Below are 72,089 nucleotides of genomic sequence, written 5' to 3' on the forward strand. Positions count from 1 at the left end.
TTGCTGACTGACCTTTCATCCTGGGACCATTCCATTAGGACAAACTATACAAAAATTCCCCAAATGCCCATATTTTCTAACAAATTTTGGAAAACTATATCCCAAAATTCTAAGGAACTTGGCTTTAAGATCATAGGAAAAAGTCAGTCATATAGGAGAAGGAGAGATAGAACATTCTTAATTCTATACACATACCCAACTTTTTTCATCTCAGAAAAAGCCTGAGTCCTGGGTAAGTACACTAGTCCCCCAGTTAATCCACCAAACTACTTACTGGTCCAATGAATTGCTATAAAAAGAAGCCTGCAAATACGAAACCCAAAACAGATACATTCTATCTCTAGTGATAAAGTTTCTGATGATGTAGTATATAATACCTGTACCTTTTTGATGAGAGAAGTATTCTTACTAGAAAAATCCATTGTGGGGCCAGCCCGGTGGCGCAAGCGGTTAAGTGCATGCGCTCCGCTGCAGCGGCCCGGGGTTCCCTGGTTTGGATCCCAGGCGCGCACTGACGCACCACTTGTCAAGCCATGCTGTGGCGGCGTCCCATATAAAGTGGAGGAAGATGGCCATGGATGTTAGCCCAGGGCCAGTCTTCCTCAGCAAAAAGAGGAGGATTGGCAGATGTTACCTCAGGGCCGATCTTCCTCACACACACACAAAAAAATCCATTTGGCTTGCCACTCTAATAAATCAAATTTCCCAATGACAGGAACCATGTTGGTTCTTCCATCCACAGTACAAGTACTTTGTACTTGGATGTGCTATTAATAAATATTTCTTGAACATCACTTTAAAGTCAATCAGACTATAAATTAAAATTTTCACCATAAGTAGATAATGAATGGTAAGAGGCAATACATTAAAGGTGCAACGCTGCTCTAAAAGAGAACATATCCCCTCATATACAAGGATGCCCACTTGGCTTTTCACTGTTGCTGGGACTGTTGGAAAGAAAGAGTGATGGCATCACAGTGTAACAGAAAATTCTAGTGGTGCCATGTGGGTTGGGGAGGCAGGCTGTATGGAAGGTCTGCCCCAACGGCCTCCGTGTCATTCCTATGCCCCTAGCCTTGATTTCCTCATTTTTAAAAGGCGAGATCTACCTTAGTTTGTTACGTAGGTTCCTTCCACTCCTAAAAGAGATTTGATGCTATTAGAGTTATTTTTCATTGCAGAATTGGTTTTCAACAGTTTCCATGTTTTCTACACAATTCCACCTAGTACCTCCAATCAATAATAAAAAATTATACATGAGCTTTCATGAGTTGGATATTATAATAAGTGCTCAAAATGTATAACACTGATGTTGTTCCTATTTAACATTAAAGATTCCAGTGTCCTCATATTTACATTCAGAAAAGGAAAGCTGGCTTAGATATACACTTAGAAGAACTTATTAACTCATATTTAATCGTATGACAAAAATGACACCATGGCAAGGGATATTAGGATTAAGCAAATTAATTAGATACAAAGTTCCTAGCCTCTAAAGCTGAATTCCTAGTAAGTTTAACCGTTTGTCACCTTCTGTGTTACCACAACTTCAAAATGATTTGTTTTCTTAAAAGGCTGGAGGGTAGGGGTGGGGGGAATGACTTATGAATTAACCAGGGATTGTTTGGATATAATTATAAACTGCAAATCACCATGATTTCAATGATATTCAGACTTTTAAAGCTATTTTATAAAAAAAGAAAAGAAAGCAAATTAGACCTTTGCTAAGAGATTATTTATGAGTAAGGAACTTATACATTCATGACTGAGTGTTCGACAATACATTCCCAGTGGAATGATCTCTAAAAATGTCTATAATTAAAAACAGAATAGTAAAAAAAAATTCAATGGCTTACTCTCTTGTTGGTGAGTTAGTGGAGGATTCTTTCTTTGAATCAGGAGAGCTTAGAGTTTGCAAAATACAATTATGTTTTTCGGTGGATAGGGCACCTCTTTCTTGCTCAGAGTGGATTAATTTTAAGGCCTCTATTCCATCTTCTCCCTCCATCTTGTCACTCGGATCTGGCTGTGGTTCTGGACTCTCTAAAATCAGACCATCTTCACTTACGGCAACTGTGAGGTCACTGCTGCTGCTCAGACTTTCCTCTTCCTGCTGTTGCTGCATTTTCCTGAAGGGCTTCTGTGCCTCGGGGTCCCCGTGAGGAGGATGATCTGGAAGAGGGGATATGAAGAGACTACTGATCACTAAGTGCAGGGAGAAGCGAGGTAAGACGTTCCACCTCACGGAGTGGGATTATTCATCAGTTAAAACATGTAGAAACAATCCATGATTAATTACAGTATTTAAAAACTCATTAAAAATATTTTATTAAATATATTAAAAATATAACAATGAGTTTAAAAATCAGAGAATTCGCTTGTAAGAATATTTCCACATACATATTTAAGAATTCATTAGAATGGAATTTGTTGGCAAAGTCACCACCGTACTTTGTTTTTTGACAAAAGATAAAATTAGAGAGTATACTTTGTTCTTACATAAGACCACTACCACCCAGAAAAACTAAATACCAACAAAAATCAGCAAACAACCTCAGCCTCTCACCCCACCTGAGAAACCTTCCTGAGCAGAATGCTTCTCTTGAGAACACTTACTTTCAGATGCACAGTATTCTGAGACTGATATCGGAGCGACTGGTAGTCTGGCACTGTCTTCCTTGACTTCAATATGTTCCCGTGTCAGTATTTCTCCCTCTGATGCCCCTGATCTGCTGGAACTGTCACACTTTAAATCAGTGGTTCTGCTCCCTGGACGTAATCTTCCCCGTAACAGGGAATGGAGTTCAGCAGACTTTTTGCTTTCAGATAAATTACTCTTGCCGTGACGTGAGTTGCTTCCTATCTCCAAGCAATGAGTCTGTTCCTCCTCAGACAATGGGCTGGCTGTCACTGGCGTTTTCTCACCAATCTGAAGAGATGTCCTTCCATCTATTTTGTCAGACTTATTTAAGCACTGTCTGCCACTATTAGTGCAGACTACATAGCTGTCTGTCACATCACTGCTCTGGCTGTCTGTCGCTGTGAACGTGGGTCAGGAATTGTTCTGAAGTTCTTCGTGGGTTGGGGAGATTTCTGCTCTGTACTAACATCTCCAGCGCTTGGGATGGCTGACATTTGGCGGCCCATAAAGATTGTTGCTGGTTGATACAATCCTCTTGACACAGCTGTCCCCAAGTTAATCCCTGCCTGCATTGCAACCTGCAGCACCAAAAGAGACGTGAGTTAAATGTATTGTGTATGAACAATTAGGTTGTTTAGGTTGTTTTCAGAAATGAAATGAGGTAAAGGAAGCATGACCATTGAAATCAACAGCTACCATGTTTATAAAACTCATGGCTTCCTACAAAATGAATGAGCAAAAAACTGGTATAGTCCATACTCTTTAATTTTAAAAACAGTGTTGGTTCACAAAGCAAATATTGTCAAGGAACTATGGAATCTATATTTTTCAAAAAGAAATGCATACATTGCACAACTATGTGAATGTACTTAACGCGACTGAATTGTACACTTAAATGTGGTTAAAATGGTAAATTTTATGTTATGTATATTTTAGCACAAGCCAAAAAAAAAAGCTGTGAGTTCTAGCCACTTTCCTCAGAGATGCTCAGATTTGATGGAGCTAGGAAAGTACCTGATGGCAAAAAAAAAAAGGGAGAGGGAGAGAGAGAGATGCATACAAAGGACTACCAGAGGTTTCAAAACTCTATTTCTGGTATTATGTGTAATATAAAAAACCCTCCAATAATCACATTCAAGATTGCATTATAATATTCTGCATATGTGCAAACAGCCATAATTTCTAGTCAACCTCAAATAACAACAACAGTTTTTCCTGAACATCTTCAAATAATTTTAAATACATTTAAAGCAATTTAAATTTACTGGCATGTCTATCAGGAGAATGAACATTGTCTCTTCCTTGAAAAGAGAGAGGGGAGGGGAGAGGTGGAAAAAGAAACAGAAGCAATTGGTTCAGTGGCTTGATCAAGGACACGCAGTGGGAAGCAGAACTGGAAGTAACAACCCTGAAGCCTTGAGGAATTTAAGTGCTTTTCTTCCAAAGAGACCAAAGCATCTCCACATATACAGTAGCATTTAGTTCACAGAGCCCTACAGAATAGATGGGGAGACGTATTTGCACCCCTTTTCTGCATATGGAAAAACTGAGGCCCAAATGTTCAGACAGAAAATGCCATAAACACAGCTGAAACAGAATCAGGTGTTGCTTCTCTTCAAATATACCATCTCTTCTATTCCAAAAAATAAAAGAAACAACTTTGATGTTAAAAACAAATGAACAGAGATGTCAGAGAAAATGGTAGAATAAGAACCTCTCAAAATTCTATGTTTCATAAAAGAAACAGTGACACCGGAAAACATCTTCGACACTGGAAAATAACTTAGAATTCCGGAGATTAACCACAGGCTTGCAGCAATCAGGGGAGCATTTACTCAAGAAAAACAACTGAATCTTGGTAGGAACAGTACACTTTATGGTGCTTTAACTTGTCCTATTCTCATTTCCCACTCTTCAGGTCTGCGGTAACTTTGAAAATCCACAGCCTGTAACCCAGCAGTCTAACAGCTACTGGAAGGAGTGGAAAAGAGATGGAATTCCTTCAACGCCCCATGCTCAGAGAACTGTCATTACGTGACTTATCTGGTGGTTTCCTGGAAGGCTACACTCACAAGACTGTCTTTATTTGACTTGACTTGGAGCTCACACAGTGCAAAAAGCCTTCTCCTTGGGGGTAATTTGTCAAAAATAATCAGAGACAGGGGCCGGCCCAGTGGCGCAGGCAGTTAAGTGCACGCACTCTGCTGTGGCAGCCCAGGGTTCGCCGGTTCGGATCCCCAGCATGCACTGACGCACTGTTTGTCGAGCCATGCTGTGGCGGCGTCCCATATAAAGTGGAGGAAGATGAGCACGGATGTTAGCTCAGGGCCAGTCTTCCTCAGAAAAAAGAGGAGGATTGGCATCAGATGTTAGCTCAGGGCTGATCTCCCTCACAAAAAAAAAAAAAAAAAATCAGAGACAATTGTTTAACATCAAGGCTGTATATAAAAGTTGGGCAGTAGATAACAGTTGGGCAAACAACAGGCTAACCAAAAACCTTAAAAGGAAAAGCTGGTTAACAAGATGTCCATAGGGGGCTTTGAAAAGCTCCAACACACTCCTGGAAATCCAGATGGCCACCTGCACGCTCAGGCCTTGGGCATGCTCAGGAAAAGTCCTGAGAAGGGCCTAAGCTCTCACCTCAGGCTCACCCTGAGGCTCTGTGCAAGCACTTAGCAAAGGTCAAGGTGGAATTGTAAACTGCCTGGATGAGGGCTGAAGGTGTGCCCGAAGACACACTCAAAGCCCCTTGGCAAAGACTGTGAAACTTACTGGTTTTAGGCATTTCAAAAAACTCTGTCTAATCATTAGCTGATCACTAATAAGTGAATAGAACTTTCAGTGACCACACATGACAAAAAAATACTTTACATAATTAGTCCAGAAAGTCAGTAAACAAACAGCAACAACAAACTCTGAGAGGAAGAGAATCAGATGTTCAGAGTTGTCATATTTTATTATTTTCAAATGTCCAAATTGTAACAAAAAATTATGAGACATGAAAAAAAACAAGACACTAAAGCCCATACACAGGAAAAAAAAAAAAAGCAGTCAGAAGAAACTATCCCTGAGGAAGCCCAGATGTTGGACTTACTAGAAAAAGGCTTTAAATTAGCTATTTTAAATACGTTCAAAGAACTAAGGGAAATCATGTCTAAAAAAATAAAGGAAAGTATGAGAACAATGTCCAAAAAGAGATTATCAATAAAGAGATAGAAATTATTAAAAAAAAAAAAAAAAAGAACCAAATAGAAATTCTGCAGTTGAAAAGTACAATCACCAGAATAAAAAATTCACTAGAAGGGTTCAGCAGCAGATATAAATAGGCAGAAGAAAGTATCAACAAACTTGAATATAACTCAATTGAGATTATCAGACTGAGGAAAAGAAAGAAAAAAGAATGAAGGAAAATGAACAGAGAGAGATCTGTGGGACACCATCAAGCATACCAGCATAGGCACAATGAAAGTCCCAGAAGGAGAAGAGAAAGAAAAAGGTGCAGAAAGAAATTCTGAAGAAATAATGGCAAAAACTTCCCAAATTTGACGAAAAACATTAATCTACACTTTAAAGAAACTCAACAAAGTCCAAGTATGATAAACTCAGAGATCTTTACCTAGATACATCATAATCAAACTATTGAAAGCCAAAGAAAAAGAGAGAATCTTGAAAGTGAAAACAGAGGAGTGACTCCTCATATATAAGGGATCCTCAATAAGATTAGCAGTTGATGTCTCATCAGAAACCATGGAAGCCAACAGGCAGTAGGATAACATACTCAAAGTGCTGAAAGAAAAAGACTGTCAATCAAGAATTCTATATCTACCAAAACTTTCCTTCAAAAATGAAGGAGAAATTGAGGTATCCCTTGCTAAACAAAAACAGAGAAAATTTGTCATTACCATACCCGCCTTACAAGAAATACTACAGGGAATCCCTCAGGCTGAAATGAAAGGACACTACACAGTAACTCACATTCATAGTAAGAAATAAATAGCACTAGTAAGGGTAACTACATTGGGAAATATAAAACAAAGCATAAATATATTTTTTGTTTGTTTGTAACTTCTTCTTCTCCTATATAATTTAAAAGACAAGTGCATCAAGCAGTAATTATAAATCTATGTTGATGAGTAGCATATAAGATATAAAGATATAGTTTGTATTACAATAACATCACAAGGGAGTGGGAAAAGAATGGAGCTATATAGGAGCAAAGTTTTTGTATGCTATTTAAATTAAATTGGTATTAATCCAAACTAGATTATTATAAGCTAAGATATTAATTATGACAGTAGGGTACCCACAGCAAAATAAATGACAGAGATTTAAAATGGTATACTAGAAAATATATATTTAGTGCAAAAGAAGGCAGCATGGAGGATTAAAGGAACAAAAAAAGATATATAGAAAACAAAGAGCAAAATGGCAAATGCAAATCCTACTTTTTCGATAATGACATTAAGTTTAAATGGAATAAATACTACCATTAAGGTAAGAGACTGGTAGAATGGATAAAAAACATGATCCAACTATATGCTGTCTAAAGAGACTCATTTTAGATTCAAAGACACAAAGAGGTTCCAAGCAAAGAGACAGAAAAGGGTATATGAACAAAGCCTCATGGAAAAAATACACTATGCAAACAGTAACCAAAAGAAAGCTAGAGCGGCTATATTAATATCAGACAAAATAGACTTTAAGACACAAAATTGTTACTTGAGACAAAGGACATTTTATAATGATAAAAGGATCAGTTTATGACAAATTTATAACAATGAGAAACAGATATCTATACCTATATCTATATATCTACACATATCTTAACAACAAAGCCCTAAAATACCTGCAGCGAAAACTGAGAGAATTAAAAGGAGAAATAGACAATTCAACAATAGTAGTTGGAGACTTCAATACCCCACATTCAATAATGGATAGAACAACTGGATAGAAGATCAATAAGGAAACAGAGGTCTTGAACAACTATAAACCAATGAGACCCAATAGACATATACAGAAGACTCAACCCACCCAACAGCAGAATACATATTCTTCTCAACTGCACATGGAACATTCTATATGTTAGGCCATAAATGAAGTCTCAATAAATTTAAAGGGATTGAAAGTATGAACTCTGCTGACAATAGAATGAAATTAGAAATCAATAAAGGAAGGAAATTTGGCAAATTCAAAAATATGTGGGAATTTAAAAACACACTCAAATAATTAATGGGTCAAAGAAAAAATCACAAGGGAAATTAGAAGATAGTTTGAGATGAATGAAAAGGAAAACACAACATACCAAAACCTATCAGAAGCAGTGCTTAGACTAGGGAAATTCATAGCTGTATGTGTCTATATCAAAAAAGAAGAAAGAACTCAAATCAGTAACCTAAACTTCCATGTTAAGAAATTAGAAAAAGAAGAGCAAATTAAATCCAAAGCAAGCAGAAGGAAGAAAATTATAAAGATTAGGGCAGAAATAAATGAATTAGAGAAGAGAAAAGCAGTACAGAAAATCAACAAAACCAAAAGTTGATTCTTTGAAAAGATCAACAAATTGAGATACCTTTAGCTAGACTGACCAAATAAATAAATAAATAAATAAATAGAGAGAAGATTTAAATTACTAAGTAAATCAGAAATGAAAATGGGTACTATGTTACCTACCTTACAGATATAAAAAAGATTATAAAGGCATACTAAAAATAATTGTATGCCAACAAATTAGATAACCTAGATGAACTGGACAAACTCTTAGATGGACACACACTAACAAAATCTACTCAAGAAGAAAGAGAAAATCTAAATAGGCTTATAACAAGTTAAGCAATTGAATTAGTAATCAAAAAACTTCCCCTAAAGAAAAGTCCAGGACCAAAGGCTTCACTGGTGAATTCTACCAGACATTTAAAGAATAATTAACACTAATCCTTCATCAACTCTTCCAAAAACAGGTGAGGAAGAAATACTTCTCAACTCATTCTATGAGGCCAGTCCCTAACACTGAAACTAGACAAAGATGTCACAAGAAAATTACAGACCAATATTTCTTATGAATATAGATGTAAAAATTTTCAATAAAATACTAGCAAACCAAATTCAGCAACATATAAAAGGGATTATACACCATGATCAAGGAGGATTTATCCTAGCAATGCAAAGTCGGTTCAACATATGACAATCAAGTAATGTAATATACCATATTAATAGAATAAAAGACAATCCCTCTGAATAATTATCTCCATAGACACAGAAAAAGCATTTGACAAAATCCAACATGTTCATGATAAGCAAAAAACACTCAACAAACTAGGAATAGAAGGGAACTCCCTCAACTTGATAAAATGCATCTAAGAAAAACCCACAGCTAACATCATAGTCAACGGTGAAAGATTGAAAGCTCTCTCCCTATGATTCAGATTAACACAAGAATGTCTGCTCTCATCACTTCTATTTAACACTGTACTGCAGATTCTAGCCAGGAAGTATGACAAGAAAAAGAAACGAAAGGCATCTAAACTGCAAAAGAAAAAGTAGTCACGTGCTGAATAATGATGTTTCAGTCAATGACGGACTGCACATATGACGGTAGTTCCAAAAGACTAGTACCATATAGCCTAGGTGTGTAGTAGGCTATACCACCTAGATTTGTGTAAGTACACTCTATGATGTTCGCACAACACTGAAATTGCCTAACAATGCATTCCTCAAAACATATCCCCATCGTTACGTGACGCATCACTGTAAATCTATCTCTATTTGAAGATAACGTGATCTTATATAAAGGACTCCACAAGGAACAAACAGAGCTAATAAACAAGTTCTGCAAGGTTGTAGGATACAAGATCAATATATAAATAGAAATAATGTACTTCTATACATTAGCAATAAACAATCTGAAATTGACATCAGAAAACAATTTCATTTACAATAGCATCAAAAAGAATAAAATACAACAGAATAAATTTAACAAAGAAGTGCAAGACAAATACACTGAAAACTATAAAACATTGAAGAAAAAAATTAAAGAAGACCTAAACAAATGGAAACACATTCTGTGTACAAGCAATGTAAGACTTAATATTGATAAGACAACAATACTCCTAAACTGATCTACAGATTCAAAGCAATCTCTATCAAAATCCCAGCTGGCATTTTTGCAGAAATTGACAAGCTGATACTAAAATTCATGTGGAAATACAAGGGACCTAGAATAGCCAAAAAAATCTTCCAAAGAAGTGCAAAGTTGGAGGACTCACACTTCCCAATTTCAAAACTTACTACAAAACTAGAGTAATTCTAGTCTGTACTGGTATAAGGACAGACATACAGATGAATGAAACAGAACTGAGAGTCCAGAAATAAATCCATGCATCTAAGTCAATTGATTTTTAAGACATCATCTTTTTAGAGCAATTTTAGGTTCAAGGCTAGAAGGGGCTGGAATTGGTTATTTCCTTTTCTCCACATAGAAGCCTAGGGCCTTCTGGAGTTGGGTATTTCCCTTCCCCTAGATCAGTTAGGTTCTGGTTAAATAGCTTCTCCTGAGGGCAGATACTGCTAAGAACAGAATGCTCTAGTGCATTTCAAAAATGGTTCCTTTTCCCCATTCCTCTACCTGAATTATGAGGGAATTTTTCTCCGATGTTCACTGTGAGGACCTGTAAACTCACAAAAGAGGGGAGTCTCCCTATGACTAGTCCCCCTGGAGTTTTTAATCTCTTGAACCTATTTACACTGAGCCTCCAGCAATTTGTCAGTTACAGTTGAGGTTTCTCTCCCTCAGCACTGGTTATTGTAGAGGTTTCAGCTCTGTTCTGGTAAGTTGTGATTTCTCTATGCACCTGGCAGTCCCTCCAATTTTAGGAGTAGTGGACTGCCCTATGATCTCACTTCTCTGACAGACTGAAGAAGAGTTGCTGATTTTTTGGTTTGTTTGTGTTTTTACTTGTTAGGATGGAGTGGTGACTTCTAAGTTTCTTACTTGTTGGACTGGCAAAGAGACTATATTGCAATTTTAACAGCTGCATATTATCCTGTTCTATAGATGCACCATAATTTATTTAACCAGTCTCATTTTGATGGACCTTGGTTTGTTTCCCACCATCTACCACTGCAAACCATGCTGCAACAATATCCTTGAGTGTATGTCTATCTGCAAACGTGAGAATATTAGTGGGACAGCTTCCTAGAAATAAAATTGTTGGGTCAAGATTGCCTTATAGGATATTGCAATTTCACCATCCAAAGAGGCCATTACGTCATTACTAAGCGTTTTCCATTATACCATATGGTTTAATTAGCAAAATTATATTAATCAACATTCTGATTTATCAATATGAACAGTATTTGTGATACAATGTGTCTTCTATTCCTTTTGTAATTGAAAAGCTGATATAATAACAAAGACAAATTTTAAAACAGGCAAAAATCACCTATTACCAGTACCCTAATGTAACAACTACTTTCATTTTTCCTATTCTCAAAATAAGTTATTTATAAAGATGGCTCCAAGTGATGTGCTACTGTGCTTGAGCTTCAGCTAGCTGCATGTGAGGACTCAGAGTAGGTACACAATAGCGGTCATTTAGTGAAGACCTGAGGCAAATCAGTGACCAGACTTGTGAGTTTGGAAGGCCTTGGATATTTCACTTTCAAGACCCATTTAGGGAGTGTTGATGAACCAATACCAGAGAAATTACTAACCCAGCTCAGGGAGTACACAGCAGTCCCTCCGTCTTTGTTGGTCTGTTAAAGGCCAAGACATAAAGCAAAGGTGTAGGCCTGTCTCAGAGATGAGAAAGCCACCTGGGAGGGCCAAAGGAAGTGCCTTGAGTTACTCCTTGCAACCAGTAGTTCTCAAACTCCTCTGACCCACTAAGAGAGGCAGAAGACTCCAGGCCCATTTCCACTGGACAAAGAATGCAGAGAGCCAAGAACTGGAGAGAAACAACAACAGTCTAAACGGTAACCGGTGCGATCAACAAAAGTAGCACAAAACCATGATTTAACTTACAGTAAATGCTTCCGTAACCACAGGAACTGAAAACAATGACCAATTCAAAAAAGCACTGTTAACAGTGGGTACTTCCTAAAAACAGGAGAAGTTACAATTCTCTGTGATACCAAGTAGTTATTAAGTGCCATTTTGCCAAGAATTCCAGACTTTTTAGAATATGGAACTCTGGGTCCTCAACAAACTCTAGTAATACACTAATTAATGAGAACATTATATTTTAGTGGCATGTAATAAATCAGGAGTTATAAAAAGATTACCCTTAATTATGCATAAAAATCAGTCTGGTGCATTATTCCCCCATAAGGATCAAAAGAGGCAACTTGTATTTGAGGATCTGCTGAGACCCAATAGGAATAAATAGAAAATTATTTAGGAGACTCAATAGGGAAAAAAGTTCTACTTTTTTGGAGGGGGAGAGGGGTAACTTTTTATTTTGATATAACTTCAAACTTACAGAAAAGTTGCAAGAATCATACAAGAAACTTCCCTAATACTCTTTAGCTGGATTTAACAATTGTTTATGTTTTGCCCCATTTGTTTTATCATTCTCTCTCCCTCTACATACATGCATGTGAGTATGTTTATATATATGCATACTATTTTTTCCTGAACCATTTGAAGGTAAGTTACAGACATCTTCCTTCTCTCCCCCTAAACAGTTCAGTATGTATTTCCAAATGTCCACAGGGACATTCTCTTTCATGAGCAGAGTTCAATGATTAAAATCAGGAAATTTTACATTGATACAATCTTATTTTTCATTCCACAGTCCACATTCAGATTTTGTCAATTGGCCCAATAATCTCCTTTGTAGCCAACTTTTTTCCAGGTTCAGGATCCAATCTAGGGTCATGTCTCTTAAATTTCTTTTAATCTGGAACAGCTCCTCAGTCTGTCTTTGTCATTCTTGACCTTGACATCTTTTTAAGAATATAGGCTGGCTACTTTGTAGACTGTCTCTCAATATGTGTTTGACTGATGTTTCCTCATCGTTACATTCCGGTAATGCATTTTCGGCAGGAAGACCACAGAAGTGTGTTTCTAGTTTTTAAGTGACAGGAATAATACTTTCATAAAGTAAGTTTTTTTTTTTCTTTTGTGAGGAAGATGGGCCCTGAGTTAACGTCTGCCAATCCTCCTCTTTTTGCTGAGGAAGACTGGCCCTGGGCTAACGTCCATGCCCATCCTCCTCCACTTTATATGGGACGCTGCCACAGCACGGCTTGAGAAGCTGTGCGTCGGTGCGCGCCCGGGGTCCGAACCAGCGAACCCCGGGCCACTGCAGCGGAGCGCGCGCACTTAACCGCTTGTGCCACCGGGCCAGCCCTGATAAACTAAGTTTATTGGGAGGGAAATTAACTTCCAATCTTTCTCCTATCAAACAAAATAGTTAGAAATATTCCCTTAAAAACTTGGCTTAAAAAAACAAAAAACAAGACTGACAATAATGTAATATCATTTTATACCCATTACATTAAATTTTTTAAAATTAAAATTATAACACTCAATCCTGGACTGGGTCCTGGAACAGCAAAGAGGCATTAATAGAAAAACTGGTGAAATCTGAATAAAGTCTGGAGTTTAGTCAATAGTGATGTACCTATGTTGGTTTCTTAGATTTGACAAGTGTGGCACTATAATGTAAGAGGTTAACAATGGCGGACACTGAGTAAGGGATTCAAGGGAAATCTTGATATTATCTTTGCAGCTTTTCTGCAAACCTAAAATTATTCTGGAATGAAAAGTTCACTTAAAAAATTATAACCCCCAGTATTGATGAATGATAGGTAAAACAGAAGCTCTTGCATTCTTGGTAGCAGAATAAACAGGCAGAATCCTCTTGGAAAAGAGTCAGACATTAAGGGTCCTAAATATCCTTGTTGCCTTTGATTCTATAATTCTACATGGAAACATTGTAAGGAAATAAACCTAACAGAAAAAAAAAGCTACGTGGACAAACAAGTTCATTTGCAGCATTATTTATAATCATGAAAAGTTGGAAGCGACCTATATGACAACAAAACAGGCAAGACTAGGAAGTCATAAAAATGAGGCAAATGAAGACTATGTCACATCAAGGGAAATGCTTAAATATGGTAAATGAAAAAAAAATTATATATTCAGTATGCTTATACCTATGTAAAGATCAATCTAAACACAGGAAAAAGAAATTACCCAAAATCTGTTTGTACAGGATTATGCCAGGAAAATGAACACTGTCTTCTTGGCTTTTTTTTTTCCAATTTAACAAATTTAACTTAATTTAAACTGTTAAAAACAGTTTTATTGAGACATAATTCACAGATCATACAATTCATCTTTTTAAACTATATAGTTTAGCAGTTTTTTAGTTTATTCACAAAGCTGTGCCACTATCACCACAATCAATTTTAGAACATTTTCATCATTCCAGAAAGAAACTCCATACCCTTTAGCAATCACTCCCCATCCTCCCCAACCTCCAGCCCTAGCAACCACTTACCTTCTGTCTCTAAAGATTTGCCTCTTCTGGACATTTCTTATCAATAAAATTATACAATAGGTGTAATAGGTGGTCTTTTTTGAGTGGCTTTTTTCTTTTTCTTTTTTTTGGTGAGGAAGATCGGCCCTGAGCTAACATCTGTTGCCAATCTTCCTCTTTTTGCTGAGGAAGATTAGCCCTGAGTTAACATCTGTCCCCATCTTCCTCTGTTTTGTATATGGGATGCCACCATAGCATGGCTTGATGAGCAGTGCATAGGTCTGTGCCTGGGATCCAAACCTGCGAACCCGGCGCCGCCAAAGCAGAGCGCGTGTACTTAAGCGCTACACCACTGGGCCAGCCCCTGACTGGCTTTTTTCACTCAGCATAACGTTTTCAAGGTTTATCCATGCTGTAGCAGTTATAAGTACTTCCGTTTAACGGCCAAATAATATTCCATTGCATGGATATACCACATTTTGTTCATCCATTTATCAGATGATGGACATTTGAGTTGTTTCCACTTTTTGGCTGTTATGAATACTGCTGCTTTGAAATTTGCACATAAGATTTTGTGTGCATATGTTTTTACCTCTCTTGAGTATATACCTAGGTGTGGAGTTGCTGGGTCATATGGTAACTATGTTGAACATTCTGAGAAACTGCCAAACTGTTTTCCAAAGTGGCTGTACCATTTTACATTCCCACCAGCAATACTTTAAACTTTTATAACAAAAAATGTACAAGAAATCTGCAAAAATTAACTCCTGCTCACCATAAGGTAATGCTACATTTGAACGGGCTCAACATTTGCAAAGTAAAGTATTGGCTCTAGCAAAATACAAGCTGGGCTTTTGCAGGTTGGCAGATTTCCCACTTGCCGAGAACAGGCACAAAGACAGGCGTCTCTTTTCTTTTTTAAAATAGTCGGTCAGTTTGTGTGCTTAGCAACAGGAAATAGGGTGGTCTTGAATCTTAAAATTCTGAACATAATTATGTGTCTTCTCAAAGCAGTTTCTGAACCAGGGAAGCTGAAGAGAGAACGTCGCGTTTCACATTATTGTTGACACTAGAATAATAGTAGGAATTGACAGGTTTTTGAGAGACAGATGTTATTGCCGAAAGAAGGACCGTGTATCAGAATTTAAGGATCTGACATAATGATCAACTTTTTTACGCCTTCCTATTACTTTCTGTAGTTGAGTGCTTGAGGTAAATCTATAATCAAAGATTTTAGTTCAGTTCTTCCTTTTCCTGTCACAGTTACCCATCTGCAATTTCTTAAAAAATATTGAGAGTTGGGGAAAGTGATAGCAAAGCAAACAAAGACAACTGAAAATACTTATTAAGGAACAGAAGGTAACTTCTTCAATCAGGCATTCCTCTTTGCTGGAGGAAAAGAGGGGACATATATAAGGAGATATCAGCAAGTTTAGAATTATTGTAATGATGTCTCGGTTAATAATTACTAACCGGAATTTTCAAAGCAAGAGGATCTTGACCACTACTGTACTTTGAAAAAATATTTGTTATACTTCGTTTTACAATATGCTGAGGAAATTTTAATTTTTTCTTAATATATTTTTTCCCCAGACAAGGGAATTGGGAAGCATCAAGGTGAATGTAGAATGGAAACAGAGCTGTCAGACTAAATTTTCAGCTTTTCACACAGTATAATTATCACTTTTTAGTTTCCACATAAACAAGTCCTTAAATTACATTAAGAAGATTTCAAAAATATCCCTTAATAAAAACACATATAACAATCCTGAAGGAATTATTTTACTTTACCATGTGTTATAAACTGAATTGTGCTGGCCCCAAATTCTTATGGTGAAGCTCCAATCCCCAATGTGACAGGGCCTTTAGGGAGGTCATTAAGGTTAAATGAGGTCATAAGGGTGGAGCCCTAATCTGATAGGACTGGTGTCCTTAGAAGAGGAAGAGACAGCAGAGATCGCTCTCTCTCCACGCACAGGCACAGAGGAGAGGCCATATGAGGACACAGAGGAGGGTGGCCACATGCAACACAAGGAGAGAGGCCTCACCAGAAACCAACCCTGCTGGCACCATGCTCTTGGACTTCCAGCCTCCAGAAGAGGGAGAAAATACATTTCTGTTGTTTAAGCCACCCAGTTTGTAGTATTTTGTTATGGCAGCCTGAGCCAACTAAGACACCACACCAATGTGATTTGTAACTGTTCTTTCCTTTTTGCCACTGTGATAGATTATAGACACAACCAAATTTTCTCAACTGAGGCCACAAAGAGATGTCTCTGGCCATTAAATCCAATAGTCATTGGAACTATCTAAATTTTAAAATGGAGCCATTAAATTGAGGCTTCAAAGGATGTATTCTAAGTTATTTTGTAGGATAAATCACTATAAAATCAATATATTACGAGTTGTTACCACCATGGGGCTTTACCTCCCATTTCTTTAATTCATAGCTAGCCTCTCTATCCCCAGAGCTGGCCTCTCCACTATCCTAGATCAGCGGCAAGAAGCCAGGACCAAAGTATGGCTAACCTAGTGGAGAACAAAGATGGTGATGATGGTGACAGTGGTAAGAGTGGTGGTGACAAGATCAGTGAACATTTGTCAAACACTTACCAGATGTCAAGCAGATATCTATTACCTTTTTTAATCTTCAAAACAACCATTATTATTATCCCCACTCTTACAAGATTTAGCAAGGTTGAACAATTTGCTCTCTGTCACAGGATTCAAACCCAGACACAAGCACTCCAGTGCCCATTTCTTATGCTACAATTCTCAAAACTGAATCATTTAAACTCAAATTGTGTTACTGAACCATAGCTTTTTGGAAAAAATAAATAAAAATCCCTAATAATGAATCTGAAGTCTATGTCTAATTTCTTACTAAATACAACCAGTACAAAACCAGATCTACTAAAATAGACTCTAAATGGAACTTGTACCTGATAAATAAAACCAAGTCCCTGTAGGGTAAATGGGAAGAGTAGAAAAGCAGACAGAAGCTTCAGGAGAAATTCAGCATTCCTAAATTGTACCAGTAGGTGATTTTCAAAAAATGATGGAACATTTTTTGTTCAACATTTTCCCCAATACCTCTAGGCCAAAGCAACTGCCTTCATCAAAACAATACAAGTTAAGTCTTGGTTTCAAGTAAAGAACAGAAGCTTAACAAGTGTCTGAGAATATCAAGGTAACTGCTCATTCTTTTATAATACAGTTTAATATGCCCTGTATCTGCTCGGAAATTCCCAAATAGGGTGACTCAGGATATAACTATGTCTCTTAGAGTTCCCTGTTCACTAAAGAATTACCACAGAGAGACAGAACACCAACTCCATTTTCTAATTCTGAGAGACCTGAGTAAAGATAAAAGCAACTCATACTCTACCACAATTAAAAAAGCAATCTCATCCACAGGCAGGCTCCTTTTTCCTAAAATGGATTAACCACCTGTCCATTCCTTCCTCATATATTTAATTTTTTTTTCACTATATTAACATTATTAAATTAACTAGAGCTTCTATTCCTAGAGCATAGATTACCAAAAGTTGGATTGCTGGGATAAAGTATATATGGCTATTAACTGTGATGGTTATTGCTAGATTCCTTTCCAAAAAAAGTTCTAGGCACTAACATTTTTTTTCAGACTATATGAAGCAGGCTGTCCTTTTCTACTAATACAGTATTTCATAGAACATAAGTACACAAAATTTGGAAAGTCTTCTAAAGAACAAGAAATCAATATTTGTTCTCCTGTGGAGGCTTCTGTAATCCCTTGTACTATCAAAAGGAGAAAAGAAACTGTTACTCACAAAATTTATCTGCCTCATGCAAAATCGACTTATGTTTCCTTTTCCCATTCTCGTTCACTTTTCCTCTCTTCCCCATCACTCCACTGTAAGATGTGCACCTATATGTATGAACACAGCTTTCTCACTTGTAAGAGCCTTGACACCTAACACACTTGTCCCATAATTTCACCACAGAGAAGGCGAAAGGAACGATAGTTGGGTAGCCAAACATTTCCACAAAAGGTAAGACTTTATTGTTATTTTCTTTCTTGACTACGAGAGAAGCTAAATCCCTTAAAGAAAGGCTCCCTCTCATCATTTTCCTAAGTGAAATCTTTCTTCCAGTAACTGAAAAGTGAGTAGATATATTTATTAATTAAGGCTCTGAACCAGTCTGCTGAGATTTGCTCTTCTACCGACCAGTTGTGTGACCTGGGAACAAGTTACCTAACTTCTTTGGCCTCTGTTTCTTAATCTGTAAAATGGGTACAAAAATAGTTCTTACTTTGTAAGGTTGTTGCAATGAGAGTGTGTATATGTTTATGTTTGTGTGTATATTTATAAATATTTATATACACACATATATAAAGACCTTAGTACCTGAAACACAGTAAGACCAATGTAAGTGTTAGCTGTAAATCTGAGCCACATTCCCCACTACCCACCTGGAAGGCACCCCTAAAAGGAAGCAGGATGTGGAGAGTTCAAACTTCATTTGCCCTCTAACTCCATGTGAAATGGGAGGCATGCACACCTGGCTCAAAGAGAACAGCTGTCTCCTCTCCCTCTTTGAAGTCAGCGGGCCATTCTCACTCACCAGGTGTAGCAGGGGAAGGGGCCCTGGGCCCTGCCCCACGGGAGCTCATGGTCTAGCGAGCCTGGAGAGAAGAGCAGTTACTACCCTCTCCTGAAAACAGGCCTGCAGATCTAGTTTTAGGGCCAGGACTTGAAAAACTGTTTGTGTATTCAGTTTAATTTCTAATTGTTTTCTGAATAGAAACACACATGAATTAAAAGCTATTAAGATAAAAGAGGTCCAGCTGAACACAGAGAGACTACCTTTCGACTTGTCGTCGCTCTGGGTCAAATGAAGTCACATCTTTGAGGATGGCAGAGCTGAGGGGTCACCATCCCCATGAAGGCACAATGGCTTGGTATTAGAAACCTGGGCAACCGCTCAGAGCCCCACATTAGGGAGATTCTTGTGCACTGTGTCTAACTGAGCAGTGATTCAAGGGGACTGTTGGTGAAGGAAGCACTGTGGGCTAGCAAGGGTAAGAAACTGAGGCTTATACAGACAACTTTAAGTAAGAACCCAACTCCTTCACCCCCTTCCCCTACTGTTCTTTCCTGTAGCGAGTATGACAGGGCCAGGCCCATATCCCTGAGGCCCTCACCACCCCAGTACATGCCCACAGTGTCCTCCTACAAGCACCCATGCCTCCTGGCCGGAGCACTTCCCTCGCTGCTGTGCAGCTGCCAGAAGTGGAGCCAGGCACAACACTCAGTCAGTGACAGACGGGAGGGGAACGGTAAACGCCTCCCTTTCCCACCCCCGTGTGCAATAACTCTGAGGCATGTTCTACAGTCTTCCAAGGGGACTGAGCTCCAGCTGCTCACAGAGGTAACCTACTCAGTCACACTCTTTATCGGCCCTGTCACTTTCCTCTCTCCTCTATCTGGGATTTTTGGGACCACCTCCTACATAAACTACTTATACTCAAATCCTTGTCTCAGGATCTGCTTCCTGGCAATTCCAACCTAAGTCATTTCCTCTTTAAATATGGGCACTTCAGGATAGTCTTATGACTCCTTTCCCCTTGCCAGGATGTTTATTTTAACCAGGTGTCCCCTCCAGAACACGGGTCACTTCACCCCTTGGAGATAAGCCTGGGCTCTACAGTGGCTGCCTTGGTCTTATGAATACTACTCAGATCCTGGGAGCTGCAGGCTGTCCTCTCAGGATGGAACACTTCCCACCGTGTAACGCTGGGGTGTCTTCGTCTGGTGCCTCTCCTGCCGTGGGGCTTCTTCCGCTCACAGCTCCACCACCTCTCCTGACATGGCTCAAATCCACAGCCAAAGCCACTGCACACTAGGCACACATCTGTCTTCTTGCTTGAAGTTTTCTTCAGTGGAGCTTGAAGGTATTTCTTCTCTCCAAAAAAGCCAACTCAAATGGATGCTCCTTTTATTGGAAATGTGAGCAGTTTAGAGATGGGCACTCTGCTTTTCATGGCTCACCTGATTCAGCTGGAATATTACAGCACTAAGGGAGACCATTTCACTAGCTCCCAGAGTTAGATAAAAATGCAGAATCTAAATAAATAATTGAAATATTTCACATGATGTAGCTAGGATGTTTTTATCTGATCAGGAATTCCTCCCAACTTTTGAAGAGCCTTTCACCCATGCTCACTTATAAGGCAGTGCAGCAAGATGGCTAACAGTATGGCTGCTGGGGCCAAATGGTCAGGGTTTGATTTTTGCCTCTGCCTAGCTGTACAGTCTTAGACAAGTTAACTTATCCCTCTGAGGCTCCCTATAAAATGAGGATAACAACAGTATCTACCTCCAGGATTGCTGAGAAGATTAAACGAGTGGGCCCTCAATTCAGTGACTGGCATCCTTATAAGAAGAGATGAGGACACAGAGACATGGAGGGAAGAAGATCATGTGAAAGACGTAGGCAGAGATTGGAGATCTGCTGCCACAAGGCAGGGAAGCAGGAACCACCAGGAGCTGGAAGAGGTGAGGGAGGGTTCTCTGCTGTTGGTAAACTGTGTGTCAATTGTAGGCCTCTCCCTTTGTGCTCACTCAAACCATAAAACCTAACAGTACCTTGTCTTAAAAATTCTGATTATCATGTGGCTTATCATATGGCTGTCCTGAAGATCATGGACCACGCCCCATGCCATCATTTAAATTTCTCAGGTCCACAGTTATCACCCCTGAACTCCTTCATTTTTCATTGTAACTCACTGAAATCATAGTCTCCACCTAAGAATCAGTAAGGAATAATTTTAAATGTATGGGAGAGAAAACCCAGCTAAATTTAACTTAAAATAATTTAACAATATAAGAAGAAGGAAGAAAAGAGTCGATGAGGGAAGAAATCAGCTCTTGGAAACGAGACTTGAGGAGCAGATTGTGTCCAGGCACAGAGATGCAGCATACAAATGAGGGGGCAGGTCTTGTCCTGACCGTCCCTGATGCCCCCCCTCCTCTGCTCTCCTCCCAGGTGGCCTCAAACCCTGTCAGCAGCTCCTGCACTGTGACCTCGCTCAGCTCCACTCCCCAGAACTCCAGGTCTGGCAGGTAAGAAGCCCGTGTACACCCGGCTCCTCCTCCTGTCCCATAAAGGGTCCTGTGCCTGGATCCTGCTGGACCAGAGAGGGCCATCTGACACCCCATTGCTAGGACATTGGGGATTTGGAATATGCAGAGTAGCTCACACTGAGGAATTAGAACACCCTAGTCCTCGGGAGGAGTCAGCCCCACACCAAAGCTGTGGGCTCTGGGACGGAGCCATCACTGTGTTAAATCCAGAGTCCGTTGTCAGGAGGCACAAGGCACAGCTGTCCACCTCCACTCCCTCTCTGCCCTTCCGTTTCTCAGTCACTCTTTGACCCTCTGAAATAGGCTTCCTTCCCCATGACTGCTAAGACTGCTCTATCAAAGCTCTTCGAGAAAGTCCAGAAAATTCCAGATCCTTCCAAAACCACCTCAGTCCTTTTCCTTCCTGACCCAGTGAAAGATCCCCCCATCTCACTTCTGTAACTTGACCCTTTTTGGTTAATTTCAGGTGTCAACTTGACAGAGCTAAGGGATGCCCAGAAAGCTAGTTAAGCATTATTTCTGGATGTGTTCACACGGCTGTTTGTGGAAGAGATTAGCATTCAATTCCATAGACTATGTAAAGAGGCCCACCCTCACCAGTCTGCGACCTGATACTACCACAAATACGCAGGCAAAAGATAAGTTCATCAAACACCATAAGAAACTACAGTAACAATTCAGAGCAGAAGGAAATGACAAATCTCCAGAAACCAACCTTGAAGTCACAGAAATTTACAATCTAAATGACAGAGAATTCAAAATAACTGTCATAAAGAAACTCACCAAGTTACAAGAATGTTCAGACAGTTCAATGAACTCAGGAATAAAATTAATGAGGAAAAAGAATACTTCATCAAAGAGACTGAAACTATTAAAAAAAAAACAAGCAGAAATTCTGGATATAAAGAACATAATTAATGAGATAAAAAAGAATCTAGAATCCTTACAAAATAGAGCTGATATCAAGGTTGAAAGAATAAGTGATTTAGAGGATAGAAATATAGAAATGCTTCCAGTGGACGAGGAGAAAGGACTCAGATTTTTAGAAAATGAAGGAATTCTTGGAGAAATATATGACGCAATTATAAAAGCAACCTAAGAATTATACGTATTCCAGAGGGAGAAAAGAGGGAGAAAGGAGCAGAGAGCTTGTTCAGAGAAATAATAGCTGAGAACTTCCCAACCCTGGGCAAGAACCGGACTTACAAATACATGAAGCCAACAGAACGCCTAATTACATCAATGCTTAAAGACCTTCTCCAAGGCGTATAATAGTAAAATTGGCAAAAGACAATGACAAAGAAAAAATGTGAAGGGAAGTAAGACAGAAGAAAATAACCTACAAAGGAACCCCTATCAGGCTTTCAGCATATTTCTTGGCAGAAACTTTACAGGCAAGGAAAGAATGGAATGATATATTAAAAATACTGAAAGAAAAAAACTTTCAGCCAAGAATACTCTAGCCAGTGAAATGATCCTTATGATACAATGGAGAAATAAAAGTTTTCCCAGATAAACAAAGGCTGAGGGAGTTCATCGCCACGAGATCTCCCATACAAGCAATGATCAAGAACGCCCTCATACCTGAAACAAAAAGAAGGCAAATGTCTACAAAGCTTTGAGCAAAGAGACAAATAGACAGAATCAGAAAGCTACAGCTCTGTTTCACAACAGGGTAGCAAATACTTAATTATAACTTAAAAGAAGAAGGGAAGGAAGGCATCAAAAGTAACTATAAACACTTCAACTTAGTCACAAATGCACAACACAAAAATGAATAACTTGTGACAACAATAACTCAGAAGGAGAAGAGGAAAGGGATGGAACCTGCTTAGGCTAATGGAGATAAGAGGCTATCAGAAGATGGACTGTCTCATCTATGAGATCTTCATACAAATCTCAGAGTAACCAGCAAACAAAAAATCAGAGCAGAGCCTTGGATCATAAAAATAGAGAAAACTGCCACAGAAAACCCCCAAAATGAAATGGTAGTCAGAAACACAAAGGAAGAGGAACAATGGAAATATAGATTAGGTGGGATTAAGCCCTCATGTATCAATAATCACTCTAAATGTAAATCGATTGAATTCTCCAATCAACAGACACAGAGTGGTGGGGTGGATTAGAAAAGAAGACCCAACGATATGCTGCTGCCAGGAAACACATATCAGCTCTAAAAACAAACAGGCTCAGAATGAATGGATGGGAGACAATACTCCAAGAAAATGGCAAATAAAGGAAAGTAGGTGTTGCCAAACTTATATCAGACAAAGCAGACTTCAAGATAAAAAAGACTATGAGAGACAAAGAGGGGCAGTATATAATGATAAAGGGGACTTTCCACCAAGAGGACATATCCCATTCAACATAGTACTGGAGGTTTTGTCCAGAGCAATTAGGCTGGAAAAAGAAATAAAAGGAATCCCAATTGGAAAGGAAGAAATGAAACTCTTGCTGTTTGCAGATGACATGATTGTAAATAGAAAAAACCATAAAGAATCCATCAGAAAACTATTAGAAATAATCAACTACTACAGCAAAGTTGCAGCGTACAAAATCAACTTACCACAATCAGTTGCATTTCTACTCTAATAATGAACTAACAGAAAGAGAACTCAAGAATACAATCCCATTTACAATTGCAACAAAAAGAAAAAAGTCTCTAGGGATAAATTTAACCAAAGAGGTTAAAGACCTATACAATGAAAACTATAAGACATTAGTGAAAGAAATCAATGATGACCTGAAGTAATGGGAAGATATTCCATGCACATGGATTGGAAAAATAAACACAGTTAAAAAGTCCATATTACCTAAAGTAATCTACAGATTCAATGCAATGCCAATCAGAATTCCAATGACATTCTTCACAGAAATAGAACACAGAATCTTAAAATATATATGGAATAACAAAAGACCTCGAACAGCCAAAGCAATCCTGAGAAGAAAGAACAAAGCTGGAGGCATCACAATCCTAACTTGAAAATATATTACATAGCTATAGTAATCAAAATGGCATGGTACTGGCACAAAAGCAGACTCATAGATCAATGGAACAGAACTGAAAGCCCAGAAAGAAAACTAGACATCTGTGGTCAGTTAACCTCTGACGAAGGAGCCAAGATCATACAATGGAGAAAGGCAAGTCTCTTCAATAAATGCTGTTGGGAAAACTGGACAGCCACATGCAAAAGAATGAAAGTAGATCATTATCTTCCACCATACACAAAAATTAACTCGAAATGGATAAAAGACTTGAATCTAACACTTGAAACCATAAAACTCCTAGAAGAAAATATACGCAGTACAGTCTTTGACATCGATCTTAGCAGCATCTTTTCCAATACCATGTCTACTCACGCAAGGGAAAGAAAAGAAAAAATATACAAATGGGACTACATGAGACTAAAAGGCTTCTGCAAGGCAAAGGAAACGATGAACAAAACGAAAAGACAGGGCCGGCCCCGAGCCTTAGTGGTTAAGTGTGCGCGCTCTGCTACTGGCGGCCCAGGTTCGGATCCCAGACGCGCACAAACGCACCACTTTTCCCACCATGCTGCGGCCGCGTCCCACATACAGCAACTAGAAGGATGTGCAACTATGACATACAACTGTCAACTGGTACGTTGGGGGGAAAAAAAAAGGAGGAGGATTGGCAACAGATGTTAGCTCAGAGCCAGTCTTCCTCAGAAAAAAAGAGGAGGATTACCATGGATGTTAGCTCAGGGCTGATCTTCTTCGCCAAAAAAAAAAAAAAAAAAAGGAAAGACAACCCACCAACTGGGAGAAAATATTTGCAAATCATGTATCTGACAAGGGGTTAATCTCCAAAATATATAAACAACTCATACAACCCAACAAAAAAAAAAACAGATAATCCAATCTAAAAATGGGCAGAGGATACGAACAGATACTTTTCCAAAGAAGATATACAGAAGGCCAACAGACACATGAAAAGATGTAAAACATCACTAATTATTAGGGATATTCAAATCAAAACTACAATGAGAGATCACCTTATACCTGTCACAATAACTAAAATTCCCAAAACAAAAAGTACCAAATGTTGGAGAGGATAAGGAGAAAAGGGCACGCTCACACATTGCTGGTGGGAATGCAAACTGGCGCAGCCACCAGGGAAAACACTATGGAGATTTCTCAAAAAATTAAAAATAGAAATAGCATACCTTCCAGTTATCCCACCACTGGGTATTTATCCAAAGAAATTGAAATCAACAATTCAAAGAGATTTATGCACCCCTGTGTTCACTGCGGCATTATTCACAATAGCCAAAACATGGAAGCAATCCAAGCGCCCTGCTACAGATGAATGCTTAAAGAAGACGTGGTATGTATTATATACAATGGAATACTACTCAGCCAGAAAAAAAAGACAAGATCATCGTGTTTGCAACAACCTGGATGGACCTTGAGGGTAGGATGTTAAATGAAATAAGCCAGACAAAATCAAATATGCATGATTTCACTCATACGCAGAAGATAAACATACACAGGGATAAAGAGAACAGATTAATGGTTACCAGAGGGGACGGGGGCTGGGCATTGAGTGAAAGAGTTAAAGGGGCACATATGCATGGTGATGGATAATAGTTAGACTACTGGTGGTGAGCATGATGCAGTCTATACAGAAATTCACAAATAATAATGAACACCCGAAATTACACAATGTTAACACCCTTTATAATTTCAATAAAATAATTAAAAAAGAAAAAAAATAATTCATTCTTTTTTATGGTTGAATAGTATTCCACCGTGGGGATATACCACACTTTGTGTATCTGTTCACCAGTAGATGGACATTTTGGTTGTTTTCCGTTTTTGTCTAGAATAAATAGGTTGTTATCAACATGTATGTACAAGTCTGTGTATAGACATATGAGTTTATTTCACTTGGATGGATTCCTAGGAGAGGAATGGCTGGATAGACGTATGTAATTATTAAAGACGCATCCAAGCTATTTTTCACCAGCACTCGATGAGAGTTTCAGTGACTTGACATCTTCAACAACACTTGCTATAGTCAGTCTTTTTAATTTTAGCCATTCTCAAGTGTGGTAGAATCTCATGATGACTGTCACTTATATTTCCCCTATGACTCATGTTGTGAAGGAGAAGGCAAGCCACGCACAGACTGGGAGAAAACATCTGCAAAACATATCCCTAGAAAAGGACGTGTACTTATAATATATAAAGAGCGATTACAACCCAATGGTAAGAAGACAATCAACACGTCATGGCTTACCAGGAGACAGCAGATCAGGCCTGTGATGAGCACCAGGAGGCCTGCCAAGCAGATGAGGATGAGGGCCCAGAAGGGGAGGTCTGGGAAGACAAGTGGTGGGGTGAGCCACCTCCTGTCATCGCCCCAGGGCTCCTGCTGACCCCACTGTGCCTCAACCGTCCTTGACAAGGGTTGGCCAACTTTCCTCATCATCCAAGACCCTGTGCGCATGGTTCTCTTCAATGAGGCACAGCATCAAGATACTCGCCCCCTACCATGGGCTGGGGTTTCCCGCAGGTTTACCATGCTTCTCAGTCAAGGTGTCATCTCTGTTGGGAGAATATTCTGGAAGTGAATGAAATGAAGAATCCATGTGAGTGTGTTTCACTCTTTTTAATAAAACTTTTTAGACACAGAAAAATAGAAAAATAAAGGGAACAGTCTCATAAACATCCATCATCTAGATTTAACAATGTACATTCCATCCAATTAAAACAATATTTCATCAATGTATAAATTATTAACACTTGCCACCCTTGATTCATCCCATGTTTTCAATGAAATATTAAAGTCAAGTATACATCATGATGTTTCACCCCATTTTACTTTCCATCTCTAAAAAGTGAGCACACTTTGCTACAAAATCCAAGGCCATTATCACAGAACAAAAGTGTAATAAATTAAACCAAATTAATACCTCTGGGCACAGAGGACTGAATTTGGGTTGGACTATCTTATGACGGCCAGGGGGGAGAATGGGTCATCACAGTTGGCAAGCCTATGTGATCTCTCTAAATTCATAAATTCCCACTCAAAATTGTTCTTCCGTGCCTAGAAACACATCATCCCCTTCTCCTTTACCTATTTGCTTAATATTCATTTCCTAGGATTAACCTACAATGTAATTTCCTGCAGGAAGTCTTCTCTGGTTACCCCCTAAAAATATGAGTTTGTTCAGATCAAATAATTGATAAGTTTCAATTCTCTATTCTTGTTATTGCCAGCTACAACATAAACTCCAGGAAGGAGTGGGCATGGGGGGAGGGGTGCAGGTCACCCTACTTGTGCCTCTACCCAGACAACCTCTTAGAGGTGTGCTGTCTGATATGCAGCAGCAACAAGTCTCTTTTTGAATTAAAATTAATTTTAGTTAAATAAAATAAAAATTCTAACCTCAGTAACATTAAAAATCAGTAACAATAAAGACCAGTCACAATACCATCTTTCGAGCACTCAACAGCCACATGCAGCTATGCACTGGACAGCACAGATATAGAACATTCCACCACTGCAGAAAGTTCTAGTGCATTGGTGCTCACCTAGAGCGGGACTTGGCAAACTATAGCCTATGGATCAGAAACCACATCCACCCCCAAACCTGTAAGTCTGCTTCACACACAGCTGGAGGCCCTCACTGACCATCTGGCCCAGTGGCTCTCAGTGCAGAGATAAGGAAACAAAAGTCCGTAGAGGGAAGGTGACTAGCTTGAGGTCACTGAGCTGTCTAGGAGAAGGTGAGGGCCTCCCATACTACACTGGTGTCCTTTTCTCTCTCTCAATGGTGGGTAAAGACTGGGGGACTATGCCACCTCCTGCCAGCCTGAGCAAGTTCAGTGTTCTCTCAGCCCCAGGCCTCCAGAGTCCCTAGAAAGGCCTCACTTTCTTCCCCAATGACCAGGGAGCCTTACCATCCCCAAGGGCATTCTTTCCGTCCAGGGTAAAGTTCTGCAGCTGGGTACCCTTCTGGTCAGCCGCAGGAATTCCTCAAAGATGGCAACTCTATCCAGTCTCTGTGCCAAGGCGGCTGGGTACACAGTGAGTCCACCCAGTGTGGTTACCATGGGAGACCGACCTGGAAGGACACAAGGGATGAACAAGGGTGTCTGGAATTCTACCCTGATTCTAGATTCCCTGCTTCTGGGTCCTGTCCAAGAGAACTTTCAGCAATAATGTCAACATTTGCCTGCACTACCAAATACACTCATTATTAGCCCCATGTTGTTATCAAGCACTTAAAATGTGGCTAGTGTGTGTGAGTGAGGAACTGAATTTCTCATGTAATTTCATTTAAAGCTTGGTGACCTAGAACAAACACAAGGGAGAGTGGGTGAGAAGATGGAGGTCTCCTGGAGATGCAGGGGGCCACTGGAGCCAGTGAAAGATCACAGACCTTGGGGCAAGGGAGACCTGACTTCAACTCTTGGCTCTGCCCCTAACTCACTGTGTGACCTTAGGCACAATAATCCCCTTTCTGAGCTTCAGTTTACCCATGTGAGAAATGGGGAAGGCAGCTAGGACATCACCTCTGGACACTGAGAGAACCCAGGCACGCAGGGAAAGTGAAGGGTTGAAACAATCACGTAACAGATGTAAGTCAGACGGAGGAATGACGGTGCCCTCAGGGCAAGGAGAGACGGGACAGGGGAGAACCCACCTGGTCCTGGGTGTCCCTCAGCAGGGCGGTGTACTCCGAGGATGTGGGCTCCGGGTTGCTGAGGTTCCAGCTGATGATGTGGAAATGTAGCTGGTGCTCTCTCTGGATGGATAAACTCTGTGCTGCAGAGCCTGGAGCCACCGAGAGGAAGAGCAGACAGGTGGAGACTCTCCGTTCCCAGCACACAGGCATGGTGGCCCACGGGGTCAGGATGGTAGGTGCAGACAGCGTCCACACTGCTGGCTTCCCCATTCTTTTCAGGCCTGGGGAGAGAGGGACGTGGGGACTCTAGAGAGAGGTCCTGAAACCTCTGGGGTGGGGGCCAGAACAGGAAGGAGGAAATGGGAGGACAGGGGCGAGACAGAGAGGGGTGGTGGCAAAAGTGGTCATTAGGGGCAACTAATCAGGGGAGGGTCTCACCTGAGGGAGACCAGTCTGCAACTCAAGGAGAAGAGGCCCAGGCTGCTCTTCTTAAACAAGGATCCAGCTGGGGAGGAAGGAGGAGGAGGAGGAGCAGGAGGGACAGGGAGTGGGGGAGGGGCTGGGTGGGATTTAACCCAACAGGAGCTGCTGGAACCAGGGTCTCCCCAGGCTCTGCAGGACCCTCTCAGTGGAGTTGAACGTGGCTGAGCCGTTGCTCCTGTCTGATGAATACCGGAGGGTGGAGATGGGGAAGGTGACTGTGAGGGTCTTCAGGTTGTGCCCCAAAGCTGCAAGACGAGAGGGAGAGCGATGGCCATCACTGAGAGCTGGCCTGAGACCACACCAGAGTCCTGCACTCATTATAATCTGTCGTCTTCTCTCCCAGGGGCACCACCACCCACCCGTGTGGTCACCCAAGTCAGAACCAGCACATCTGCTCAGCTCCTCCTCCCTCCCAGTAACACCAATTCCAGTTGCGCACCGGTCCTCACATACACTCCCTCTCTCCATCCCTGTCCCAGCTCAGGTCTTAACTTGCTTCACCCGGACCAACACCCCAGCAGGCTCACTGGATGCTCTGTCTAAAGAATGTTCTACATGACTACTAGAAGAATCTTTCTGAAATGAATACCTCACTAGGGCCACCACTGCTCTAGCACCACCCATGGCTCCCTATGGCCTTCAGTGTTAGTTCAACCTTCTTGACCTGGCACTCAAGGCTCTACTCAATCTGGCTCCTGCTGACCTTTCAGTCTCATTTTATCCATGTACTGCGGGTTAAACTTCATGCTTCACGCAACCCAAATTCATTTCAATTCTCCCCATAGGGCATGTTGTTTCTGGCCGGAGCCTTTGATCATGGAATCCTCTCTGCCAGGAAAACCCTTCATCCTCTAGTTGCCAGGGTCCCTACTACTTATTCTTAAAGACTCCATTCTGGTGAAACTTTCTCTAGCAAGCTCTTCCCCTCCAAATTATGCCAGGCGCCTCTCCCCGAAACCTCCCACATTGTACTATAATGGTGTGTTAATTTCACAAGACTAGGGGCTCTCTGAGGGCTGGCCTTAGACTGAACCGTCGGTATAATCTTTGTGATCAGCATGATTGCCCTAAAACCAGAATCTCACACCCTGGCTTCCCAGCTCCTGGATCACAACTGGCTGGTGGAGGAGTGGGGCCGGAGAGCTTCTCTTGGGAAGGAAAAGGGGCCCCCAGACACCTGTGGTGGCTTCTGGTGGCACAGGTGATGATGAAGTATGCAGGGACGTGGTGGCCGGCTCGGGAGCTGTGGCGAGGGCTGTCTCAGGGAGGGACAGAGTGGGAGGAGCCCCCAGGCTCACCCGGGCTCCAGCAGTGGCTGTCCCAGGACCACCATTCACAGGTGAAGCATAAATGAGAGTGAGGGGAGGGGTGACTGTGTGAGTAGAGGGATGAGCAAGCCTGTGGATGAGAGGAGCCCAAGAGAGAGAGATATGTGAACAAGAGAGACTGAACTCGGAGGAGAGGCAGATGGATGGGCAGAACACTGGACAGACGGATGGGACACCTGGAAAAGGAGGACCAAGGGCGGGGCTTCAGGAGAATTAAAGTGAAAACCACGTGGGGTCAGAAAGTGGTGGAGAACACGTCTGTGTCTAAGGCTTTCTCACCCTGGGCTGGGACTCTCCACCAGAACCCGGGAGGGAGAGAAGGGATGAATTAGGGCCCTTCCAGGTGCTTCCTTCACCAAGGACAGCGGATGAAGGAGAACAAGTGCTCCCCAACCCCAAATGCGGACGGGACCCAGGACATCAGGGCCAGGAATACTCACTGGTGGTAGTCGGGGCTGCGGCTCCATAGGTGTAATCTGTGGAGAGAAGGCGAGAGGAGCTGAGCAAGAGCTGGGGTGAACATAAAGGATTAAGGGAGAGGGGGGATGTAGGGAGCTTTGTGGGGAAAGCAGAGGGATAGAGGGGAGGGGTGTTCAGGGTGGAGGCAACGAGATGGAAGGTGGCTGGACCCAGTGATCACACAGTGATGAGAAGACTGATCCCAGACCAGAAGCATAGAGAGATGGATCATAGCTCACTTTAGAGCAATGGAGGCAACACAGAACTCTGACTGGGAGAGTGTGGCTGTAGCACAGCCCCTCACCACTGACGTAGAGGCTGTCCCCGTCCAGGGTGAGGGGAGCCCAGGTGGGCGACGCCCTGGGTCTAATGGCTCAGCTCCCTGTAGAGTCGCTCTCCGTCCAGCCTGGGACCAGCGGGGGTCAGAGTGGAAGGTGCAGATGATGTCCACCCCAGTGGCTGCCCCACCCTTCTCAAGCCTGGGGGAGGGAGAACCTGGGGACATGGAATACTGAGCAGGGGTCCTTCTGGGTGTGGAAAGCGAGAGAGGGGAAGGGAAGAGGCTGAGGGAGAGGCTGAAGGGGCTGCTCTGATGTCTGGAGAGGCTCTCCTCGGTGTCTCCCATGTGAGACAACCCCCTCACAAGTAAGGCCTGACTTCCTTTAGGATGTGGAGGGGGGCCTGTGAGTGACAAAGAGGGGTGAACACACAGACCTGAGTCAGGGGGCGCCTGCAGGTCTGCACGGACAGCAGCGAGGAGAACAGTCTCTGCCCTGTGCCATCTGACACATGCAGGCAAGAAAGTACCGTTACGTTCTCTCGGTTCTACACTCCAAGGTCTTTTCTTTCTACTTCTTTCCTGCTCCACAGCCATCACCCAGGCCTAGGGAACAGTCACCTTATTCCTCATCTTATTCCCAGCACCTCCCATCTCGCCTCTTAAGTCTACATTCTTAACCATGAAGTCCATCTGAACCCACGTGCTTAGACCAAACGCTAATCACATCCTCCTTCTACTCGCATCTCTCCAGAGTCTTCCCACTGGTCTTAGAACAGAGTCCCAAGTCACCCCTGATCTGGTCCTGCCTGTCCCCCCTCGCCGGTGTGGCTCACACCCCTCCCCCTGTGTTGACTCAGCTCAGCCATCCCTCTTCTCAGTTCATGGACACACCAGGCTCTCTGCTTCAGGGGTGTCCTCATGCAGGTCCCTCTGCCTGAAACGCTCTCTTGAACACACTCCCACACCCTCACTCCAGTCTAACCCTCCAACTAGCTAAATCCAGTCCCATCTCTAGCTCTCAAGCTAAATATCAGTCCTTCTCAAGAGGGCTTCCCTGTCCCCTCAGGTTGAGTCCCCTTGTGCCAAACTCCCACATCACTCTCATCATTAACTGTCTAAAATCCAAATTCCCAAATACAATATAAATTCCACGGAGGTGGGACAAGGTCTCTCTGGTTCTCCAGGTCCCCATGTATGTGGCCCAGGGCCTGGCTCATCAGATGAGGAACCATCCCGGTTTGTCTAGGACTGCCCTGGTTTGAACACTAAACGTCCTGTGTCCTGGAAAACCCCTCTGTCCTGAGTAAACAAGGATGGTGGGTCACCATAAATTATAAACTCAAAGACTATCTATTGCATGACAAGCACACATTCCCCTCAAGAACATCACAGGAAAGCTAGAATGAAAAAGGCACACACACATACACACACAATTAGTAGAGGCCAACAACTAAATACAAAATTACTTAACAAGATTCTCTGCAACGTGAATCACCAGACCGTTATTTCAGAAAAGTTTCAAGAAACAAAGTTAATTCCCTTTAGAAGACAAAGTGGTGAGGACAGTCTTTTTAGAGACTAGTGCCCTGCCCTGCAATCTACAGTGTTGCTTAGTACTCCTCCCAATGATCTGAAATGGCATAAAGAAAAAAATGCTCAAAATAAATCCGGCTACTGGCAAATTCAATGTTAAATTTGTTATTAATACAAAGAAGTTCCAATCATCTTTTTCCCTGAATGCTCCTATATTTCAAATTTTTGTGGAGGATTTATAGGACTTTAGAAGTCAAGTTGAATGGGTCTAAGGAATGTTGCTGAGTATCCCTGCTAATATTTAATGGGATGTCTTCTAATACTACATACACACGCAAAACATTTCTGTATTTACATTATATATAAATCCTGACTTTTGAGTATTATGCAATGCAAGTAAATCTATATTTTCTACTATAATACACATTTGCAGTTATTTACACTTGTTTTATGTGTTCTTATTTGCATATAACTGTACTTACTGAAATATTTACCACACACAGCTTACCGTCTTTCCCTTGAATATAATCCATCAAACATCAATAATTTTTCTCAAGATACCCTCACTCTCAGTGTCCATGTGGTGACAACCTGAGCCCAGGAAAGCCCACTGGCAGGTCTTCTGCACAGCGGAGGCTGCCGGAACCTGTTGGTACCAGGTCCACAGGGTACTCACCTGGTCACACAGAAATCCATGGATCAGCGAGGACAGGTGGACCCTGAGCCTGGTTTCACCTCAAACTTGAGCTCCACGGATGTTTTCGTGTCTGAGGGGGGGAAAAAAAAGCGCAAACAAGCTTTTGAGGCCTTTTATAGGGTGTTGGATGGAAAGTTCACCCCATTCACTTTTCTTTTTTGTATTTACTGATTTAACTGTAACTGTTGGCTGTGACTGAATTTTCCCGATTCCTATGCAGTCACCTGCTCCCCAAGATGGGAGGAAGCAGCTTTGTGCTGTGTGCACTTGAGTCACTCAACTCACTTGGCTGGACAGAGACTTTTTGGTGACTCTGGACCCTTTAAACAAGCTTGTCATTTAGGGACCCTGTAAGTGGCTCGATGACTTGTAAACAATTCCCACACTTCATTCAAGGCTCGGGAGATTTTCAGGCCGTGGAGCAGGTTTCCCAACCTCGGCACCACTGACATGTGGGGCCGGATGATTCTCTGTCGGGCTGTCCTGGGCCCTGGAGGACGCTGAGCAGCATCCCTGCCTCCCCCTCTAGATGCCAGGAGCGCCCCCATTAGTAACAACCCAAACACCGCCTCCAGACGCGGATAAGCCACCTGCGGACAAAATCACACGGTGACGGTGACGGCGACTCTGAGGAGGGGCCGGCGGCGCCCGGAGCCGGGAGGAACAGCAGCCTCGGGCGCCCTGACGAACAGCCCGGGGGAAACGGGGCTCCGGGGGGACAGAGGGACGCCGGGCCGTGACGGGGCTGCCCGCGGCCCAGGCCCCTCCCTGGACCGCGACCGGAGCCGGGACCGCCCGCCGCTTACCGCGCGTCGCCCCTTCGGCCGAAGGTCCACGGGAATGCCGTCCGCGCCGAGAAGACTGGACACACCGCGCAGACCTCCCGCTCCATCCACGGCGCCCCCTGCGCTTCCGCTTCCGGTCTCGGGCGGGCGTTCGGGGAGGACGCAGGTTCGGGGAGGACGAACCTTTGGGGGCTCTGGGTTGAGGCGGCGGGGGGGGGGGGGGGGGGGGGCAGGGGGCGGGGCAGGGCGGGGCCGCGCACCCCAGCCTCGGGGGAGGTGTCTAGTTTCTAGAGTTAATGTGAGGCCGGGCCGCGGGCTGGGTCAGCACCAGGGACAGGGAGCAGGTCTAGGGGCGGGGCTGTGGGTGGAAATCAGTTCTAGGGGCGGGGCTGTGGGCGGGGACAAGGGTGCGGGCGGGGCAAGGGGCGGGACCAGGCTGTGGGCGGAGCCAGGCCCGAGCCTTGTGCGGAGACCAGTTCCAGGGGCGGGAAGAGGCGGGGGTGGGGCTGGAATAAGTCTGGCCGACTTCACAGTGGGAGGAAATCAGCTCCAGGGGCGGGGCTGGAGGCAGGGCTTTCCGTGGACCCCATACTGTACAGGTAGCTGGATGTTGAACAGCTTTTCTTCATTCATTTCCTCACGTTTATACAGCCTCATAGAATGATGTGCCCATATTTAGAATTATAAATTTTTTGTGCGTGTTTGCTGTTCTTAATTTCATTAAAAAATTGGGTCATATATTCACATTTCTCTACAACTTACTGTCCCAAGACAGTAGATAAGGACATAACGCTATTTTAATTTTAATTTAAAAATCTGGGGGGAGGGAGGCCCCTACGTCGTAGATGCACGTATAGGAAAACTTCAAAGAGTGGTGCAAAGTCAGTAAAATATTCTCACTCTATCACTGTCTCCCAGTCCTTTTGCACAGAGATAAACATCCTTTTCTCCTCTATCCTTCCAGACATACTGTGTATATGTGGGCCTGTGTATATGTTCAAGCCCAAGAGTGAGGTCCCCAAGCAAAACCTGAAGCCCATGAATTGTCTCATGCGTCAGAAGTTACTGAAAAGAGATTTAAATTTCTGGTGGAAGGAGATGAACTAGTGATGAATCCATAGGAAGACAACAAAGAAATAAGGGAATTTTACCATTTAAAAGGTCAAAGGAAAAAGTGAGAAAGAAAATGTGTTCATAATATCTGATGTAGCACATCTCTGGATAAGATTCGTATGCTATAAAATGGTAAACACTTATGTCATAAAACAGTAGACATTGAATTTTGATTTATCCTAATTCATTAAATAGTTATATTGGGCAAGGGGAATTATGTTTTTAATGTATGTAAGAACTCTTCATGCTGATTTTTTCAGAGAAGAAAGAAACTATAAATAGTCAAAAGATGAAAAATGAAAAAGTGTATGAGTAGCTAATATAGAAATACAGATTTTCAACCAGAAAATTAAAAAAGTTGTTTTTGGAACCAGAGTCAAGAGTGGGGAAGGTAGCTTTTCATTATAAGGCTTGAAGTATTATTTGAGAGATGTGCGTATAGACACACACACACGCACACACACGGGAGCCTGAATTTGTATTCCAAAGGGATCCTCTAACTCTACAAATAATTTGTTACAAGGATTCACTTTACAACAGTAGAACATATTTTGAAAACTACAGACTTCAAGCCAAAAAAAAAGCTCTCATCATCCCGGTGAAAAATGAATGGGGCATCACTTTCCAACCGACATGGTGATAAGCATTTTACACACATTACTCTTGAGTATTTTCACAGCAACCCATAGGAAGATGGTATTATCTATCTCCATTTTGCAGATGAGGAAATTGGTGACAGCATATTGCTAAAATTTTCATATAAGTTCTCAATAGATATTGTTTTATGTTAAAATTGTTTATTGAATTTTCTTTTCATTAATAAAACGATATATGCCATTCTTACAAATAAGCAAAGGGCGTGTAAAAACAATTTAGCAAAACGACAGTTTCCTTTTGATATAATTAAATAGAACAATCACTTTATTATTTTTCTGCTCTCTGCCTCACATCTAGGAAGATATTTCCTATCCTAAAGGCTTACTAGAAAACTCTACTAAAAATCAAGAATCAGGGAATACCCATATTATGCAAGGTTCCTGAATACATGCAAAAAAAGCCATTATAACAAGTTTTTGTACAAAAATCTTAGATCATTCATGAACTGATAACAACACAAAACATGATTAGGCAAGGTAGTTCTGTAGAATGACAAATATTTAAACTTTAGACATTTAGAAAGGTAGTTCATTACAGTAACTAATGTGTATAAGAAGAAATTTTTCAAACTCATTAAGTGCCAGGAAAACGTTTGACAAATGCACTGCAATATTATTCAGAATAGCCAAGAGATGGAAACTACCTAATTGTGCATCTGTGGGTGAAAAGATTAAGAAAATCTGGGGCATCTATACAATGGAATATTATTCAGCCTTAAAAAGGAAAGAAATCCTGTATTCAGAATTGCTTGCCTGGATCATTTCAGTAGTCATGTGCTTTCTTGCTTAGCCCCCTCTGGTCCATTCACCAACCAGAAACCAGGGTGATCCTTTCACAATGTAAGCGCCACGACCTCTAATGGATCCCTAAAAGAGATTTTGGAGGTAGACTTCCTGGGTACCAGCTGTGTGACCTTGGACAATTATATAACCTCTAATATTCCTCATCCATACAATAGAGGTTAATAGTATTGTCTCCATAGCATTGTTGTGAGGATTAAATGAGTGAATACGTGTCAGACGCCTAGAATGTGCCTGGCACATGGTAAGGCAACATGAAAAATTTAACTGTAAATATAACCAAATTAAATATTGTGATGGCCTCTTAATTAAGTTGAACAATATGAAATTTCTAATATTCAACCATTTTGACCCATTATTATTGTTGAATAAATGATAAAACTCAGTCTAGGCAGGTTGTGTAGAGTCAAAAAGGATCGGATAAATGAAAATATTATTAGAAAAAATAAGCTGAAATAGATTGCTTTGCAATTTACAAAGCAGTTTCTCATACTTTGTTTCATTTAATCTCTAGAGAATGCTTTTCAGGGTATTATTACCACTGACTCTGAAGGAGTAACTGACTTGCCCCGAATCACACCACATTAAATAACACAATTAGAGTGGAAACATCATTTCGAGTATAAATCCCACATGATATTTTGTTTTCCCTTCATAATATCATCCGTCCTCTCAAGAAAGTGATGAAATAATGCTGATTCATAGGAACTTAGTCTTAAAGAGACATACTCTCAGATGATAAACACTATGTCTTTGAAACAGGGGTGTTGCGAGAAGAAACATGGGACCCATGCTTTCTGGGTTTTCAAGTCCATACTTAGAGTTCTGGGAAAGAGTAAAAGAAGGGAAAGGGTGAAAAATAGTCCAGAATGAAAAATGCTTGACGTATATGTAACTTTATTGATCACCTCAAGATTCTCTTTTTGTTTATGGTCTGTGTCACCCTACTAGAATATAAATGCTCTTAGGGTAGATCACTGCTATCTTGCAGCAAATGGTAGGGACTGAGTAAATATTTATTAAAGGAATGAAAGTGGCCTTGAATACATCTGCTCTTGACTCACCAGAGAACAGCCCCATACTAGGCAAATGGCATCATTAGTATAATTTTAAAAATCATGTCCTCATTAACTCGTAACCATGGATTCAAGGCTCCCATTTATTTCATACTTTCGAGGTACAGAAGAATTCTGGTGTATTAGGGAATGTATCCACAGCCTTGCTGTAAAATAAAGCAAGACTTTTTGGCCCATTGATTGCTGGTTCCAGCAGGGCCCATCTCTATACTTACCTCTAAACAATTAACTATAGGTTTATTATCCCAATGAACAGCAATTTGGTATGGAACCTGTTTTATCAGTGTCATGCAAAAGTAGACATTTGATATGTCTTTAAGTGGTGATATGGATAATAATGTTGATGCAGAAGAAGACAACTAAAAATTCTCTCTGATCTTTGTTAAGTGTATCTGGGTGAAGGGTATCTTGGAATGACTGGATTTCAGACCTCAAAAAGACTCATCCAACTCTTCATGTTACAGGTGAAGAAAATGAGGTCTAAAGATGTTAAGAGATTTGACCAGGACTAATTCCTGGGACTAGAGAGAGATCCTCTGATTCTCAGCTGGCCACATTGTCATAGCATCTCCAGCTCCAAACAGCCAAGAGAAGCAAGGCTGTTGATTTCTAGGTAGAAGTGATTCCCCTGCACGTTTTTACTTTCTCTCTCTTAGATGCCTGCTCTGCCCTGACAAGGAATTTATCTGATGTTAACGCTACACTTAAGAAGAGGAAAATGCTCCTGGCAAACATTATTGTGATTCGGTGTGGCACTGGAGAGCGCAGTCATGAAAAAATGAGAATCAAAAGAATAAGAGGTAAATAATATTAGAGAAGAAGAGAAAATCTATTATTTGAGTGGGACATAACTTATAAAGTTTACAACTGGTAAATAAGTTGAGTAATGTGAAAGGAAGCTAGATTCCTATATGAAACATCAAAAATACTGTTATATGAGCAAGAATTAGTTTAAGCACAAAGGAAAAGAAAGGGTGAGTCCACTGTATCCTCCTGACCTGGGACGCCCATAGTTTCCTGCCCTTGGACATTAGAGGTGCTGGTTCTCAGGCCTTCAGACTTCAGCTGAGTTATACCACCAGCTTTTCTGGTTCTCCAGCTTGCAGATGGCAGATTGTGGGACTTCTCTGCCTCCATATTCCTGTAATACATCTCCACATCTCTATGTTTATATATATTCTATTTCTATTTCTCTAGACAACCGTGACTAATACACGTGGATGACAAAGTCCATAGTAGGTGCACAGAGAGGAACTTTCGCAAAGCAAAGGAGGCTCCCCCACCCCACAGGAGAAAGCAACTCATCCTATCCTGGCAGCATGCATCAGCACATGCACGCGCGCACACACACACACACAAACACAGCTAACCTTAGAAATGTACTCAAGCTCAAACTCTCTCTCTCTGCCCTATAGATCATCGCAGTGGTTATTTCCACATGGCATGTTATAAATTCTTTGCAGTTTATTATGTCTTTCCTCGCGTTAAGACTAGGTCAAACAGGGGCGGTGAGTCTGTTTAGCTTTTTTGTAGATCACAGGTTTTACACCAGAGTTTTGCATGTAGTAGGTGCTCTATAAATAGAATGACCAAATAGTTTTCTCTCCAAACTGGAACATATTGAGGAATGAAAAGGGTAGTATTAATAATTATGATAGGACAACAGGAAAAATATCTGCTGAAGACAGAAATTGAGGATTTAAAAGGTAAGGTGAACTGATCAGTTTTACATTTTAAACAGATCACTGTAACTAGAATCTCGTAGGCTGATTACAGGGAGAGAGGATTTGGAAATCTTAAGCTGTAATTGCCAATTTATTGCAGTATACCAGAAAAACTTGATATCTTTGCATAAATGTAGTTAAGTGGATGGGTTTAAAATATTTCAGGAAGTGAACTTCTAGTATTTGAATTAGATAGGTAGGTAGGTAGTTAGGTAGGTAGGTAGATAGATAGATAGACAGATATAATATACGAGCTCTTTTTGTGTGCCAAGCCATATGAGAACACTGTTGAGGGAAACATCTAGAAAATCTACATTAGTCATGTCTATATGGAGTATCCCATTTAGTGAGAACTGAATATTGAAAGAAAGAGATGATGCACATATAAGTAAAGTAGAAAAAAATATCAACAAAGAGGAAAAATGGAGTTTTGTAATTTAGGTTGCTAGAGCAGGAGAGTTCACTGTGTGGGAATGGTATTTTGTGTCATTTCGGAAAGGTGATTAGAAATGATTCAAAAGTGAAGAATCTGTAGGAGGATACAGGAGGGTGGATGGATGGGTCATTGATATGAATGTGGGGTGGCAGAGTGTCCAGAATGACACTCAGGGACAGACAGGATATTAGCACAAACAAGTGAATTTGGGAACGCTGAGAGAGAAGTGAATTATTTGGGAAAGTGTTTTTTTCAATTTGGAACCTGGACACTGTGAGTCGAGTCATCGCTGATGGGCTGAGTGGGCAGGTTGATATTTGGGTCTGGGGGGCAGAGTCAGATCTGTGCTGATTCTTTGAACATTTTTAGCTCATTAGTGGTATTTGAAGCCAGTGAAATGGATATGATTGCCTAGTAGGAGGGTGCAGGTGGACAGCAGATGTCAGAGCAGGGCTGACTTCTGGGAAGCATCAGGCATTGTGGGTTGGTTATAAAGAGAAGCCAACAAGTGACTCAGGAAGTTTGGAGCAGGAGAAGGACAGTGTAGCACTGGTGGATCCCAAGGACAAATGAGCTTTCTAAAGGAACTTGAAGGCCACAAAGTCACATGCTACTGCAGGACATGTCAGACAAATAATGAAAAGGCCACATTGGAATAGTAAGAGCCGTGACCTGTGAGCTAAGCAAGAGAAGCATCCACAGAAGGGGGACATGGGATCGGTTGCCAGTGTGGAAACAGAGGCATTGGGATGTAAGTGAACTTTTCACAAGGAGTCCCTGGCAGGAGGAGGAGAGGGAGGACATCGAGGGTGAGGGGCATTAGGAACAATGGATGAGGGATTGGTTTGTAGATGGTAGAGATTTGTGCATATTTGAAACATGAGGCATGATCCCAGTAGGGAGGTGATTGAAAGTACTGCGAATATTGAAAGCATAAGGTCATTGAAATGGAAAGATGAGATGAAAATCAGAATGGTTTTAGCTAAGAAAGAAATATATCTGTATAAAACAACAGAAATGGTGTGATAAATGAATTGCTTATGCGGAAAATTTCTAGATCTGATGACTAGAGTGTGAAATAGTTCTTGTGTGGTGGTTAACAATTTGTCTGTGAGATATGAAGTAGGTCAAGAGAAAATAGTTTTATGGAACTCAAGAAATGGAAAGAAATTAACAGAGCATTCAGGAAGCGTTAGAGAATGCATGGAGGCCCATTGGTTGCTGCTGATTCTCTGTTGGGACCCCCAGGCTCCTCGTGTGCTCTCTCTTCAGCGGTGATCCTCAGTGCAGGTGTCAACATGGCCTGGCAGGTATTTGGAATCATCCAAAGTCAGAGGCTTGCAGGGCAGATATGATGAGAGTAAAGAATTAGGGAGCGTTGTCAGTGGGTTATTGAAATGATGGACCACAGAATCCAAGATTAATAGGGAGGAGTAGGAAGAGAGAAGGAAGAGAGCCTTGTTAAGATACTCTAACTGGAGTAATCTATTTTCTTAAAGAATGGTTGTATACGGTAGAGTTCTTTGTGTAGAAACTAGAAATGTGGAAATTTGTGGTGAGAATGTGGTGTTTCTGAGTTACTGATTTACAAGCAGGAGAATTTTGGGTGAAAACAGGCTCTGGGTGTGGAAGTGAGTATCTAAGGGTGGAAGAGTGCGTGATTTCATTAGAGATGGGACACTCAAAGGAGTTATGGAGTCCTTGGATCTCTGTGTCCCAATAACGTAGGTTACAGGGTACCAGCATGTGTATAGTTGTCAATGATAGAGAAGGGAAGAGAATAACATCCTTAAGCAAGACGGAGGAGGCAAGTTGGTCTGGATTTGCACTGATAGTGACACATCAGCTTGATAGTGTCCCAGAATCCCGTTCTCAACGTCTGATGCCTATATCAGCAGCATCAACATCAGCTGGGAACGTCTTAGAAATGAAAATTCTCCGTTGCCTCCCCAGACCTACTTGGGTTGAGTTCCAGCAATCTGAGTTATAAAAACTCTGCAATGATTGTAATGGACAGTATGATTTGAGACACATTTCTCCAGGGAGAGAAAGAGGGTGCAATATCCAAATGAGCTGCGAACATTCTCCATGGATGGTAGTCTTCATCCTCCTCTTTGTTCCAATTTTGCATTTTATTCTGTTTTTAAAGAGAAAGCTCAAAAAATATGTCCTAACTTCATAGTAGAAACAATGAGACCATGAAACTAAAACCAAGTAGAAAACTGAAGTTCTATGCAGTCTGAAGGCTGAGCAGCTGTATATTCCAGAGGTCAGTTACTAGAATCGCTTCCCATCCTGGCAGTGAGGTCATGTGCAGTCAATGGGAGGAGACCTTGGAGAATCCCCAGCAAGTCTGTGGATACAGGAGACTGCAGGGACTCCAGGCCTGCAGCAGTGAAGGAGAACTCTTAAGTCCTTTGGATTCACAAATACCTTAAAAACAGTTGCACTGGGGGGTCCAGGTGAATCCCTGGGCCGTGGCTGAAGCTGAGGGGTCTGCACACCAGCCCTGAGCCCACCCCTGGCCAGTGTCCATATTGGGCAGAGATGAGTCCTGGTTTGGGTCTGGGTCTCTCATAGCCCCTCTGCAGGCAACGAGCATCTTTTGGAGATATCAGGAGACAGACACAGAAAGTGAAGAAAAGCATGGGAGGGAGTGACTGTGGCCTCGAGGACAGACGAGATTGCCCGGGAGGCAGAGAGAGCAAGGAGCCAAGAAAGGCATCCTGAAAACACAGTGAGAAAAGCAACATGGGTGCTGAAGAAAAAGAGAGTGATGTGGTTGAGAAATTCCCCATGAGACAGGCTTGACTCTCACAGCATCTCTTTGTAACGTCCGTCGTGATCTTTACCTTTCATGATAACATCAATTTTTATTTACCATGATTTTTCTTCCTTTTTATATTAAAATTGATAGGATAATCGATGCTGAGGAATTAGTGTTTTGAACTTATATCTGTTTTTTCATTGAGTGTTAACTCAATGAAGAGATGATACCTACTTGAATGAGATTTATCTTTTAATATATATTAAATCTGATTCCATAAATTATTCTGATTTTGCATGTAATTTTTTTTTTTTTTTAGCTGAGGGAGATTCACCCTGAGCTAACATTTGTTGCCAATCTTCCTCTACTTAGTATGTGGGTCACCGCCACAGCATAGCTGCTGAGTGTTGTAGGTCCACACCTGTGAACAGAACGTGGGCTGCCAAAGCAGAGCTTGCCAAACTTAACCACTAGGCCAGGGGCCAGAACTATGATTTTGCATCTAATTTTAACATAAAATCCATCAATCTTTCTCTTCTTTGTCACATGTTAATTCAGACATAGGTCATTTCTGTATCATGAATTAAGTATCTCTTGTTTGTTACCTGGCAAACCTGTGTAGCTTTGATTTTGGAATCTTAAAAATGAGCATACCCCCTGGGGGCATTATTTTCCCCGTAGAGAACCTTGGCAGCAGACTCATTGCCTTCCTTCCCACACTAGATCCAGAGTCGTGGAAATGTGTTCGCCTTGCACACAGCACAGAGCACATAGGAATTACTCCACAAACATGTGGTAAGTGAACAGTTGGTGGCATCATCAGGTCATTCACAGAACGAGACTGAGAGAGAGCTTCCTTAGGTCAGGAAGGAGAAGCATTCCTTTATATTTTCAATCAATGTTTTAATTTGTAACATTGTAATGTGAACACCGAGTATACTATTTGTATCAAAATTGTGTTCTGAAAGTTTTCAAAAATCTCTAAATCTCAGAGTAGAGGAAAATCAACCTCTGTGAACCTGTCACTTGCTTCAAAAATTATCAACTCGTATACCATCTGGCTTCGTTTATCCTCACACCCACCCCGCTAGAGTTAACCAGCTGAGATGACTGAGAGCACATCATTTCAGCTATAAATATTTTCAGTTTCTCTTACAGATGAGGGATTTTTTGAACACAAACACACTAATGTTATCACACACAAAAATAAAAGTGTCATTCCTATAATCAACTATCTGGTCAGTATCCAAAGTCCCCCAGTTTTCTCAAGATGATTTCCTGGTTTTGCATTTTATTGGAGTCAGGATCTTTAAAAAACCCTTTTTTTGCAATTGCTTGATGTGTTTCTGAAGTGGCTTTTACTCTCTTACTAGTTCATGCATCTTGATGTTTGGGTGGGATATGCCTGTGTGTGTTTACATGTCTACACCAAGCTGTGAATTCTTTCTTTCCTGGATGGCAGTGCCCTGGCAGGAAGGGCCTGTGCTGTGGGAACCAGGATTTCTACTCTGCATCTGGCTGAACTGAAAAGGCGTCCCTGGGTGACACTTGCAGCCTTCAGAAAGGAGGGGGAAGAAGTACCAAGGAATTCAAGACAATGGCCCTTGTCTTACAGGGTGTTTCCAGGGCATGATGTTCAAAATGCCGGGTGGTAACCCTTTAGCTCCTAGTCGTAGGGTGGATTCTGGGTGTGAGCTCAGAGTAGTGTCTGTTTACCACCCATGTGGGAAGCGTTTCAGTATTTTAATTGGTAAGTTTGTGTCTGTTGTGTCTGTGTTGTCTAAGATGGGTTGCATTCCCCTGCTGGACCCACTCCTATACCTGCCCCTCTCGTGCCTCATCTTTCAAAACTCCCAACAGGCAAGTTTCACATCCCTGTAACACACATCCACATAACCACAGCACAGACTGGGGAAAAGAACACAGTCATCCCAGGGGCTACGTGCTCTATGCGCTCAGGCCCAGCTGCCCCTTTGGGACAAGTCAGTAACAACACGACTGAGTGTGTAAACTAGTGACTGTCTGAGACCATGGACCTCAGAACACCAAGGTCCCAGATGTCACCCTAGGCAGCAATGGACAGTGTGGGTCATTCAGTGGCCAGGATTAAGGTCTATTATCTTGGCAAACCAGAGGTCACCCCGATCCATCAGGCCCAGCCAGGGAGGAATGGCCACGATGTACCTGACAGAGAGGCTGGGGGCCTTCTACGGAATTTCTGCCCAAAAAGAATCATATAAGGAAATGCGGGGATGCTGGAAATCCTAGTTCACAGGGAGTGGCGAGGTTTATGGAAGAAAGTCCTATTGTAGGTTTAAAAGCTGCCTCATGAATCTTTTCCTCTGGATATGAAACAAGTGGGAAAAGGACTTCCATGGCATGGGCCAGGATCCCAGGAGGATTCCAATCTAGGCGAAGGGTGAACAGGGAGCCCTAGAGGCGGCCTGATGGGGATGTCCTGTCGGCCCTTAGTCCATCAGCACATGGTCTTCCTCTGGCCTTGTCTTTTCCACATGCAAACTTTTATCTTTTTACATTTTTTCCTCATTTAGTGTTGATGCAAATCTAGAGACTGATTAGAAAACGGTAACTTCCAATAGTTGGTCAAAAGAAACCTCAATGGGAGAAGCAGAAAACATCCTTCTTCCTGGAAAGCTGTAGAAAGACAGCCGCTGCCCTGGGGAAGGACATGGTCCTGGCAAGTGGTATTTGAAAGACATCTACATTTCAGTGGTTGTTGCTCTGCCTGGGAAAGTCCCTCCAACCTCTACATCCAGGGAGATCTGAGGGGCTGTCTCTGCTCCTGGCCCAGGTGAACCACACTGAAATGCACCTGTCCTCTGAGGAAGGGGGACTTGAGGGTGTCATTCAGTAGCCAGGGAGGGGACTGGCCGTCCTCCCTTCTCCCACATACCATAAGCTCTGACCATACATGAGTTCTTAATTCAAGGCGGAATGTGAGATTCTGTGTCTCATTTACATGAGCATAAGCAGTGAAAGAACCACACCACAACACCCAGGCTGTGACAGAAACAGAACTTACTGCAACATTCAAATCTGATATTTACTCTTAAACATATACTAATGCTCCTCCTCAATGGATAAACAGTCCCTGGGGTGCAGATGTCAGGGATTTGGAGGGGGGTCGTGCCCTCCGCCTGGGGCTTTAGGGGAAACCAGGGAAAGTCTTCAGATGTCCTCCTTCACTTGGGGTGGGGGGGGAAGAGCTGACCCGGTGCACCCCGAGGGTCCCAGTGGCCCTGCTGCTCAGGAGGAGCTGCACTTGTGGTCTCCAGAGGGTTATGGCTCCTTGCCAAGGGCACGGTGGCTGAAGAGAAGAAACAGACTATTTTGGGGAACCTTCCTGAGATTCACGGCACACCTCCCTGCCCCACAACACTCTTATCCAAACCCTGTGCCGAGTGCTCAGTCCATCAACAGCACCTCGTTTGTCCCTGATGGGGGAGGCATCATTTAGCATCACTCATTTAAGAGGAGGCAACCGAGTCCCAGAGAGGAGAGGGGAGCGGCCTGTCCCAGGCCTGGCCAGCACTGGAGCTGGGATCCAGGCCCATGCTTAGCCCGAAGCTGTACTGAGCCCCTGGATTCAGTCGCTGCTGCTCCTGACACTCACTCGGCCCTGAACTGGAGGATGTCCGGTTCCTCTTTCTCCTGAAGAGCCGCATTTTGCTCGTCTTCTGGTGTGTGGGCTCCAGCCGGCAGGAGAGGCAGTAGCTACAGGACAGAGTGGCCTGTGAGCTACCAGGAGCCGCACCTCAGGTGTCCCTCCCAGAGCCTGCCAGCAGCTGAGTCCCGGTGCCCCATGGGTCACCACGCAATGAGGTCTGGGGCTGATCAGGGAGCCAGGCCCCACGCTCTGCAGCCGGCCGGCCGAGAGAGTCTGGCCTGCCCTCACCCAACTCCTGTGCCCCTCACCTCTCATCAACACTGAGGGGCTCCATCGCCTGGAACCAGGCCCCAAATCGCTCCTCGGGATTCAGGTCATATTCACTTGCAGCCTGCTGGAGCAGCTGGATCTTCCTAATGACTTTGTATTTCTGGGAGGAAGGACAGGATGCAGACAGGTCCCGGGTGGGGAACCCTGCCAGGGACTTGTGCGGAGTGAGGATCTGGTCTGGGGTCTGTGCTCACTCGGGAACCCTCCTTCCTTCCCACTCCATTCAGGACTTGCCTGTCCTCACAGTTGGCTTGAATTAGTTCCTCATCCAGGAAGGTGTCCTTGATGCCAGCCCCTCCCGCACCCGCCAACGTGATGGGATTCCCAGCTTTGTAGCATCTAACTGTCCCAACAAATATAAGACCCGAGGGATGAGGACACGTGACATCTTGCCACGGGAGGTCTGTGATTTCCACTTCCCCACCCTCCCCACAGCTGCTGACCTCACGCCATTTCTGGAAGTTGACCAGATTTCCCTGGAAGGGAGACAGCCAATGTCCATCAGTAACGGCCCCCTAAGCCCATAACCAGCCCCCATCCCACCCCTTCTCAGGCTGCAGGAATGTCAGGGCCCGGCAGAGGGCAGACCTTCCACAAAGAGAACTTGACACTGGGCCAGGCTCTGGGCTCCAGAGCAGGAGGGACAGGGGAGCTGAAGCCAGAGACCTTGCAGCCCACCCATTTCTGATGACAGACGGGAAGACTGAGGCCTCAGGCAAAAAGGGACAGCTGGACCACAGATGTGCTTCCTCACTTGCAGGGGCTGATGGCACTCCCCCAGGGGCAGGGCCCAAGGGGGAGGCTGAATCCAGCTCAGACACAGCCTCCTGCAGCTTTGCAGGCAGGCAGCTATGAGCTTCACTAGTCCTGAGAGCCTGGTAGGGGGCTTACGCGGAGCCTCCATTCACGCATCACTAAGACGGGCCTGACTCTGACTCCCTAGCTCCCAGGGGTGGCCATGGTGCTCTCATGAGAGGAGGTTTGCCAGGTACAGAGAGCTCAGGGCCCAGTGCAAGGCTCTCGCCTCCCAAACCACAGGATCCTGCTCCCTGGCCCCACCTCCAGGCTCACTCACTTGTAGATCATCCTCCATCCCAATGTCCAGCAGTTTCAGGTGATAGAGGAACGTGCCCAGGAAGGGGACGACACCCTGTGAAATCAGGGTGGGAGTGGGGATGAGTCCCAGCTCTCAGGTGCCCCCATGGACCCTCCCCCAAATCCCTTCACCCCAGCCTCCTGCCCACCGCAGACTCCCACAGAGAGCAGCCTAGGACCCTCAGCAGCCTCCCCCCTGTTGCACCCTCCAGGACCACCCAACGTCCCCCGTCAGCTACCAGGGGCGGCTTTTGGCAAATCCCAGGGTGTGCGGTCCCTGCCACTCCCCCCGCAAATCCATCTTGCGCCCAGCCATTCCAGGCCTCCTCCTGGTCACTTCCAGGGCAGGCATTTCAGGCTCTGGGGCTCCAGGAGCTGGGCTGGAGGAGGAGGGACCCCTCTCTTGGGGAGGCCTCCAGCCGTGAGGGGTGAGACCCCCTCCTCTGACACCTGGACCCTCCCCCTCAGGCCCCCTCACCTGCTGCTGCTGCCTCTCCTGGGCTCCCTGGGGGTCCATCTCTTGGGTGGCCCACACAGAGTTCACCTCCTGCAGGGTCAAGGACAGGCTCAGGGAGGCCATGCTACCTTCCCCGTGTCTCCCAGGCCCCTGATCCTGGACCCTGGACATCTGATGTCTATGGCGGCTCCCATTCCAGAGTGATCTGATTCTAGATCACTCCCAGCTCCAACACTCCCTCCTCTGTGCCCTCAGGCCTGCCTAGGCCCCTAAGCCTCTCTCCTCCTCAAGAAAGTGTGAGGAGGACTCCCATGCCTCCCAGGGTCCCCTGAGGACTGTGTCATCTGACTGTCACCAGTGCTCTCCCCTCCCCCCTCGAGGAGGAGGAGCACAAAGCCGCTGCACATTCCTCTCCCCCTTGTACCTCATCACCCCTGTGAGGCCTGCACCACAGATCATCTCCCTCCATTTCCCAGATGAGGAGACCGAGGCCCACAGAGGGGTGGTGACTTGCTCAGGGGCCACAGAGGAGAGACCACTCCCCCTCCCAGCCAGAGGCCCTGGCCCCCGGCCTTCACTCCTCCTCCAGACACACCTCTGACCAAGGCCCTGTCCTCTGGACTCTCGGGGTGTGTTGAGGCCCTCAGTCAGCCTGAGCCATGGATCGGGAGGCACAAGGTGTCTCAGGGGGCATATCCAACTGGCTTCTGCCTGTCCCAACCCCTGGGGTTTTCTGACTCCAGCTGGACCTGAGGCCATGCCAAAGGCCTCAGCTCCCTAGGATCCCCTCAGGATGGTCCCTGCACAGAACTCCTCCTTCATTCACTCAGGAAGGGGACCCCCTTGTGCCACATCTGAGTGACAGTGTAGGGAGTGACCAGGGCGTTGGGTGATGGTGACATTTGCATCCTTTTTTACTTGGAACCTTCTAATGTCCTGCCAGGAAGGTCCATTAAGAATCTGTAGGTTCCCCGATAATTCTCATTGCCATCTGGGGTGTATCCTTATCAACAAGTCACCTGGGGAGACTCTCACTGAGTTTTCAGCAGTAACCACTATCGGGATAGAGTGCAGAGTCCCAGAGAGCACACAGTTCTGTGCCAGATCCACCATTCGTTCCAAGGCTGGGCAGCCCCTGTGTCCACCTGGCCTGTGTGACCACACAGTGCCCGTCCCTGGGGCAGGCAGAGTGCCCTTCCCTGAGAGGTGCAGTGCAGATAGAAGGAGCAGCAGGGACCTGGCTTCCTGAGGACAGACCGGGCTGCTTTAGGAGGAAAGGAACCCCCACCCACTCCATCCACCCGCCAGCCTGGAGGAAGATGAGGGCCAGCTGATGGGCCCGCATGGAAGCTAGAGACCTGCTCATTCTGCCAGCTCCTCACCTCCTGGAACAGTCCAAAAAACACCACTCTATCCCGTGACCAAGGCCTCCTGCCCCAAACAGTCCCCACCTGCCCTTGCAGCTCACACCACCTGCTTCCTGTCAATCTGGACAAAACAGACCGTTATGTCTCAGAGAAACTTTCAGTGAAAAACTAGCCAAAGCACACTCTGCCTGGTCCCTCCTCCCCCCTCCCCTCCCCTCCTTCCAGATCTCCAGCCTCCACGCACCTCCATGAGCAGCTTCCTGCTCTCCCGCTGGTCCGTTTTGCACAAGGTTTTAAATTTTTGGCAGTTCCTCCTGAGGAGGGAAAAAAGGAAAGAAACACTGTGGGGTGGTTTAAGGGTAAATCCCTTTTGTTTGAAAACCCAGAATTATCCAGACAGCCTGGATGAGCGTTTTCAATGTGTGCTCTGAGCCCTGAGGTCTCTGGGACTGGGGAGGGAGCTCTCCTGTTGTCACCTGGGGCCTTCGTTCTCTTATCTACTGAACAAATCTGTTTTAAACAGTCTTGATTTCAGGTGGACAGAGAGTTCTGTTGCTGCAAAGCAAACCCTTGAAAATGTTCAATTTAGTTCGAGCCAGGGTCTGGCACTTAGGGAAACTGATTCCTAAAGCAGAACCACTGGCCTAAGTTTCCAGAAAGACTCCAAGCCTCCCAACCAGGTCAGACCCTGTCCCCAGGGTTCACTGTCTCCCAGGATGTCCCAGCTTACTGAAGGGCAGTGGCAGCCCTGTGGGGGGGTGTCTGGTTCACCCAGGTGGTGACGCATGGAGAGAGGCCTACGCACCTGGACACCCGTCCCCACGTCTTTTTTAAACGCTGAATGGAGGGGCTCTGCAGGGCCCAGAGGATGGCATGGAGTGATGAAAGGTTCCTCAGGCCTTTGCACTCCTGGGGAAGGGAAGGGAATGAGCTGTGAGGGGAGCTGGAGCCCTGCTTCCTCTGGCTTTGGTCACCTCATGGACGTCCCCTGTCCTGGATGAGACAGAGGCTCTGGAAACCTGAGAAGAGCACAGCTAGACCCTGATGAGGAACACTCCCAGGGAGGAGGATTTTAGCTCAAGCCAAGGAAGGAGCCCAGGAAGGGGTGAGCATCCCACCACTGGGACCAGGAGTCAGGTCATTGAGACACTGGCAGGAGGGGCCTAAGGACTGTGCAAAGGCTCAGACCACAAACTTCAATCCTGACAGCTGGAAAAGGAGAAGGGGCAGTTCCCACGACTCCAGAGAGGGGCTCAGAGGGCCTCCCACATCTTACCTTGGCCACCTGGATCCAGAGCTCCACCAACCTGGCCCTGTCCTGGGCTGTCATGGTCGGGTCCCCGAGGCAGGTGGTGATGACACATTTGACCACTCTGATAAAGTGGGTCATGGTGGCACGAATGGTGGGTGCCAGGAACTCATTGGCCCTGTTGTCCCACTGGGACCAGATGGAGTCCAGGAAGTGGCGGGGCATCAATTTCATGAACAGCTCCTGGGGAGGACAGGGAGTGTTACCCAACCCTGCCACATCCCAGCTCAGTGTCCACAGCCCCCAGTCCCAGGCCGGGTCAGTGGTGAGAGCTGGAGCTCAGGAAGCTGAGAATGTGGCCTGAGACTTGTGGGAGTCCCTGGGTGTTGCCTGTGTCCCCTGAGAGCACCCAGCACAGGATGACCCAGGACCCGATACTGTGGTGCAGGATAGTGACATTTGCTCCCAGCCCAGTCTCACTTCCTCCAAGCACCAGAACTCGGCTCCTGCTTGACCATCTCAAGGGGAATCTTCCAACCATTCTGATTATCCTGGGGTCTGACTCCTCTTTCAGATGCACATTCCCCCAAGGCAGCAACAACCACGGGCTTTGATTGTCTGCCATGTAGTCATGGACATATGAGGTGCCTAATAAGTGCTGAGGCTCTTGAGGCCTCTCGGGCAAATGAGTATTCTACCCGAGGACCTGATAGCACTTCAGTGAGCTCCCCACCCCCAGCAAAGAGCAGACTCTGCCCAACTTCCTCTCTGCTCCACCTCATCCATCTGCACAGCCACTCTGCATGGCAGATGCTCTCAGTGTCCATCTCTCCTGTCCACATGAGGACAGCAAAGGCTCGAGAGTTAAGAAGGCTGCTCAGGTCACATGAGGGTAAGTGGGAAAGCAAGAGGTTGGACCGAGATCATGGGATTCTAGATCAGGAAATGGCAGGTCTGGGGCAGCTGATGGCACAGGGGAAGGCCGGCCCCACCTGCCCTGAGAGCCCCGCTGCTCACCACATCCATCAGTGTCAACTGCTCTGCCACCAGCCGGGGAGGGAACTCCAAGAAGTCAGGCTTCTCCTCTCTCAGCAGCTTCTTGGTGCTCAGGTCCGAGGGGCAGGTGGGCTCCAGGGCTGGATCTGGCTCTGCTGTTATCTCTCCAGGTGGAGGGAGGATTCTCCCTGGAGCCAATGGTCCAGCTGGCTCCAGCTCAGGAGCTGGCACTGGGGCTGGAGCTGACGTCGGTGGTGTCTCTGGCCCTGGAGGGACTGATGGAGGTGACACTGGCTCCAGCTCTAGCACAGGTGGTGGAACTAGAGCTGGAGCTGGATCTAGCCGTGGAGCTGGCCCTTGCTCTGGCTCTGGAGCTGGAGGCAACTCTGGAGATGGTACTGCAGCAGGAGAAAGAAACAGTTTCACTCAAGTAGCTGACTTCCCCTGTGCCTGTCAAAGCCAGGAAAGACCCCACTGCCTTGAAGTGAACCAAGCCTCTGAACACTCTGCAAATTGTCATCCCAGACTGCAGTCGCCTCACCTTCCAGCTCTGCCTCAATGGGCCGTGGATGCTCCAGCTGGACCTGGAGAAGGTAGGCGTGGCCCTGCAGCCCCGAGCCAGGCAAGCTGAGATGCAGAGAGGCCAGCTTCATGCTGAAGCAGGGATAGTGCAGGGGCTCCCAGAAATCCTGCCCTGGGTCCAGGCAGGTTCCCACCAGAGAAGAGATGGCACTGGGGGAGGCAATTGGGCAACAGAGTCAGAGGCCTGGCCTTTCCCTCCACACTTCTCACCCAAGGCACCCTGGCTTGGGGCTGGGCCCTATGCCTGCCCCTCTCCATCCAGGTGAGAGCCACAGGGCAGCCCTGACCCCTGTGAGGCTGTCCTGGCAGTGGCAGGCCTGCTTATCCAGCAGGTTGACACAGAGTCTGTTGTGACTCTCTTCCCACTGACACTCTTCTCCTGAAGGTCTGGGACACAGCCCACCCCAGCACTCCATGCACTTGTGCAACTGGATTGAGCACTGAGACAGATTTGTGACCAGGTTGCTCACACGCCTCCTGTTCTGGGCCTGGAGGCGGTGGTCAGAAGAGGTAGATGTGGAGAAGGGGAGGCAGATTCAAATGGGTCTGTGGTGGGAATGGGTTTCTAGAGGAGAACTCAGCCCAGCCACCCCTCTGGTTCCCAGGGGTCCTGGCACCCATCCATAGCTCTTTGACTCCTGTCCTCCTGGAGTGGAAGCCACCGGGCCTCTGCCTTCCCATGGGAATCAAAAGATGCGTGAGATGCGGCTTCTGACAGGCTCCCCTCAGCCACAGCCTCCATCTCTCCCCCCACAGCTTGTTCTTTAGAGACAGGAGGCCGTCCTTCTGCACCCAAAGACCACTCACTTTTTTAGGTGGTCCTGCGCTCTGCCCTCCTGGCTGGAATAAGGGGAGATGCCTCCAGATGTAAAGGAGGCTATGAGGGCATCCCTTGGGATGGAAGGTGGATGACAAGACCTGCGAATGATGTCTAATGTCAATGTCTGACTCTCAGACGGAAATTGAGGCCACGCATTGTGTCTCCTTCATTCACTGGGTTTACTGTCTCCAAATGTCCTGCATGCAGTAGATGCTTAATCTACATGGTTTATTGAATGTAGTCCACCCAGAACCATCCCAGACACCTGAGTGGGCCTAGGGCCTCTCTGCTGCCCCAGAGATCCTTGACTGGCTACCCCAAGGAAAAGGACCAGGACCAGCTGGATGGAATCTCCAACTCCTTGCCAGGGTGGTTTCCATGTGCTTTTCCAAACTCAGAAAGGCCGCATCTCAGAGATGGCTGAGGCAGACTACTTTTCACGGGGAAGAGAGAAATAAACACCATGAACAACCACAGCACGTCCACAGCCCTCTCTGCAGAGCCAGGCACCAGGTAAGCACCCGCCATGGCTGATCCCATTAGTTCCTACAATATCCCCATGAAATTTATCCTCTCCCACCCTACTTTTCAGAGGAGCAAACTGAGGCTCAGAGAGATTTGCTGACACTCCCAGGACACGCAGCTGGCAGGGAGCAGAGTCACCACTGTGCTGAGGAGGGAGTGGCCACTCACCTAGTAAACAGCTGGTCCAGGACCTGGTGGGATGTGTCTAAGGCCAAGTAGTTGACCATGAAGGTGGTGAAGCTAGAGATGTTCCTCCTCAGGAAAGCTGGTGTGATGGACTCTGTCAGCTTCTTCATCATGCCTGTCTGGAGGGCCCGCATCCTGCAGGCCTCATTTAAATTCACGGTGTACTCATCCTCACACTGAGGGAGAGGAGGAGGTACATACACTCAATGACATCATGGTGAACCAGCGGGAGGATTGAGGTGACTTTCTACCCTCCTGTGTAGCTGGTGGGAAGGAGTGGAGGTCCAGATTCCTTTGGGAGTGGGACTGTGGAGCACTCTAATGAGAAAACCCTGGGGGGTTCCAGGGGAGACTCAGATTTGAGTCTGCATTCTAGTAGTGCCTTGGTCATCTCAGAGTCCTGGGTATGAAGACCCCTCTGCACCCACACTCACCTCAGACCGGCCCTCTTCATTGATGGGCTGGTGCGCCTGTGTCCTCTCCAGGGAGATGGTGAACTGGAAACCATCTACCAGCTCCTCAACCATCACTTGGGTGCAGCTCTGCAGCGACAGTGCCCAGAAGTCAGGCCAGGAGGCATCAGGGGCCTGCCTAGACTTCGCCACAGAGGGAAACCCCACCACAGTTCAGACACAGAGGGGCATCTGCATAGTCTCCATCAAGGAAGGAATGTGATGAAACCTCGACGGCCTGGGATTCACATGTTGGTAGAAGAGCTTGGTCCCCAGCACTCACCTTCCTCTCCTGAAGCCAAGATCTTCAGTATGAACATGACACACCACCAGATCTCCACCATTTAGCTACCTGCTCCTGCTCAGGGTGGTTCCTCCTCATACTACCTTCTCTAACTCCACCTCCCACATACACACACACACACACAATGAGGGTCAAAGGGTGTGGGGCTGTCCATTTGGGATCACAGTTGTGTCCTGACCTAGAGTGGGCTGCCCTGGGCTACGCTGTTACCTGATGGTTCCTCCTGCTAAAAGGCCACAGGCATTCGAGGTGAGGGCTGAGCCAATGTCTAAAGCGACTTAACATGCTCTCATTCTTGGCTTTCCGGGGGCCAGAACCTCGGAAAGTCACGGGACAACACGAGAACATCCTGCTGTGTCGAGTGTCTCCACTCAAATGAACTGGACAGGAGGCTGTGGTTACAGTGTGGGTGCCTGGTAACCAGAGTTCTAAGTTCTGTTGGGGGCTGTCACCAAGGAAGTGAGGTCACTTCTTCAAGGTTCTATTACTTGGCCCCTTCCTTCAATCAGACCCACTCAAAGCCCCCGGTAGACTGTTGGCTGCTCTCCCTCCTTGCCCATGTCATCTCCATCACTGTACACAGATATCCATGACCACCCTCCCCACAGCTCCTTGGGAGGGGAACCAGTGGCCAGCTTTGAGGAGACAGAGCTGAAGTCACACCTCTTTTATCCTACCAGTTCTGTGTCCTGGAAAAGCCACTGTGCCTCTCAAGATCTCCCCAGTCTCCCAACCTGCACAATGGGGGTGGTGCTAAAAACAGCTTTCTAGGAACATCGTCAGGTGTATATGAGATAATACCTACAACACCTGTGGATTGGTGTCACATGTGTCTAATGCTGGCCCTTCCATCTATGTCAGTTCCATCTGTGCAGCCTCCACAAACCCCCACTCCATACTTCTTGTCACACATCATTGGCCTGAATTTGGTCTGGTCACTCTTATATGCAAGAGGGCTTAGGAATTTTATCTTTTAGTTTGTTGAATTGCCACCCAAAATAAAACTGATTCTCTGTTCTGAATATTAAGGGAGAAGGTGAACATTGGAAACAACCCGTGCTCTCTCCCTACACTAACCTTCAAGTTGAAGGGGAGGAGATGAGCTTTTCAGATGAATCAAGCATGTATTTACCTACCACAGGCTCTCTTTTCTTGTTGTTTATTCATCCACAGAGAACAAGAAGCCTTCTTCCAAACCAGAATGTATGAGACTACCACTGCCCTCTGTTCCCAGCAGAATGACCAGAACCAATTTGTTGGCTTTTATTTGCCTGGCCCTTGTAAGTAGATCTGAGAACATTCTTTCTATGTCCTTCATAGAGTGGGCCTGGGAGGGTCTGACGTTGTAGAGAATTGTAGGCAAATAACAGGCTCCTGAAAAACTGAGTCAAATTGGAATCTCTGTAATTCAAAGAAGGAGAGTGATATCAGCATCATGGTGGAAGAAGACACCTCCTGTTTTTCTACTCCTGCACTAACAATGCTTTGGCATCCATCCATAGACAAAAGTGCCTTTGTGGGAGAAGTGGGATCCAGCACCATATGGCAGGCGACACAGAGGGAGTCTCACCCACCCATGCATCTGGTAATAGGCAGACAGACCTCGGTCCCAGCTCCGGACCCTACAGTGGCCTGTGAACCAGCTCAAGCTCCTTTCAGCTGCTGCATGGAAACCCCTGAAAACACTGTCTTAGATCATGACACACAGGAGAGGGCCTTTGTGGAAGTCCAGGTTTCAAGAAGAGAAGTCCCAGCCCTCTGTTGGAGCACAAAAATATGAGTGTGGATGGGCTGAAGAGTTTGGGGGCATTGGCAGATAGGTACTCTTAGAGGGCTTTAAAGGATGTGGATCCTGTAACTGCACTGAGCACTCCATCAAGAAGTCTCCCACGACTTGTGGGCTATGCCTCACGCATGGATCTCCCCAGCAGGCCCTTAGGCACCCCCAGTGCTCTGCGTGCCTCACATACACACGCCTCCACCCTAGGGCTTCTTCCCTGTGTATGCTCCCAACAGTGGTGGTTAGAGTGAATTTTGGAGGACAGCTAGTGAGCACGTGCAGAAACTTGGTCCAAATCTGCAGGCCAGAGAGAGACCACAAACTTGAGGTTTGTGGAATACAAAAGGGAGGCTGTCAGCGCCCAGCCTATTACATCACAGCATCAAGAGAATGCATACAAGCTGGAGAATTCTGCCATTAGTGAACAAATTAAAAATGCTGGGATTATACTGGTATAACACATTAAAATACAAATGTATTATTGAAACATATATTAAGTTTAAAAAAATGACATTTCAAATGTTGGAAAAATTAAGTTTGAGAAACCTTGTAGGTGGTCAGTAAACATCTGTCCCTCCCTCCCTCTCCAGAGCAGCCGTATGTATATGTATAGATACACACACACACATATATATACCCCTATAAGTTCTATATATAGAGAGAAACATGTGCGTGTGTCTCCACAAACGCTCATACATATATATAATGCATGTACCTATGTATATCATATACGTGTATGTATACATGATAGAATACTCACATGCATATGTGTATATCTCTACAATTTCACCTTCAATAAGGTAAATTTACGGTTTGTATTGACGCTAAATAACTCTGCATTTTAACTTGTTAGGTCTGTTTCGGTTTGTTTTCCCCAAACTTTCTGGTTAGTCCTCTGGGCACTTCTCAATTGGATAACTGTTGTGTTTTTCATTCGTTGTTGTGCTTTCATTTTCTCTTTTTAATAAACATATTTGTTGAAATATGACATACAATCAGAATAGAGCACAAACCCAAGTGTAAAGATTGATAAGTTATCAAAAAGTGTACACATGTGTTAACACCACCCAGGCCAACAAACAGAACATGACCAGTTCTGTTTATAGTAGATTATACATGATATATATAATAGATATTAACCGCAGTTACCCAGATTATGATTTCTCCTTTTTCAGGAAGTAGCACACTGAATGGCAATGCTTAAAGCAAATTTGGTCATGTTGTGGCCTGCTTCAAATATGTAGCTGGATTTGGAAGGTTAATTTTTTTTACGAATACATGAGTTTAGTTCCAGAAAAAAAGAGGCTTGTAAATTTCCTTTCCTGTAATGACCTTGTAAGATTTTTGTAGCAAAGTTAAGCTATTCTCATAAAATGAATCAAAAAGGTTTTCCCATTTTTCCTGTTCTGTGGAAAAGCTAGAGTCAATGTGTATTATTTCTCTCCTGAATGTTTGGTGGAATTTGCCAGCAGCGGTGTTGGCCACGATGAAATGTGGGAATGTTTTAAACTATAGATTCAGTTTCTTCTTTAGATATGGGACTATTCAGATTTCTCATTTCTTCTTGAGACAGTTTTGGTAACTTTCATTTTCCTGGCAATTTGTGAATTTCATCTAAATGTTCAAATGTATTGACATGTTATTTATAATGACAGGTGTGTTGTCAGGGAAGGTCTGGTGTGAGTCTCCTGGGGGCAGAAGTCAAGCTCAACTCATGTGTCCCCGCAGCTTCAGGCACCTGGATGCTGGAGGGAGAGCTTGTTCCACATTGCAGGATGAGAGGCTGAATGCTTTTCTTTTCGCCCTCTGCTCTCCATTCACACCAGCTCAGGAGACCTTGTTCCTGGCCAAGTTGGTGTGCAGGCAATGCCCCATGTAAATTCTTCCAGGCCTGGTGGATATTTGGAATTTTTTTCTCAAATGTTCTCTTGAAACCACATGGCCACATTTGTATAATATTCTCTCTTTATTTTCTATTTGAGTCAGTTTTGGTAATCACATTTTCAATTTTTAAACTGTACAAGGCTGTGTCTCTTAGACTCCTAAGTGTTTTCAGTTTTAACTCCTTCAAACTTCTCCCAGATGTTCCTGCCTTACGGTGATTCCTTCTTCATGGGAGCTCTGAAGCTCTTCCTAGCTGCCTGGTTGTTGACAGTGGCAGATACACGAGTTTCATGGGGCAGAAGGTTAGGCAGTTTGATTGCCAGCCTTCTGCTGCACCATTCTCAACCCACAGATGCCGTGCTTCTCTGCTTGTCCCAGAGCCTTCAGTTATTACTCTTCCTCCCCAGGGCTACCTCCAATCTCATGTTGATATTATTGCTGTTCTCTGAAGCATTTGATGATGTGTTCAAATGAACAAGCATTTTGGATCCTGAACCAAAGAACCATTTACAAAACGCACTCTGAATGTGATCTGCTTTTCCATTCATTAAACTTTTCTCATAAACTTAATCACTTTTCTCCACGTGTGTGGAATTCACTAAGGATGTTTCAGAGCCCAGGTGATGTTACTTGATTTAGCTATAAATTCTAAGGCTTCAGGAGAGCTGTTACCACAGATGGAATGAGTTGGCTTGGCATTCTTCCTTAATTAAGTGATTACATTGGATTTGAAGATAATTGTGGTTTGAGTCTTTTCCCTAAGGAGCCCCATCCGTCTCAGCAGGTTTCAGTACAAGAACTATAAGTATGTTGTGGCCTTGGTTTTTGCCATTGAGGAAATCAACAGAAACCACCATTTTTTACCCAACATATCTTTGGGAGTTGATCTCTATAATGTCCTGCACTATGAACAGAGGACACTGGAGAGTTCACTCACTTGGCTCTCAGGGCTGGGCAACGACATCCCAAATTACACCTGTAGGAGAGAGAGCAAGTCTCTAGCAGCCCTTACTGGAACAACATGTGCAATTTCTGCCCAGATTGGAACACTGCTGGAACTGTACAAATTTCCACAGGTTTGGCTGTGTGGGATGGGGAGACATGAAACCATGTCTACTTTGATGCCATTCTCAGGTGCCTGAAAAGGAAGAAAGGAGGAGACTGTGTTTATGCATCTCTCACAGGATGTAATCTCCAAGGACGAGTGTATAGAGTCTTAGTGAGGTATGCACATTTCCTTTATTTGGTATCCATAAACTCTATGATTTCATCCATGTCCATTGATAACAAGGTTCCAGGGACCATCTGCTCTTGGCTAGATTGGGTCCCAAGCCTGAGTCAACAAGCCATTTGCATGAACAACCTCTGCAGTGATGCAAATGAACTGCATCAGAGGAGGCGATGTCAGGTGTAAGGTGAAGGTGACAGACAGGGCCCATGCCACTCAGGGCTCAGACAAGAACAATCCAGCATCAATGCCTCCAAAGTGCAAGATAGGGAGGGACAGACTCACACACCCAGGGCCCAGGGCAGCCACAGAACATTCTGTGTGTGACCCATGCATGGCTGCACACCAATCATGAGTGCAGAAACACCACAAACCCATGAGTCCCTGCCTGGGGAATCAATAGTCATGCTGAATTTATAAGATTCCAAATCAGTAACTCAAGATCAATGCAGAAATAAAGTTGCATTTTGATTTTCTAAAAATTGACCTCCTTTCCTTTTCCTCAGTTCTTTTAACCATGTTAATTCCGGGATCAATATGTTGTGATGATCCACTTCTGCACCCTCAACATTGGTTTCCTCCATTATTAATGCTGTTGTGAGAAATTCCTCCCTTGCCTCACCCTAAAGCAGAGGATACTAGCTGGAAGGAGCCCCTGTATTCCCCATCACCCCAAACATCTATGACTAAGACAAAGGTCACACTTACACACCTCTATGGCCCTGGAGCAAAGGGGATTTTAGGGCAGTGAAACCATAGTTCTATATGATTCTGTAATGGCGGATACATATTACTATGCATTTGTCAAAACCCATAGAATGTACAACACAAAGAGTGACCCTAATTCCAACTATGGACTTTCATTAATTATAAGGTATCTGGACTGGTTCAGGAATTATAACAAATGTACCACACTAAAGTTAATACTTTGTAGTTAATAATGTTACAGTAATAATGTTATATAAATTATATAGATTACTAATGAGATGTTAATAATAGGGAAACTATGTTGGGGGGGATTAGGGTATATATAGGAACTCTCTACAATTTCCACTTAATTTTTCTGTAAACCTAAAACGATAAACCTATAACTGTAAAACGTTATAAGAAATAAAATCTATTTTTTTAAACCATATTTTCCTATCTGGTAGACTCTAGCTGCATGTCACCATTGAGCATTTAAAATGGGGCTAGTCCAAATTGAGATGTGCTGTAAGTGTAAAATACACAATGGGTTTCAAAGCTTTTATATAAAAATATGAATGTATAATACCTCAATGATAATTATATATTAACTACATGTTGAGATGATAATTCTTGGGAGATGTTGGGTTAAATAAAATATATTAAGATAAAAAAATGAAAGGCTTACATGGCTACTGACTTGGGAATTGCAAGATGCACAACTACACACACACACGAGACTCTGGCTGAGGCAGAGTCTTCTAGGTTTTGCAACCACCTCATAAACTTATGGTCTCCCACACTCAAACCCACCTCTCCTGACTTGGAGCAAGGCTATTGCTATGGGTTGAATTGTGTCTCCCAAAAGATATGTTGATGGGGGCCGGCCCGGTGGCGCAAGCGGTTAAGTGCGCACGCTCCGCTGCGGCGGCCCGGGGTTCGCTGGTTCGGATCCCGGGTGCGCACCGAAGTACTGCTTGGTAAGCCATGCTGTGGCGGCGTCCCATATAAAGTGGAGGAAGATGGGCACCCGATGTTAGCCCAGGGCCGTCTTCCTCAGCAAAAAAAGAGGAGGATTGGTGGATGTTAGCTCAGGGCTGATCTCCTCACAAAAAAAAAAAAAAAAAAAAAAAAAGATATGTTGATGTTCTAATCCCTGGAAGCTATGAATGTGACCTTATTTGGAAAGAGGGTCTTTGCAGATGTGATCAAGTTAAGATGAGGTCATTAGTGTGGACTCTAATCCAATATGACTGGTTGGAGAGGAAACAGCATTTCATGACAGAGGCAGAGATTGGACTGTTGCAGCTGCAGCCAATGAACACCAATGATTAGCGGCCACCACCGCAAGCTGGGGGAGTCAAGGAAGGGCCTGCTGCTACTTTGATATCAGATTTCTAGGCCTCAGAACTGGGAGAGATTGAATTTCTTTTGTTTTAAGTCACCCGCTTTGTGCTATTTTGTTACAGCAGCCCTGGAAAGTCATACAAGTATAAATGGCAGAGGTCGTGTCACACAGGAAACATAAAACAGAGGCAGAAAAAGGGGGATTTATTCTCTTCCTTCCAGGTTGGAGTGGTTTCCAGAAAAACTGGTTGCTGTAGCAGAGGTCCCTGGTGTCACTGTGGTTTTTCTGGGGCCACAGGAGCTGGTGAAGATGTTGGGCTGTTTGAGGAGACAGAGATAGTGGTATGCGGAGCTCTAACTATTATGCTGGAAATTTTGGAGATATTTGTGATTCAAGAGTCCTTAACCGGGGAAAAGGCCGTCACAAGGTTATTGGAATCAGGTCCGACTTGCCCTTCCCCACTGATGTCTGAGAAAAATGGGACCTTGTCCAATGCATGATGAACCAAAGAAGACCTTCCATGTAAGCTGATTTATAATATTGAAAATTTTCCAAACTCTTAAGTGTCTGTTGATAGGATGCTGGTTAAAGCTATTATAATAAATTCAAATTAAGTACTCTAGACATTAAAAATCAAATCGGAGTCTATTTTTTGAGCAAAAACTAAGTTTAGCTATTATAGGATACCAACGTTGTGAAATGAAATTTTTATGTTTATCTACATAAGAGGAAAATTGGCTGGAAGACAAAGCACCAAAATATTAATAGGGAATATCTTTGAAAGATGAACTTACAGTTGACTCAGTTTTCATTTTTTTTCTCTTTGCTTACCTGATTTTCTGCTAAAATGATCATGCAATTTTGGTAATAAGGAAAATTGTGTATTGTTTTACATGACTAGACCATCATCGCTGAAGATTCTATGAAACAGGTGGGAGAAATAAGGGATCAGGTGTGTCTCTGACTTTTGTCAGGAAACAGCGCTCAAACCTCTGGCTACAAGAGGAGTGCTGCTTTTCTGGGGTAAGGGCTTAAGCAGCTTATTCCCACTCCAAACAGAAAATGATCTAACGTGCAGTTCAAGCCTGCAGATAAACTGCTGAACCTAAAAGACAGTTGTCTTCAGATCACTGTTATCATCTCGTCTTCTTTTAGTCTGCTAAGCTGCAGCATCGCCTTATCCATCCTGTGTCATCCATGCGCCCCTGTTGTTGATGGTGGTGGTGGTTGTGTGTGTGTGTATGTGTTTGTGTCGAGGTAAAGGTGAGGGGAGGGAAAAGGTCAAGGAAATAATAATGGCAAAGATGGCATCATAAAATTGAGACTTCACAAGTACTAGCCACCAGACTTAATCTGACATGCACCTTAAAATCCTGTGTCATTAAAATGTGACATTGGTGACAATCCCAACTAAATAAGAATACACCTCTAATTGTTGACTCTGTTTCACTCTTGAGTTTCTGTCCAACTTTCGTGTTTTGCCTTTTTTTTGGCAATACTTTATTTTCTAAAGAATGAAACTCCTAGGAAACAGTCCCTTAATAAACATCGAATCTGATTCCCAAGGGCCAATTATCCACTCTTATAATGGTCTCTCCACGATCAAAAATGTGAAAGACCGTTGGCTAGAGTGGAAATGTTGGAGTTATGCCAGTGGCACACTGTATTTCCCTAATTGAACGTCTGCACCTGGTTTGGCGGAAACTAAGAAACAGTACTGAACTCTGCAATGTGCAGGATGGCAAAAAAGGTCAGCCCCAGGCCGACTCCAAGACCCAGAAGGCATTTGTGGATGCCAGCTATTAACCTAAATTATCTTTGTTCTCTCTCAGGACTCTACTGCTTTCTTGCTTTCGTTGAGATTCAAAAGTGTTCAACCCAAGGTTTGTTGATGGTGAAGGAAGTGGTTAGTACCTCTTGCAGTTCTACAGCATTGGGTTTTCAACACAGTCCCTGTGTGTGATTTTATATTATCCTACAACCATTTGGAGGTAAGAAAGACAAACCTTGTCCTCAACCTGTTTCCGATGGAGAAAGTGTGGCATAGAGATGGTAAGTGAGCTTCTTAAGTAATGAAGAGAATATCACACAGAGAATGGAGGCCAACGCTATTTGATCTACAGGTAGACAATCGTGAGTTTGAACCTCTGCTCCCATAGATACCAAGAGATGACCTGGGGAGAATATAGAACCTCTCTAGGTTGCTTCTTCCTCAACTTGATATGGGAATGATAATATTTACATGCTATGGCTATTTTGAGGAAATGCAATAAAATAAATAGAACACCTGAATGTCATTTTGTGGGATGCCTTATGTGTGATAAACGCTTAGTAGTGATAGGCGTTATTTTAATCAAAGCTTCATTTAACTAGATTCTTAATGGCAAAATGAGAGAAGGCACATTGCTTCACTCCTTTATTAATAAGTAACTTTATTACAAAATAATGCAAAATGGCATTTTGTCCATTGTTTCCATTATGTAAAAATCATGACCCTTCAAATGCTTCTGATACTCACTCTTTATAACCAGAAGAGAGGAATCTCACTGTTTCCTCACTTCCTGCGGCCATAGAGGGGCAGCTACAATAGGTAACATTTTTGCAATATTTTGCAGAATATATATGGCTCTTTTGTCTACTTGAATATACTTCTTTTTTTCCCTAAAAATAACACCTTAATCAAATGAGCATGTATAGGTTTTCATTGGAAAGTAAATCTACGGTATTTGCATTTGAGTATTCCATTACTCGCTAAAATGGAAGCTGATTTAGATTCAGAAAGGATATGGATTTATAGCTGTTGAGGAAGATAAGAGGGTGCAAAATATTTGTACATAATTTGAAAATTACATGGAATCTAAAGACCAGAATTATCCATCAGTAGTTTCTCCTGGGAAAACCTAAAATGAGACCCCATTACAACTGCTGTTGTGTGTCCACAATCATGCGCGTGCACATTGAAACATGGTGCTGTAATAGCCTCCATGAAGGTTTTTCCCTAGTATGCCAGACTCTATCCGTCCTGCAATCTACCAGCTGGGAGACCAGGGGCAAGTGACTTCACTTCTTTGAACCTCATTTTCCTGGTCACTAAAATGGCTTTAAGAGTTACTGTATGAAGAGGCCTGCTTCAATGATTAAGTAAGATAACTCCAGTAAACTGCCTGTTTCAGTACTCGCCAGAATAAGTGCACAATAAGTGTTGTTTCTATTTCCTCCGACTCAAACACTGATCATAATGTTGGAAATAAGATGACTTCTCTATTGCACACCAGCAATGAAGAACACTTCTTCAGAGGCCTGCAGAAGCAATGCATTAGTGAGTTCAGGACTCAGGGCTTACATAGGGGCTCAATGGATTCAGATCATTTCATCCTTTCCCCAGGTGGTTGGTCAAAGTGAAATGTCAGAAATCATACAAAATGGTATTAAAAGTGTTGTTTCTTCTTCAGTTGAAGATGGTATGTCTTTTATTTCTTTTCAAAAATACTATTTGGAAGAAAAAGTGAAAATGAGGTGAATTTTCTTGTCTTTCTCAGTAATAAAGTCCAAGGACAAATTGTATAGGTGTGAAGAGGGAGGAAAAAAGGAAGAAGACCAGAAAAATAAAAAGTAAAATAAAAGGAAGAGAAAAGAATTAAAAGATATTATATGGAGTGATTTTATTTAAATGAGTGCATAATCTCCCAGGTGAACAATTTAGATGCATGTTTTGGCACACATTTTTAAAAATTTTTATTTACTTTATCATATGTTAGAGGATGAATCTCTTTCTTTATAATTTTATCTCATTTGGATTAAATACAAAAGTTTCAATATCACAACTAATGAAATTAAAAGTAATTTAAAAATTAAATCTTATACAAATAAATCTGCCCCCTGAATCATAGCCATCTGCTTCCAGAGATGATGGAGAAAGGGTGTGAGATAGGACAATGGATAAGAAGATATGAAAGGGACTTGGATCTTGGGAAAAGGAGAGGAGATGGAGGGGATTAGAGAGAAAGCTTCATGAGGAGAGAGAAAATGAGTCATAGGTTTGGTGAGGTGATAAAGAAGGAAGAACTAGAAACAGAACTGGTGTTGAAAACAATCTGAGGTTTAAGAAGTCCAATATGAACCTGGGAATTTTGGCTGATTTTTGAAAACTATAGCTTTAAATAGTGACAGGGTGACTCATGACACCTCACTGAGTTGATGTAAAAGAATGAAATAAAGGTCAAGATATTCTAAATCAAGTCTTATTAAAAATTCTTAGGGTTTTCATCAGAGAACTCTTTTATTCTAGAAGCAGCTGAGATGCAGAGGTTCTCAAGCCTGAGCATCATCGTCATCCCCTGGGGAGCTTGTTCAAACAGATTCCTAGCCCAGGACCCAGACTTAGATTCAGTAGGGCTTGGGTGGAGCCAGGAAATTTGCATTTGTAACAAGCTCCCGGGTGATGCTGATGCTGCTGGTCCAGAGACCACACCTTGAGTAGGACAGTTCAAGAGGATTGCTCCAATGTTTTCCAAAAGAGTTTGAGTCCCTGCTGAAAGAAAATTTTTTTTTTCTAATAACATAAGCTGGCAACACCAATCATGTTCATTGATCATCCATTGAACAAATGTTTACAAAGTGAGTACCACTTGCCGAGTGTCACACTCAGCACATAAAAGGATTCAAGTAACCAAGACTCAAGTTGACTTGAGGCAGCCCAGGGTCTAAACAGAGTTCCTATCCTCTCCTCCACTCTAACGGTTGTTGTGCCTGTGAAAATGTCTCCACTACTTGTCCCCCAAATGCAACGTGCAATAACATCACAAAGGGTTATGGATCTACCACTGACACAGGATTTATATCATGTCCTGGAAGGGAAAATTTTACAAATGGCACAGAAGATTGCAATGGTAAGTCCAAATAGAGTAACAGCCTTCGAAAATCAGAACAGAGGTAGTTGCAGCAAAATTGAACCAGTTCCTTAGAATATGACGTGAAATTCTAGAGAAAACCTACCGAAGTGAGCAAAGATGCCAGGAAGAAAACAGGTCATAGAACCGAAACGTGACACCAGGCCTACAATTGATTTTTCTCTTTTATTGGTTGCTTTAAAAAAATAACAGTGAATGTTGAAAGTAGTCCACACCTTAGAGTCTTAACTCATTCTGCAATAACAGCCTAATAGACCAGGGTTTTCAATCAAAGCCCAAGGCCATCCATAGTTGGAAACGTTACTAAGCAGATAGAGAAGCCTGTGCACATTATCAAATTAAAACCCAGGAAACAAATGGGAATTGTAACAGCATAACAGTTGACTTTTCCCATTTATCCAGTCCCTGTCCTAGATGTGGACATTGTATGAACAGGTTAGTCTTCTATTCCCATTTTGATTCTCTCTATGATACTGGAGAATTATTGCCTCTGTGCACAGCAGGCTGTTACTGCTAAGAATTCTCCCAAAGAACATACACTCTGATAATTTTTAAGCTCTTAATATCTTAGGAAAATCTCTTATCTCTTCAGTCCAGCTGTCCTTATCAGTGGCTCCCAAACCTGTATGCTGAATGAAATCACCCAGCGTTTTTCTGAAAACATCAGATTCTGAGTCCCAACTTCTCTGAAATTCATTTTACTGGGTCTGAGATTTACTTTGGGATTTATATTTTCAACAATTATCTCTAAATATTTCTGATGCTGTGAGTCCACAGAAACGTCTTGGGCACCACTACCAATGGATAGGTGGAGCGTATACATTCAGCTGGTTTGATTATGAACTGTTTGCTCCATTCCACAGATGAGGATGAATGCCACTGACTGACCACCCCAAAATTATTGGACCTATCCAATTGGAAGCTACCTTCGTACCCCTCAACCTGGTTTGGCTCCAAGTAAGGGAAAGTCAAACTTCACACGTGAAGAGGAAGAATGCACGGGTAAGTATTAATAAATCCCAGTGCCTGCGGACCACCAGGAATGCATATGATGTCCAAAGTGTTAGGTTTATTAATGTGCTGCAGCAAAGTGAACCTCCCATTGGGAAGCTTCAGTGTCTCAGTAAGAAGATGCTAGAAGGGGCTTATTGAAGTGTCTGGCCTTATGCCACGTGGCTTTGAGGAAAGCTAAGGAAGCAAGGGTTTCTTCTGTAAACGGTCCTGTCAGGAAATGAGTGCAAGTTGATAACTGGATATTTTCACTTTCAGGTAGGAGAAGAGACTAATGAAGTTGGGTAAGAGTTGCCTTTGCTTCAGAAGCAGAAGCATCCCTGTCAGCCAGGAGAGTGGAATGTTTGGGAATTTGTCAGGAATGCAAATTTTCAGGCCCCACCCCAGACCTACTGAATTGAAATCTGTGGGGATGGGACCCAGCAGCGTGTTTGAACAAGCCCTCCAGGCAGTGCTGATGCACACCAGAGTTTGAGAAGCACTGCCTTAGCCCAACCTACAACAGTAGTCAAAAAAGGTGGCAGGGGACACGCCATAAAAATCATGTCAAGAATTCTTGCCCACCAATGCTGGTGATAGGTTACACTGTTTTATATAATAAAACAGGGACCGTGGCTAGTATAGGGAATAGTCTATAGAGATGGTATAAGGAGTTTGAGAGAAATATTCAGGAACATTTGAAGGTAAACATTCTTCATTAATGTTACTCTGTTTCCCTGGGTCTCCAAAACATTTTTTTTTTTTTTTTAGAAAACTTGATCCTGTCTCACGTTTAGATACTTGATGCGACAGGAATCTGAGAAGAAAAATGGGGAGACGTTTTTTCATCTTGTAAGGTCAAATAGTTCCTGACCTTGAGGAAGTAACTCTCTCCAGCTTCTCTTCTATTTTTCATTCTTAGAAATCAACCCTAATTCTTCTCAACTTGGCAAAAATAAATTTTCCAGAGACTGTGAAGTCCAAGTGAGTTTCATACCGTCATCATCTTGTGAACTGGGCATGAGAAGGGGCAGACATAGAATATACTTAAGACTCTCGCAACATTTTTCAATATGTTGTGTGGTAGATATTTTTCCAAATACGAACCTAAATGTACCAGCTCTATTTATTCGTTAGATACCCGCTAATGTAAAATGCTACTTTTCAAAATGCAATGTGATAACTAAAACATGGTGCGGTGTGTATAGAAATTCTGTGTACTATTTTGCAATTTTTTTGTGAATTGGGTGGGGAACTGACCATTAGCCCTATTGCAGCCCTGGAGCTGGGCATCCCACACACATGACTTTAGTTCTTACACTCTCTGCTCTCTTCGTTTCACCTATTTTCATATTTCCCTAACAGGAACAACATTTTTAATTAATGCAGCTTTATATCTTTTAATAACTCATAGGTCATGGCATTAAAAATTTTCCTTTTTTTCTGAATCTCAGTTGAGCATGCCTTTCTTTAATACTAAATGTGTTGAATGCCAGAAAATATCCCTCAAGTGGTCAATTCAGATACTAAATCTCTTATAACTGATTTTGATTTTTACATATTGACTTGTTCTGAGAAAACTACTGGCAAATTGTACTAACCATCTATAAATGCATAATTAGCTTTAAGTCAACATCATGGTCACATGAACTATCAGCCACTCAAAGTCTTGGCTGCCCAAGTTAAATACACATATTTCTATGAAGCCCAGATCTCTGTGGTATAAAGAAAATGTCCAAATCGCCATTCTAGTGTGTGTTTTACTAGCTGAATTTCACAAATTATCGGAATAACAGTAAATGGATTTGCTCTGACTTAGTGAGGCTCTCAAACAGGTGTGGAAATGGGAATGCAACACTCTCTTTAAAGGTTTGAAATCCTTTCTAATATTTTAATATCTTTTCATGCTTGGTGATTCTCAAACTTGACCATACATTAGAAACACTTGGAAGGCTGTACAAAATGTACTTATACCTGGGTCTCTGATGAATCAGAATCTCTGAGGTTAGAGCCCTATTGTCTATATAGTTTAACTTGTCAAATGATTCTAATATACAAGGGTGGTTGAGAACCATCACAAATGGCTCCCAGGGTTTCCTCTCAATCATCTGGCTAGCAGGCCAGATCACTGGAATCCTAGTTCATTTTCGAAGGAAAAGGGAGCACATACAGAATAAGTATCCAAATCACTAGGAGAACGGGAGGTTCGGAGAGATTTTAATAGTTAAAACTATTTCCAAAAGAGGGCCTGTGAGTCTGCACTGAGGATACTATGCTTCTCTCTCCTTCCACCCACCCCCTAAAAGTTCCTCAATCTAGAAGCCCACAGATGTATAAGTATTTGGCTTAATTCAGTAGGTAAACAGGTGAAAACAGATGTTCTTTTCTGGCCCAATACATGAAGTCTCTGATATTTCACCAGATTCTTTTACCATATTGATTAACTCTATTCATTTTACTAGTTTTTAATATAGTTGTTGTTTTACTCAATTGGTTAACAATGAATATTTTTGGTAAGAGAATAGCAGACAGCAGAACAGGGAGACCGTGAACACGAAAAGCAACACATACATGAAAAATAATGACAGAAAGGACAGAATGTGGGACAGGAAGGCAGAGCTGTATTCATCCATAGTTTTTCGAGAAGCGACCCGATAACAGGAGAACAGTTACTTCCTACTAGGTTTGAACAATTGCGTTGATTTCCCAAGCATTCTGTTGCAATGCACCCATCATCTCGATATGTAGGAAGACAAGCATCCCCAAGGAAGGTGTTTCTTTAGTTCCAAATCTCTAGAGAAAGGTCTTGGGCACAGAATATTCAGTTTCAGGCATCTCTTTCCATTTTCCTTAGTGACATTTTCTATATTTTATGGCAGGGGATAGCTAATTCTTTTGATCTCCTCGCAAACGTTACTGCCTATGGAACTGCTGGAGACAAAGAAGAAACGGCTGTGGTGCTAACTCTGCGTCTTCAGGGTGTTCAATCAGCAGCATACGGTGCAGCTCAGAAACAAACCACAGAGCAGAAACGGAGGGTAGAGACACAGTTTATGGGTAAGCCCACACCGGTCACTCTTCCTCACAAGGCATCTGCTTGGATGAATGTGTTTCAAAATGGGTTGTCTCTGCAAAAAAAATTCATAGACCACAATGAAAATAAGACCCTTTCAGAACCTACACAGGCCAGGAGTCATGAAGTTTCCACAGAGTGTTATTGAATAAAGTAACTTGTGTCCTAGAATAATGAAATCATGGGTGGAAAGATTGCGACTGGTCACTCTCAGTCTAACCACATATTTAACATTCTTTTTGGGTATTTTCCAGGTTTGTATTTCAATGGGCACTTGTCCTTCAGCTGCTAAGCTGGAGGACTTATAACTCATCTAGTGCATGGTTTCTTGACTTTGGCAATACTGATATTTGGGGCTGGTTCATTCATTGTTGTGGGGACTGCCTTGTCTATTATAAAATGATTAGCAGCAAACCTGGTATCCAGATGCCAGAACCTCACTCTGACATCATGACAAACCAAAATATCACCAGATATTACCAAATGTCCCCTGGCGGGTACAAATCACCCCTGGTTCAGAACCACTTATGTGGAGAAATAAGATGTAAGTGCATGAAATAGTAACCATACATGGCAGACATAATCAGTGTAAAATGACTATATTTCCCAGAGATTGGAAATCTTACTTTCAGGCAGGGTTGCCAAAGAAACGCTTCAAAGAGGTAAGAATCAAGGATGTGGTCAAGAAGGGAGAAGAGAAGGAAATACCATAAAAAATAAACTGACCCATCATGCAGTGATTGATGGAAGGATATCTGCATAAATAAGTGATGAAAGCAATATAGCAAAATGTTAGCAATTGTAGAATGTGGGTGGTGGGTATTTGGGTGTTTAGTGTGCAATCTGCTTGACCATTTGTGATAAATTGTTGGGAAGATATTTTTTTAAATAAGGCAAAATACCAGTGAAAGAAAGCCAATTGTAAAAGTTACTGCCCTCAAGGCATGATGACATGTGACTGTAAGATAAGTGCACAAATAACAACTCCTTGACAGCAAGTCTAAAGCATTCTGGAACTAGGACTATACCACTGTACCATATTTCCAAGGTGAAGCACATAGTTCAAGAGCTTTCACCCAACTTTAACCAATTTGGTCCTCATGACAGTCCTGTAGAGTGAGCAAGGAAGGTGCTGCATTTTATGGATGAGG

The 72,089-nt window shown here is 43.4% G+C and overlaps 1 protein-coding gene and 3 long non-coding RNA genes across 4 annotated transcripts; 1 reads left to right on the forward strand and 3 right to left on the reverse strand.

The window, feature by feature from the left end:
• The first annotated feature begins 11,207 nt into the window (after positions 1 to 11,207).
• Positions 11,208 to 20,623, forward strand: LOC131403181 (uncharacterized). The gene is made up of 3 exons (XR_009219266.1): positions 11,208 to 11,267; positions 18,111 to 18,158; positions 20,494 to 20,623. It is a non-coding gene; the product is annotated as an uncharacterized LOC131403181 (long non-coding RNA).
• An 8,789-nt stretch (positions 20,624 to 29,412) lies between these two features.
• On the reverse strand, positions 29,413 to 34,551 carry LOC131403180 (uncharacterized). Its single transcript, XR_009219265.1, has 3 exons — positions 34,499 to 34,551; positions 33,672 to 33,762; positions 29,413 to 29,640 (listed from the first exon to the last, which is right to left on the reverse strand). It is a non-coding gene; the product is annotated as an uncharacterized LOC131403180 (long non-coding RNA).
• An 11,549-nt stretch (positions 34,552 to 46,100) lies between these two features.
• Positions 46,101 to 48,105, reverse strand: LOC131403179 (ral guanine nucleotide dissociation stimulator-like). Its single transcript, XM_058537496.1, has 4 exons — positions 48,084 to 48,105; positions 46,987 to 47,108; positions 46,685 to 46,785; positions 46,101 to 46,378 (listed from the first exon to the last, which is right to left on the reverse strand). The coding sequence occupies exons 1-4, from the start codon at positions 48,099 to 48,101 to the stop codon at positions 46,254 to 46,256; spliced, it is 366 nt and encodes a 121-aa protein (XP_058393479.1). The 5' UTR covers positions 48,102 to 48,105; the 3' UTR covers positions 46,101 to 46,253.
• Positions 48,106 to 48,128: 23 nt separating this feature from the next.
• Positions 48,129 to 50,781, reverse strand: LOC131403183 (uncharacterized). The gene is made up of 4 exons (XR_009219268.1): positions 50,733 to 50,781; positions 50,172 to 50,241; positions 48,582 to 48,650; positions 48,129 to 48,158 (listed from the first exon to the last, which is right to left on the reverse strand). It is a non-coding gene; the product is annotated as an uncharacterized LOC131403183 (long non-coding RNA).
• Positions 50,782 to 72,089: the final 21,308 nt, after the last annotated feature.

This window comes from Diceros bicornis, unplaced genomic scaffold, assembly GCF_020826845.1.
Source record: "Diceros bicornis minor isolate mBicDic1 unplaced genomic scaffold, mDicBic1.mat.cur scaffold_55_ctg1, whole genome shotgun sequence".
NCBI classification, from domain to species: Eukaryota; Metazoa; Chordata; class Mammalia; order Perissodactyla; family Rhinocerotidae; genus Diceros; species Diceros bicornis.

What these genes read in the sequence shown, in the direction of transcription:
- LOC131403179 (XM_058537496.1), bottom strand. An exon ending in CCCCTCAGTGTTGATGAGAG is followed by an intron (nt 46,786 to 46,986) that starts GTGAGGGGCACA and finishes TCTGTCCTGTAG; the next exon opens with CTACTGCCTCTCCTGCCGGC. An exon ending in ATCCTCCAGTTCAGGGCCGA is followed by an intron (nt 46,379 to 46,684) that starts GTGAGTGTCAGG and finishes TCTTCTCTTCAG; the next exon opens with CCACCGTGCCCTTGGCAAGG.